Here is a 71,504-nt window from a genome sequence, read left to right on the forward strand (position 1 = left end):
AGCTTATATCGAATTTAGCGCCGTTACATCGAATTAACCCTGCACCCGTCCACACCAGGAAGCTACTTAATTCGAAATAGAGCTCTTTTAAATTCGACTTCTGTAATCCTCGAAAACGAGAGGAGTAGCGCTAAATTCGAAATGGCAATATCGAATTAGGCTAGGTGTGGATGGAAATCGACGGTAATAGCTCCGGGAGCTATCTCACAGTGCACCACTCTGTTGACGCTCTGGACAGCACTTCGAGCTCGGATGCTCTGACCAGCCACACAGGAAAAGCCCCGGGAAAATTTGAATTCCTTTTCCTGTCTGGCCAGTTTGAATCTCATTTTCTGTTTGGACAGCGTGGAGAGCTCAGCAGCACTGGCAACGATGCAGAGCTCTCCAGCAGAGTTGGCAGTGCAATCTAATAGAAAGAGGGCCCCAGCATGGACTGATCGGGAACTCTTGGATCTCATCGCTGTGTGGGGCGATGAGTCCGTGCTTTCAGAGCTGCGCTCCAAAAGAAGGAACGCAAAGATCTACGAGAAGATCTCTAAAGCCATGGCAGAGAGAGGATACAGCCGGGATGCAACGCAGTGCCGCGTGAAAATCAAGGAGCTGAGACAAGGCTACCAAAAAACCAAAGAGGCAAACCGACGCTCCGGATCCCAGCCCCACACATCCCGTTTCTACGAGGCACTGCATTCCATCCTAGGTGCGGCCGCCACCACTACCCCACCACTGACCGTGGACTCCGAGGATGGGATATTGTCCACGGCCGGTTCCTCCTCGGAAATGTTAGGTGACGGGGAAGATGAGGAAGGAGATGAGGAGGACGAGGCAGTCGACAGCGCTTGCACCGCTGATTTCCCCGACAGCCAGGAGCTCTTCATCACCCTTACAGAGATCCCCTACCAACCGTCCACAGCCCTTACCCCGGACACCGAATCAGGGGAAGGATCAAGCAGTGAGTGCTTTAAACATCTAAACATTTCATTTTAACATAAGTGGAATATTTATATTGTTAAGAATGGGCTTTTCAGTCACTCATTTAAACATAGAAACTTTTATTTATAACAAAACAGGAATATTAACTATATTAGTAATTTGTTGTTTATGATTTAGTTGGCTTACTGAACTATTTAATCCTAACTATGTATAGAAAATCAAGTACTGTCCGGATATTCATGATTAGTCCACCACAGGACGCTCCACTCTGTAGTCCGTTATGCTGAACTTAAATGAAAAGGCGGTCAATGTGCCCGGGAATGGACAGACAGTCCTCCTGGGATAGCTCGGCATAGCTCTCCTGGAGGTACCGCTCCAGCATGCGCATGAGGTTCCACGGCAGGGCGATCTTGTTCGGTCCCCCGTGGTAAGACACGTTCCCACGCCATGAGTCCATCAGGTAGTCGGGGATCAGTGCGCGGCACAGCATGGCGGCATACGGCCCAGGCCTCTGCATGCTCTCACGCAGCATCCTTCCCCTCTCGGTCTCCGAGATCCTCATGAGTGTAATGTCACACATGACGCCCTGCTTTAAATTAGGGAGGGGAATGTTAGTATTGGGACTGCTTTACAGCCACGCGGTGGAGGCGGCAGAGGGGCAGCATACAGGGATCTTTCCCGGGGACAGCCGCGAGGTGGTGGGACAGGGGCAGAGCTCATGCTTCCCTGATTGCTGCCAGCAGAGAGTGGCCTTGCATTCAGTGCGAAAGGAGCCCAGTGCTACTATTACATGTTTAAGCTGCCACAAGTCTACGGCTTACCATGTTTTCCTGCAGCAGAAGTAGAGGTGTCCTGCAACGCTTCTCTGATCGCAACTGCAGGACCCCAGACACATAAGGCGAGGGCCGAAAATTCGACCTTGTCCTGAGTGCGCATGTGAAAGGTGCAGTGCATGGTGTTGTTCACAGAGAAAGACTATGCTCTTTGTTAGCAACTTCATTTATCTGTCTCAGGAATTTACTCCCTTTTTCCCATTCCCACAGACACATCTGCGACTGTCTCCCAACCCAGCCTGGCATCACCCTCCCAGAGGCTAGCGCAGATTAGAAGAAGGAAGAGAAAAACGCGGGAAGACATGTTTTATGAACTTATGGAGTGCTCACGAGAGCAGGCAGCCCAGACGACACAGTGGAGGGAGAACTTGTCACAAATGCACAGAGCAGTCATGGAACGGGAGGAGAGGTGGCGCCAGGAGGACCAGCAGGCTACTCAAACCCTGCTTGGACTAATGAGGGAGCAAACGGAGACGCTCCGGCGCCTAGTGGATGTTCTGCAAGACCGGAGGCAGGAGGGCAGAGCACTGCTGCTGTCTATCTCTAACCGCCCTCCTCCGCCACCAAGTCCCACACCCCCCTCACCAAAAGTACAAAGAAGGAGGGGCGGCAAGGGCCGTTAAAACTGTCAGTCGGCCACTGCACACTGCTGCAGCAATGGAAGGCTCTCGTTCCTAAGTTTGAAAAGTCCTTTCCTACCCATCTCACACTAGCCCATGTCCAAGTTTCCTCCCCCCCCCCCCTTTTCATGTGCGGTTCATAATAAAACATCTGTTTCTGTTAAGTACTGTTTCCAAGAGTGTCTTTTGGAGGGGATTCTGTCTGAAGGGGGGGAAGGGGTTTGTTACTTGGACAGGACAGTCACCTGTAGCAGGCTACAGAGGCGGGGGCAGGTCCAGCATCAGGACACATACACAGCACAGTCACCAGTTACCCTGGTCAGTCTGGGAGGCGGTTTTCTTGTTCTGGGGTGCGAGGGGGTTGATCTGTGACTTTGTGTCGGGGGAGGGCAGTTAGAGATCCTATGCCGCGGTCCTTATCCTGGATCACAGAGCCACGCAGCAGGGGATCTGTTACCCTCCGCCCCCTGCCAGAAAGTCACTTGGCCGACACATACATCCAGTCCCGCCCAGGACTGCTGGCAGGCTGCGTTGAAACAACCAATCCAGCACTGCGGAGCCTGTCATTCCCGGACTTTAGAAGCATCATTTGCATCAAAACACTAAGCCCGCCCCCCGCCACAGTCTGCGTCCCCGGTTTAAAACATTCCCGCGAAAACAGTAAAAAAGAGAACCTTGTTCATTAACAGAACAGAACAGATTTTATTTGTTGGGAAGGTGGGGAAGGGGGTATGTAACTTGGAAGGATAGTCAACAGTAACTGGGTAAAGAAACGGGGGCAGGTTCAGCATCTGTGTCCACAAAGTAAAAAGTCACTGGAGACCCTGTTCAGTCAGGAACCTGGCTTTCAAAGCCTCCCTGATGCACAGCGCGTCCCGCTGTGATCTTCTAATCGCCCTGCTGTCTGGCTGGACGTAATCAGAAGCCAGGCTATTTGCCTCAACCTCCCACCCCGACATATAGGTCTCCCCCTTGCTCTCACACAAATTGTGGAGCACACAGCAAGCAGCTATCACAATGGGGATATTGGTCTCGCTGAGATCACAGCGAGTGAGTAGGCTTCTCCATCTCCCCTTGAGACGGCCAAAAGCACACTCCACCACCATTCTGCACTTGCTGAGCCGGTAGTTGAATAGTTCTTTCCCTGAGTCCAGTGCGCCAGTGTAGGGCTTCATGAGCCAGGGCATTAGCGGGTATGCAGGGTCCCCGAGGATGACTGTTGGCATCTCCACATCCCCAACAGTTACTTTGTGGTCCGGGAAGTAAAGACCTTCCTGCAGCCGTCTACACAGACCAGAGTTCCTGAACACCCTAGCGTCATGAACCTTGCCAGGCCATCCAACGTAGATATTGGTAAAACGTCCCCGATGGTCCACCAGTGCTTGCAGCACCATGGAAAAGTAGCCCTTCCGGTTGATGTACTGGCTAGCCTGGTGGTCCGGTGCCAGGATAGGGATGTGAGTCCCATCTATAGTCCCACCGCAGTTTGGGAATCCCATCTCGGCAAAGCCATCTCTGATGAGCTCCACGTTTCCCAGGGTCACTACCTTAGATAGCAGTAGCTTGACGATTGCCCTGGCTACTTGCATAACAGCAACCCCCACGGTAGACTTGCCCACGCCAAACTGGTTAGCGACGGACCGGTAGCTGTCTGGCGTTGTGAGCTTCCAGAGGGCTATGGCCACTCGCTTCTGGACAGTCAGGGCTGCCCGCATCCGGGTGTCCTTTCGCTTCAGGGCAGAGGACAGCAACTCACACAGTTCGAGGAAAGTCCCCTTCCGCATGCGAAAGTTGCGCAGCCACTGGGATTCATCCCAGACCTGCAGCACTATGCGGTCCCACCATTCCGTGCTGGTTTCACGGGCCCAGAATCGCCGTTCAACAGTATCAACAAGACCCAGTGACAGCGAGATGTCCTGGGCGATGGGTCTCATGTTCTCAGAGAGGTCGGAGCTAGTGTCCGACTTCATGCCGTCACGGTAGTGCCGTAGCCTCCTCTCATGATTGATCTGCAGCTGCCTCTGGTACAGGTGGAGGAGAAGCTGCGAGGCGTTGAGAACTGCCACAACTGCAGCGATGGTCGCAGCGGGATCCATGCTCGCAATGCTGTGGCGTCCGCGCTGTCAGTAATCAGAAAAGCGCGCGAACTGATTTCCCGCCGGCGCTTTCAGGGAGGGAGGGAGGGAGGGCTTGAGTGACGGACGGATGACGACAGGCGCCCAAAAGCACCCTCGACACATTTTTTTACCCAGAAGGCATTTGGGGCTCGACCCAGAATTCCAATGGGCAGGGGGGACTGCGGGAACTGTGGGATAGCTGCCCACAGTGCACCGCTTCCAATGTCGACGCTTGCCCCGTTAGTGTGGACTCACCAAGTCTCACAAAGTCGAATTACTGTCCTTAGTGTGGACACACACGTTCGACTTAGTAATATCGATTCCACATAGTCGAATTAACTAAAATCCAAGTACTCTCGTAGTGTAGACAAGGCCTGAGTGTCATTTGTCCTGTGGGGAGGCAATCTCTGTTCCCCCGTAACAAGAGACTGACTTTTTTGTTCTAATTCAATATAAAGGTGCACGAGTGATAGTGAGCAGGGGCTTGTTTACACTAGAAAGTTGTAGTGCTTGAGCTCTACTAGTATAGTTCAAGCAGTACAACCCCCCTAGAATGGGGACAGTCATATCAGTATAACGGTGCTTTATACCAGTACAGTGAAGGGAATAAGCTATATTGGTGTAAGACACTTGTATGAGGACATAACTGTGTGCACGGTAGAAGTTGTGCTGGGACAACTATTAAGGGAGATGTAAATAAATGCATCCCTACCCAAAATAGTTATAGAACTACCAAGAACTGTGTGCAGACCAGGCCTTTAAACGTTAGGAAACACCAGAATGAAGGTTGCTTGTACGACCTTAGCACGGTGTCGTTGTGCATATGTCTTATGATACAGACTCACAGGTGTGGCCTTGGGGTCAGTTCCCTTCCCCTCTCTGCATCAGTTTCCTCCAAACTACCAGGGGAAGTGGTGGTTTCTCCATCTCTTGATGTCTTCCAATGAAGACTAGATGCCTTTCTGGAGTGTGCTTTGGTCCAAAACTAGCCACTGTGCTATACAAGAGGTCTGTGATATCTAGCCACTGTGCTATACAAGATGCTATACAAGAGGCCGGGAGGGGAGGGCTCAGATTATATGATCGAATGGTCACTTCTGGCCTTAAAGTCTAGAAATCTCTGAAAACCGGAGTGTGGCACATTGAGCAGCCTCTGATGTTTTCATGAGTAGCCTGATTGATCCCCAGAGCTAACAGTGAGTGTGTGTGTGTGGGGGGGGGGGGGGGGCGATACAGGGGGAGCAGCTCAAACATCAAAAGGGGCTGGGCAGGAGTAGGACATTAGACCCACAGGGCAGGGTGGGTGTGGCAGTGACATCACAAGGGCCTTGTGCAGCACCTCGGCTGATTGGTGAAAAGAGGTTGGGAGGCGGTAACCTCACAGAGAGTCCATGGCAACGGGCAGGCAGGACAGGCGGCAGGGCAGGGGCAATCTCAGAGACCCCCCTTGGTTTGCTGCAGCCAGTCTCCTTCCCGAGGTCTCCCCTTGAGGCCTGAGGGAGAATTCAGGTTCAGGTACGTGAGCGCGAGGAGGAGCCTCTTTGGAGTTTCCCCCTTTCCCACTACTGATTTAGCTGGAAAACAGCCGTCCCTGTTGTGAAGGTCAGAGCCTCAGAGCGGTTTGGAACCTGTTCAGCCTGAGCCATCTGGTGCTGGCCAAATTCTAGGCATGGAAAACACTAGGTTAAGGTGGAAGAATTTTCCCCCCACTTAAGCCTTTGTCGGTTAGAGTCACTGGGGACATTGGGGTTTGTGTCTCTTTTGTTTTCCCTTTTCCCTTCTTCCCTCCCTCCACAGGCCAGGAGGGGGCTGCTCTCCAGCCCTCATTGTGGGAGGCCCTCACAAAGCCATGGGACAGGAAGAGTGCTGTGACAGTGATCCCCACTGGTGAGCTGGGCCATCCTTTGGGCTATGTGGTGAGACCCCTCAGCCTCCCGCTCCGCAGAGTCTCAATGCTGATTGGCTGAGCTGGGGGCTAAAGCTGGACCCTTTCTACTCCATCAGTTTACCTGACAGCTTAGAGAGTTAAACAGGCTGTAGGTCTCCTCCTGCAGCAACAGAACGGGCCTGTCCCAAGAGCCCCTCCTTGCCACTGAGTCCTGATGGCCTTTGATCAGGGCCAGGTGCCTGACAGACAATCATCTGCCCTACATGGGCTCTTTGCTTTTAAATTAGCTTCCCATACGTAGCCTGGGCCCAGACTCCACTTAAAGGGACCAGCAACCCCATGACACCTCTGCACTGACATTCGTTCGTTTACATGGAGGTATTTATCTAGGTTTCTCAGTTGGTGCCCATCACCACAGGATCTGAGGGCCAAGTATCTGAGTGTCATTTGTCCTGTGGGGAGGCAATCTCTTTTCCCCCGTAACAAGAGACTGACTTTTTTGTTCGAATTCAATATAAAGGTGCACGAGTGATAGTGAGCAGGGACTTGTTTACACTAGAAAGTTGTAGTGCTTGAGCTCTACTAGTATAGTTCAAGCAGTACAACCCCCCTAGTATGGGGACAGTCATATCAGTATAACGGTGCTATATACCAGTACAGTGAGGGGAATAAGCTATATTGGTGTAAGACACTTGTATGAGGATATAACTGTGTGCACAGTAGAAGTTGTGCTGGGACAACTATTAAGGGAGATGTAAATAAATGCATCCCTACCCAAAATAGTTATAGAACTACCAAGAACTGTGTGCAGACCAGGCCTTTAAACGTTAGGAAACACCAGAATGAAGGTTGCTTGTACGACCGTAGCACGGTGTCGTTGTTCATATGTCTTATGATACAGACTCACAGGTGTGGCCTTGGGGTCAGTTCCCTTCCCCTCTCTGCATCAGTTTCCTCCAAACTACCAGGGGAAGTGGTGGTTTCTCCATCTCTTGATGTCTTCCAATGAAGACTAGATGCCTTTCTGGAGTGTGCTTTGGTCCAAAACTAGCCACTGTGCTATACAAGAGGTCTGTGATATCTAGCCACTGTGCTATACAAGATGCTATACAAGAGGCGGGGAGGGGAGGGGTCAGATGATAAGATCGAATGGTCTCTTCTGGCCTTAAAGTCTAGAAATCTCTGAAAACCGGAGTGTGGCACATTGAGCAGCCTCTGATGTTTTCATGAGTAGCCTGATTGATCCCCAGAGCTAACAGTGAGTGTGTGTGTGTGGGGGGGGGCGATACAGGGGCAGCAGCTCAAGACTGTCCTACATAAATGAGGAAAAGTTGAGGTGCCTTTATTATTCTTTTGTTCCACTCTTTCTTTCTATGGGGAATTTGCCAATGCAATTTCACTGTCTTCCCTTTAAACAAACAAACAAACAAAAAGGCAATGGCTATTGAAAATAGCAATTCCAGTCCTAATAGCCACTGGGAAGCATTTCTTGCTCAATTTTATCCTACTTTTTCTATAGCAAGTTCCAATGGATCAGTATATTTGATTTGGGAGAAATGAAGTCACAGCTGCCAAAATTGAGCTTAAGCACTCCTGAAATTTGAGGTGTTCAAATCTGGAAGGCAGGTGCTGGGAGGGGGGCGGGGGCTGTGGCTCCGCAGGGGAGCACGGCAGAATGTATGCAGCAGCGTGTCTGGCGCTGCGCGAATCCAGACACGCTGGTCTGAGTGGCACGGTAAGGGGACTGGGGGGTTGGAGAAGGGGTAGGGGGTCCCGGGGGGGGCAGTCAAGGGACAGGGAGCAAGGGGGGTTGGATGGGGTGGAGGTTTGGGGGGGCAGTCAGGGGCAGGGAGAAGGGGGGGTTAGATGGGTCAGGGGTTGGGGGGGCAGTCGGGACAGGCAGCAGTTGGATAGGCATGGGAGTCCCAGGGGTTTGTCAGGTGACAGGTAGGGGGTGGGGTCCTGGGGGGCAGTTGGGGCAGGGGTCCTGGGAGGGGGTGATCAGGGAGCAGGGGGGTTGGATGGGTTGGGGTTTCTGTGCGGGGCAGACGGAGGGAGTGGATGGTGGCAGGGTGGGGCTACCCTCCCTCCCCGTGGAGTGTCCTATTTTTTGAATGTTAAAATATGGTATCCCTACCTTCACAGTGCAGCTCTCGATTCACAGCAGCATGAGGTCTCAGCTACCTCCCTCCCTCCCCCTCTTTCCTGTTGGTAGTGGCCAAGGGAATGCTGGGAAATGTAGTTCTTTCCCTGCTCCAGGGCTGGCTCTATAGGCAGGGAGCTAACCAAGGAACTACAGCTCCCAGGGCCCCCTGTTGGTTCTCAGCTCCCATGCTGGATCCCTGCCGCCCCTGCAAATGGGCTGCCCCAAGCACGTGCTTGCTTTGCTGGTGCCTAGAGCCGCCCCTGAGCAGGAGGAAGACCAAGGACAGGGTAGGCCCACTGCTCAGTGACGAGGGAGAAACAGTAACAGGAAACTTGGAAATGGCAGAGATGCTTAATGACTTCTTTGTTTCGGTCTTCACCGAGAAGTCTGAAGGAATGCCTAACATAGTGAATGCTAATGGGAAGGGGGTAGGTTTAGAAGATAAAATAAAATAAGAACAAGTTAAAAATCACTTAGAAAAGTTAAAAGAACAGGAGTACTTGTGGCACCTTAGAGACTATCACATTTATTTCAGCATAAGCTTTCGTGCCTGCAAGTCACCAGGGCCTGATGAAATGCATCCTAGAATACTCAAGGAGCTAATAGAGGAGGTATCTGAGCCTCTAGCTATTATCTTTGGAAAATCATGGGAGACAGGAGAGATTCCAGAAGACTGGAAAAGGGCAAATATAGTGCCCATCTATAAAAAGGGAAATAAAAACAACCCAGGAAACTACAGACCAGTTAGTTTAACTTCTATGCCAGGGAAGATAATGGAGCAAGTAATTAAGGAAATCATCTGCAAACACTTGGAAGGTGGTGTGACGTTCTGAGTGTAAAATAATATTTCATTGAAAGATGACAGGGCCAGAAAGAGTTAATTAACTCAGACTGGCCTGACCCATGGGTGAATTGTAGAAACTGGTTAGGAAGATATGTAAATGAATAGAGCTTTGAAATGCAAGTCTGCATTGTTAGAGATCTCAAGGGTAGATGTTTGCTCAGGTCTTGTGATGTAAACAAACAAGTCTTGTCTATTGCTGTAACTTTAATTCAAAGATCAAAAAGGAATATTAACATTTATGATGATACTTGAGTGAAATAGTATTATTGTCTCTCTGTCTCTTTGAAGGTTGTGGTAACCTGTATCTGAACTGTTTAATGGATAAATTACCCTGTGCTAATTGCCAGGATGTTTGGGAGAAGGAGAGTTAAGCCTATTGTTTTCTCAGGCCGAAAGGCTGCTGGAAATGTATAAGAACCCTGGGACACGATTCTGCTTCGTCTCAGATCTGCTTTGGGTTTCAAGAGGGGGAAAGCTTAAGCCACAAGGATTGAGATCCCCAGTCACTGACTGGAGTCACCCTGAATATGGACATTGGACTATAACCTATGGACTATATCTAAAGGGACTTTTGTCAACTGCAAGCTCACCCTTGCTATGTATCTGAACCTCGAGCATTGAATTCAAGTCTGTATGTATATTGATCTTTTAACCAACACTCTCTCTCTTTTCTTTTTTAATACATTTTAGGTTAGTTCGCTTTTGCGACCAGGGGCTGCTAACAGGGAGTTTCGCAAGGGAGTTCTCCAGGTGAAGGAGGAGCAAATACAGGACCCTTGGGGTAAGTGACTGTCTGTAGTGTGTGTTTGTTTGTGTTTGGGGGTTACTTGCTGTGTGCTGAGCTTGTGTTTGTCAGTCTGTTTGGTTGTTTGGTTGTTTGAAGGACCGTGTGCTGTGGCTGGCAGTTGGAAGCTGTGAGCTTCAAAGGAAGGTCTGAAGGCTAGAAGCCTCTGGTAATTGGCTGAGCCTTAATCAGTGGGCGGGGCATTCACCCAGGCCAGGGCTTTATAAAGCAGCGCACAAGCAGGATACTGGGCTAGATGGACCTTTGATCTGACCCGGTATGGCCTTTCTTATGTTCTTATGTAATAAGAATTGGTTATTAGCGTGTATTTTGGGTAAGATCTAAGTTATAATTGGACCTGGGTATGTGGCTGATCCTTTGGGATTGGAAGAACCTTTTCTTTTATATGATGAAGGAAGATTTTCAGTAATCATATATCTGACAGGTGTGTCTGGACGGAGGCCTGAGGCTGGGTACTTGAAGGGAACTGTGTTGTTTGGACTTCTAAGTAACCAGTGAGGTACTATAGAAGCTGTTTTGTGCTGGCTTGGTAAATCTAAGTATTGGAATAACCACCAGCGTTTGGGGTTGGTCTGCCCCGTTTTGTTTGCAGTTCACCCTGATTGAGTGACCTCAGCTGGCTCCCACGGGCAGCATCGTCACAGATGGTAAGGTGATAGGGAATAGCCAGCATGGATTTGTAAAGAACAAATCGTGTCAGACCAATCTGATAGCTTTCTTTGATAGGATAACGAGTCTTGTGGATAAGGGAGAAGCGGTGGATGTGGTATACCTAGACTTTACTAAGGCATTTCATACAGTCTCGCATGATATTCTTATCGATAAACTAGGCAAATACAACTTAGATGGGGCTACTATAAGGTGGGTGTATAACTGGCTGGATAACCGTACTCAGAGAGTAGTTATTAATGGTTCCCAATCCTGCTGGAAAGGTATAACAAGTGGGATTCCGCAGGGGTCTGTTTTGGGACCGGCTCTGTTCAATATCTTCATCAACGACTTCGATATTGGCCTAGAAAGTACGCTTATTAAGTTTGCAGATGATACCAAACTGGGAGGGATTGCAACTGCTTTGGAGGACAGGGTCATAATTCAAAATGATCTGGACAAATTGGAGAAATGGTCTGAGGTAAACAGGATGAGGTTTAACAAAGACGAATGCAAAGTGCTCCACTTAGGAAGGAACAATCAGTTTCACACATACAGAATGGGAAGAGACTGTCTAGGAAGGAGTAGGGCAGAGAGGGATCTAGGGGTTATAGTGGACCACAAGCTAAATATGAGTCAACAGTGTGACGCTGTTGCAAAAAAAGCAAACATGATTCTGGGATGTATTAACAGGTGTGTTGTGAGCAGGACAGGAGAAGTCATTCTTCCGCTCTACTCTGCACTGGTTAGGCCTCAACTGGAGTATTCTGTCTAGTTCTGGGCACCGCATTTCAAGAAAGATGTGGAGAAATTGGAGAGGGTCCAGAGAAGAGCAACAAGAATGATTAAAGGTCTTGAGAACATGACCTATGAAGGAAGGCTGAAAGAATTGGGTTTGTTTAGTTTGGAAAAGAGAAGACTGAGAGGGGACATGATAGCAGTTTTCAGGTATCTAAAAGGGTGTCATAAGGAGGAGGGAGAAAACTTGTTCACCTTAGCCTCTAAGGATAGAACAAGAAGCAATGGGCTTAAATTGCAGCAAGGGAGGTTTAGGTTGGACATTAGGAAAAAGTTCCTAACTGTCAGGGTGGTTAAACACTGGAATCAATTGCCTAGGGAGGTTGTGGAATCTCCATCTCTGGAAATATTTAAAAGTAGGTTAGATAAATGTCTATCAGGAATGGTCTAGACAGTATTTGGTCCTGCCATGAGGGCAGGGGACTGGACTCGATGACCTCTCAAGGTCCCTTCCAGTCCAGGAATCTATGAATCTATGAATGTTTTCCCCACCTAGGCCTTTGTCCCTTAGAATCACTGGGGACATTGGGGTTTGTGTCTCTTGGTTTCCCTTTTCCCTGCTTCCCTCCCTCCACAGGCGAGGAGGGGGCTGCTTTCCAGCCCTCGTTGTGAGAGGACCTCACAAAGCGATGGGACAGGAAGAGTGCTCTGACAGTGATCCCCACTGGGGCTCTGGGCCATCGTTTGGGCCATGTGGTGAGACCCCTCAGGCTCCCGTCCCTCAGAGTCTCAACGCTGATTCGCTGAGCTGGGGGCTAAAGCTGGACCCTTTCTACTCCATCAGTTTACCTGACAGCTTAGAGAGTTAAACAGGCTGTAGGTCTCCTCCTGCAGCAAGAGAACGGGCCTGTCCCAAGAGCCCCTCCTTGCCACTGAGTCCTGATGGCCTTTGATCAGGGCCAGGTGCCTGACAGACAATCATCTGCCCTACATGGGCTCTTTGCTTTTAAATTAGCTTCCCATAGGTAGCCTGGGCCCAGACTCCACTTAAAGGGACCAGCAACCCCATGACACCTCTGCACTGACATTCGTTCGTCTACATGGAGCTATTTATCTAGGTTTCTCAGTTGGTGCCCATCACCACAGGATCTGAGGGTCAAGTATCTGAGTGTCCTTTGTCCTGTGGGGAGGCAAGCTCTGTTCCCCCGTAACAAGAGACTGACTTTTTTATTCTAATTCAGTATAAAGGTGCACGAGTGATAGTGAGCAGGGGATTGTTTACACTAGAAAGTTGTAGTGCTTGAGTTCTACTAGTATAGTTCAAGCAGTACAACCCCCCTAGTATGGGGACAGTCATATCAGTATAAAAGTGCTTTATACCAGTACAGTGAGGGGACTAAGCTATATTGGTGTAAAACACTTGTATGAGGATATAACTGTGTGCACAGTAGAAGTTGTGCTGGGACAACTATTAAGGGAGATGTAAATAAATGCATCCCTACCCAAAATAGTTATAGAACTACCAAGAACTGTGTGCAGACCAGGCCTTTAAACGTTAGGAAACACCAGAATGAAGGTTGCTTGTACGACCTTAGCACGGTGTCGTTGTGCATATGTCTTATGATACAGACTCACAGGTGTGGCCTTGGGGTCAGTTCCCTTCCCCTCTCTGCATCAGTTTCCTCCAAACTACCAGGGGAAGTGGTGGTTTCTCCATCTCTTGATGTCTTCCAATGAAGACTAGATGCCTTTCTGGAGTGTGCTTTGGTCCAAAACTAGCCACTGTGCTATACAAGAGGTCTGTGATATCTACCCACTGTGCTATACAAGATGCTATACAAGGGGAGGGGAGGGTCAGATGATATGATCGAATGGTCTCTTCTGGCCTTAAAGTCTAGAAATCTCTGAAAACCGGAGTGTGGCACATTGAGCAGCCTCTGATGTTTTCATGAGTAGCCTGATTGATCCCCAGAGCTAACAGTGAGTGTGTGTGTGTGTGTGCGTGTGGGGGGGGGCGATACAGGGGGAGCAGCACAAACATCGAAAGGGGCTGGGCAGGAGCAGGACATTAGCCCCACAGGGCAGGGGTGGGTGTGGCAGTGACATCACAAGGGCCTTTTGCAGCACCTCGGCTGATTGGTGAAAAGAGGTTGGGAGGCGGTGACCTCACAGAGAGTCCATGGCAACGGGCAGGCAGGACAGGCTGCAGGGCAGGGGCAATCTCAGAGACCCCCCTTGGTTTGCTGCAGCCAGTCTCCTTCCCGAGGTCTCCCCTTGAGGCCTGAGGGAGAATTCAGGTTCAGGTACGTGAGCGCGAGGAGGAGCCTCTTCGGAATTTCCCCCTTTCCCACTACTGATTTAGCTGGAAAACAGCCGTCGCTGTTGTGAAGGTCAGAGCCTCAGAGTGGTTTGGAACCTGTTCAGCCTGAGCCATCTGGTGCTGGCCAAATTCTAGGCATGGAAAACACTAGGTTAAGGTGGGAGAATTTTCCCCCCACTTAAGCCTTTGTCCGTTAGAGTCACTGGGGACATTGGGGTTTGTGTCTCTTTTGTTTTCCCTTTTCCCTTCTTCCCTCCCTCCACAGGCGAGGAGGGGGCTGCTGTCCAGCCCTCATTGTGGGAGGCCCTCACAAAGCCATGGGACAGGAAGAGTGCTCTGACAGTGATCCCCACTGGTGAGCTGGGCCATCCTTTGGGCCATGTGGTGAGACCCCTCAGCCTCCCGCTCCGCAGAGTCTCAATGCTGATTGGCTGAGCTGGGGGCTAAAGCTGGACCCTTTCTACTCCATCAGTTTACCTGACAGCTTAGAGAGTTAAACAGGCTGTAGGTCTCCTCCTGCAGCAACAGAACGGGCCTGTCCCAAGAGCCCCTCCTTACAACTGAGTCCTGCTGGCCTTTGATCAGGGCCAGGTGCCTGACAGACAATCATCTGCCCTACATGGGCTCTTTGCTTTTAAATTAGCTTCCCATACGTAGCCTGGGCCCAGACTCCACTTAAAGGGACCAGCAACGCCACGACACCTCTGCACTGACATTCGTTCGTCTACATGGAGCTATTTATCTAGGTTTCTCAGTTGGTGCCCATCACCACAGGATCTGAGGGCCAAGTATCTGAGTGTCATTTGTCCTGTGGGGAGGCAATCTCTGTTCCCCCCGTAACAAGAGACTGACTTTTTTGTTCGAATTCAATATAAAGGTGCACGAGTGATAGTGAGCAGGGACTTGTTTACACTAGAAAGTTGTAGTGCTTGAGCTCTACTAGTATAGTTCAAGCAGTACAACCCCCCTAGTATGGGGACAGTCATATCAGTATAACGGTGCTTTATACCAGTACGGTGAGGGGAATAAGCTATATTGGTGTAAGACACTTGTATGAGGATATAACTGTGTGCACAGTAGAAGTTGTGCTGGGACAACTATTAAGGGAGATGTAAATAAATGCATCCCTACCCAAAATAGTTATAGAACTACCAAGAACTGTGTGCAGACCAGGCCTTTAAACGTTAGGAAACACCAGAATGAAGGTTGCTTGTACGACCTTAGCACGGTGTCGTTGTGCGTATGTCTTATCATACAGACTCACAGGTGTGGCCTTGGGGTCAGTTCCCTTCCCCTCTCTGCATCAGTTTCCTCCAACCTAGCAGGGGAAGTGGTGGTTTCTCCATCTCTTGATGTCTTCCAATGAAGACTAGATGCCTTTCTGGAGTGTGCTTTGGTCCAAAACTAGCCACTGTGCTATACAAGAGGTCTGTGATATCTACCCACTGTGCTGTACAAGATGCTATACAAGAGGCGGGGTGGGGAGGGGTCAGATGATATGATCGAATGGTCTCTTCTTGCCTTAAAGTCTAGAAATCTCTGAAAACCGGAGTGTGGCACATTGAGCAGCCTCTGATGTTTTCATGAGTAGCCTGATTGATCCCCAGAGCTAACAGTGAGTGTGTGTGTGTGTGTGTGTGTGGGGCGATACAGGGGGAGCAGCTGAAACATCGAAAGGGGCTGGGCAGGAGCAGGACATTAGCCCCACAGGGCAGGGGTGGGTGTGGCAGTGACATCACAAGGGCCTTTTGCAGCACCTCGGCTGATTGGTGAAAAGAGGTTGGGAGGCGGTGACCTCACAGAGAGTCCATGGCAACGGGCAGGCAGGACAGGCTGCAGGGAAGGGGCAATCTCAGGGACTCCCCTTGGTTTGCTGCAGCCAGTCTCCTTCCCGAGGTCTGCCCTTGAGGCCTGAGGGAGAATTCAGGTTCAGGTACGTGAGTGCGAGGAGGAGCCTCTTTGGAGTTTCCCCCTTTCCCACTACTGATTTAGCTGGAAAACAGCCGTCCCTGTTGAGAAGGTCAGAGCCTCAGAGCGGTTTGGAACCTGTTCAGCCTGAGCCATCTGGTGCTGGCCAAATTCTAGGCATGGAAAACACTAGGTTAAGGTGGGAGAATTTCCCCCCCACTTAAGCCTTTGTCCGTTAGAGTCACTGGGGACATTGGGGTTTGTGTCTCTTTTGTTTTCCCTTTTCCCTTCTTCCCTCCCTGCACAGGCGAGGAGGGGGCTGCTCTCCAGCCCTCATTGTGGGAGGCCCTCACAAAGCCATGGGACAGGAAGAGTGCTCTGACAGTGATCCCCACTGGTGAGCTGGGCCATCCTTTGGGCTATGTGGTGAGACCCCTCAGCCTCCCGCCCCGCAGAGTCTCAATGCTGATTGGCTGAGCTGGGGGCTAAAGCTGGACCCTTTCTACTCCATCAGTTTACCTGACAGCTTAGAGAGTTAAACAGGCTGTAGGTCTCCTCCTGCAGCAACAGAACGGGCCTGTCCCAAGAGCCCCTCCTTGCCACTGAGTTCTGATGGCCTTTGATCAGGGCCAGGTGCCTGACAGACAATCATCTGCCCTACATGGGCTCTTTGCTTTTAAATTAGCTTCCCATAGGTAGCCTGGGCCCAGACTCCACTTAAAGGGACCAGCAACCCCATGACACCTCTGCACTGACATTCGTTCGTCTACATGGAGCTATTTATCTAGGTTTCTCAGTTGGTGCCCATCACCACAGGATCTGAGGGCCAAGTATCTGAGTGTCATTTGTCCTGTGGGGAGGCAAGCTCTGTTCCCCCGTAACAAGAGACTGACTTTTTTATTCTAATTCAGTATAAAGGTGCACGAGTGATAGTGAGCAGGGGATTGTTTACACTAGAAAGTTGTAGTGCTTGAGTTCTACTAGTATAGTTCAAGCAGTACAACCCCCCTAGTATGGGGACAGTCATATCAGTATAACGGTGCTTTATACCAGTACAGTGAGGGGACTAAGCTATATTGGTGTAAAACACTTATATGAGGATATAACTGTGTGCACAGTAGAAGTTGTGCTGGGACAACTATTAAGGGAGATGTAAATAAATGCATCCCTACCCAAAATAGTTATAGAACTACCAAGAACTGTGTGCAGACCAGGCCTTTAAACGTTAGGAAACACCAGAATGAAGGTTGCTTGTACGACCTTAGCACGGTGTCGTTGTGCATATGTCTTATGATACAGACTCACAGGTGTGGCCTTGGGGTCAGTTCCCTTCCCCTCTCTGCATCAGTTTCCTCCAAACTACCAGGGGAAGTGGTGGTTTCTCCATCTCTTGATGTCTTCCAATGAAGACTAGATGCCTTTCTGGAGTGTGCTTTGGTCCAAAACTAGCCACTGTGCTATACAAGAGGTCTGTGATATCTACCCACTGCGCTATACAAGATGCTATACAAGGGGAGGGGAGGGTCAGATGATATGATCGAATGGTCTCTTCTGGCCTTAAAGTCTAGAAATCTCTGAAAACTGGAGTGTGGCACATTGAGCAGCCTCTGATGTTTTCATGAGTAGCCTGATTGATCCCCAGAGCTAACAGTGAGTGTGTGTGTGTGTGTGCGTGTGGGGGGGGGCGATACAGGGGGAGCAGCACAAACATCGAAAGGGGCTGGGCAGGAGCAGGACATTAGCCCCACAGGGCAGGGGTGGGTGTGGCAGTGACATCACAAGGGCCTTTTGCAGCACCTCGGCTGATTGGTGAAAAGAGGTTGGGAGGCGGTGACCTCACAGAGAGTCCATGGCAACGGGCAGGCAGGACAGGCTGCAGGGCAGGGGCAATCTCAGAGACCCCCCTTGGTTTGCTGCAGCCAGTCTCCTTCCCGAGGTCTCCCCTTGAGGCCTGAGGGAGAATTCAGGTTCAGGTACGTGAGCGCGAGGAGGAGCCTCTTCGGAATTTCCCCCTTTCCCACTACTGATTTAGCTGGAAAACAGCCGTCGCTGTTGTGAAGGTCAGAGCCTCAGAGTGGTTTGGAACCTGTTCAGCCTGAGCCATCTGGTGCTGGCCAAATTCTAGGCATGGAAAACACTAGGTTAAGGTGGGAGAATTTTCCCCCCACTTAAGCCTTTGTCCGTTAGAGTCACTGGGGACATTGGGGTTTGTGTCTCTTTTGTTTTCCCTTTTCCCTTCTTACCTCCCTCCACAGGCGAGGAGGGGGCTGCTGTCCAGGCCTCATTGTGGGAGGCCCTCACAAAGCCATGGGACAGGAAGAGTGCTCTGACAGTGATCCCCACTGGTGAGCTGGGCCATCCTTTGGGCCATGTGGTGAGACCCCTCAGCCTCCCGCTCCGCAGAGTCTCAATGCTGATTGGCTGAGCTGGGGGCTAAAGCTGGACCCTTTCTACTCCATCAGTTTACCTGACAGCTTAGAGAGTTAAACAGGCTGTAGGTCTCCTCCTGCAGCAACAGAACGGGCCTGTCCCAAGAGCCCCTCCTTACAACTGAGTCCGGATGGCCTTTGATCAGGGCCAGGTGCCTGACAGACAATCATCTGCCCTACATGGGCTCTTTGCTTTTAAATTAGCTTCCCATACGTAGCCTGGGCCCAGACTCCACTTAAAGGGACCAGCAACGCCACGACACCTCTGCACTGACATTCGTTCGTCTACATGGAGCTATTTATCTAGGTTTCTCAGTTGGTGCCCATCACCACAGGATCTGAGGGCCAAGTATCTGAGTGTCATTTGTCCTGTGGGGAGGCAATCTCTGTTCCCCCCGTAACAAGAGACTGACTTTTTTGTTCGAATTCAATATAAAGGTGCACGAGTGATAGTGAGCAGGGACTTGTTTACACTAGAAAGTTGTAGTGCTTGAGCTCTACTAGTATAGTTCAAGCAGTACAACCCCCCTAGTATGGGGACAGTCATATCAGTATAACGGTGCTTTATACCAGTACGGTGAGGGGACTAAGCTATCTTGGTGTAAGACACTTGTATGAGGATATAACTGTGTGCACAGTAGAAGTTGTGCTGGGACAACTATTAAGGGAGATGTAAATAAATGCATCCCTACCCAAAATAGTTATAGAACTACCAAGAACTGTGTGCAGACCAGGCCTTTAAACGTTAGGAAACACCAGAATGAAGGTTGCTTGTACGACCTTAGCACGGTGTCGTTGTGCGTATGTCTTATCATACAGACTCACAGGTGTGGCCTTGGGGTCAGTTCCCTTCCCCTCTCTGCATCAGTTTCCTCCAACCTAGCAGGGGAAGTGGTGGTTTCTCCATCTCTTGATGTCTTCCAATGAAGACTAGATGCCTTTCTGGAGTGTGCTTTGGTCCAAAACTAGCCACTGTGCTATACAAGAGGTCTGTGATATCTAGCCACTGTGCTGTACAAGATGCTATACAAGAGGCGGGGTGGGGAGGGGTCAGATTATATGATCGAATGGTCTCTTCTGGCCTTAAAGTCTAGAAATCTCTGAAAACCGGAGTGTGGCACATTGAGCAGCCTCTGATGTTTTCATGAGTAGCCTGATTGATCCCCAGAGCTAACAGTGAGTGTGTGTGTGTGTGTGTGTGGGGGGCGATACAGGGGGAGCAGCTCAAACATCGAAAGGGGCTGGGCAGGAGCAGGACATTAGCCCCACAGGGCAGGGGTGGGTGTGGCAGTGACATCACAAGGGCCTTTTGCAGCACCTCGGCTGATTGGTGAAAAGAGGTTGGGAGGCGGTGACCTCACAGAGAGTCCATGGCAACGGGCAGGCAGGACACGCTGCAGGGCAGGGGCAATCTCAGAGACCCCCCTTGGTTTGCTGCAGCCAGTCTCCTTCCCGAGGTCTCCCCTTGAGGCCTGAGGGAGAATTCAGGTTCAGGTACGTGAGCGCGAGGAGGAGCCTCTTTGGAGTTTCCCCCTTTCCCACTACTGATTTAGCTGGAAAACAGCCGTCCCTGTTGAGAAGGTCAGAGCCTCAGAGCGGTTTGGAACCTGTTCAGCCTGAGCCATCTGGTGCCGGCCAAATTCTAGGCATGGAAAACACTAGGTTAAGGTGGGAGAATTTTTCCCCCACTTAGGCCTTTGTCCCTTAGAATCACTGGGGACATTGGGGTTTGTGTCTCTTTTGTTTTCCCTTTTCCCTTCTTCCCTCCTTCCACAGGCGAGGAGGGGGCTGCTGTCCAGCCCTCATTGTGGGAGGCCCTCACAAAGCCATGGGACAGGAAGAGTGCTCTGACAGTGATCCCCACTGGTGAGCTGGGCCATCCTTTGGGCCATGTGGTGAGACCCCTCAGCCTCCCGCCCCGCAGAGTCTCAATGCTGATTGGCTGAGCTGGGGGCTAAAGCTGGACCCTTTCTACTGCATCAGTTTACCTGACAGCTTAGAGAGTTAAACAGGCTGTAGGTCTCCTCCTGCAGCAACAGAACGGGCCTGTCCCAAGAGCCCCTCCTTGCCACTGAGTCCTGATGGCCTTTGATCAGGGCCAGGTGCCTGACAGACAATCATCTGCCTTACATGGGCTCTTTGCTTTTAAATTAGCTTCCCATAGGTAGCCTGGGCCCAGACTCCACTTAAAGGGACCAGCAACCCCATGACACCTCTGCACTGACATTCGTTCGTCTACATGGAGCTATTTATCTAGGTTTCTCAGTTGGTGCCCATCACCACAGGATCTGAGGGCCAAGTATCTGAGTGTCATTTGTCCTGTGGGGAGGCAATCTCTGTCCCCCCCGTAACAAGAGTGACTTTTTTGTTCGAATTCAATATAAAGGTGCACGAGTGATAGTGAGCAGGGACTTGTTTACACTAGAAAGTTGTAGTGCTTGAGTTCTACTAGTATAGTTCAAGCAGTACAACCCCCCTAGTATGGGGACAGTCATATCAGTATAACGGTGCTTTATACCAGTACAGTGAGGGGAATAAGCTATCTTGGTGTAAGACACTTGTATGAGGATATAACTGTGTGCACAGTAGAAGTTGTGCTGGGACAACTATTAAGGGAGATGTAAATAAATGCATCCCTACCCAAAATAGTTATAGAACTACCAAGAACTGTGTGCAGACCAGGCCTTTAAACGTTAGGAAACACCAGAATGAAGGTTGCTTGTATGACCTTAGCACGGTGTCATTGTGCATATGTTTTATGACACAGACTCAGAGGTGTGGCCTTGGGGTCAGTTCCCTTCCCCTCTCTGCATCAGTTTCCTCCAAACTAGCAGGGGAAGTGGTGGTTTCTCCATCTCTTGATGTCTTCCAATGAAGACTAGATGCCTTTCTGGAGTGTGCTTTGGTCCAAAACTAGCCACTGTGCTATACAAGAGGTCTGTGATATCTAGCCACTGTGCTATACAAGAGGCGGGGAGGGGAGGGGTCAGATGATATGATCGAATGGTCTCTTCTGGCCTTAAAGTCTAGAAATCTCTGAAAACCGGAGTGTGGCACATTGAGCAGCCTCTGATGTTTTCATGAGTAGCCTGACTGATCCCCAGAGCTAACATTGAGTGTGTGTGTGTGCGGGGGGGGGGGCGATACAGGGGGAGCAGCTCAAACATCGAAAGGGGCTGGGCAGGAGCAGGACATTAGCCCCACAGGGCAGGGGTGGGTGTGGCAGTGACATCACAAGGGCCTTTTGCAGCACCTCGGCTGATTGGTGAAAAGAGGTTGGGAGGCGGTGACCTCACAGAGAGTCCATGGCAACGGGCAGGCAGGACAGGCTGCAGGGCAGGGGCAATCTCAGAGACCCCCCTTGGTTTGCTGCAGCCAGTCTCCTTCCCGAGGTCTCCCCTTGAGGCCTGAGGGAGAATTCAGGTTCAGGTACGTGAGCGCGAGGAGGAGCCTCTTTGGAGTTTCCCCCTTTCCCACTACTGATTTAGCTGGAAAACAGCCATCCCTGTTGTGAAGGTCAGAGCCTCAGAGCGGTTTGGAACCTGTTCAGCCTGAGCCATCTGGTGCTGGCCAAATTCTAGGCATGGAAAACACTAGGTTAAGGTGGGAGAATTTTCCCCCCACTTAAGCCTTTGTCCGTTAGAGTCACTGGGGACATTGGGGTTTGTGTCTCTTTTGTTTTCCCTTTTCCCTTCTTCCCTCCCTGCACAGGCGAGGAGGGGGCTGCTCTCCAGCCCTCATTGTGGGAGGCCCTCACAAAGCCATGGGACAGGAAGAGTGCTCTGACAGTGATCCCCACTGGTGAGCTGGGCCATCCTTTGGGCCATGTGGGGAGACCCCTCAGCCTCCCGCTCCGCAGAGTCTCAATGCTGATTGGCTGAGCTGGGGGCTAAAGCTGGACCCTTTCTACTCCATCAGTTTACCTGACAGCTTAGAGAGTTAAACAGGCTGTAGGTCTCCTCCTGCAGCAACAGAACGGGCCTGTCCCAAGAGCCCCTCCTTACAACTGAGTCCGGATGGCCTTTGATCAGGGCCAGGTGCCTGACAGACAATCATCTGCCCTACATGGGCTCTTTGCTTTTAAATTAGCTTCCCATACGTAGCCTGGGCCCAGACTCCACTTAAAGGGACCAGCAACCCCATGACACCTCTGCACTGACATTCGTTCGTCTACATGGAGCTATTTATCTAGGTTTCTCAGTTGGTGCCCATCACCACAGGATCTGAGGGCCAAGTATCTGAGTGTCATTTGTCCTGTGGGGAGGCAATCTCTGTTCCCCCGTAACAAGAGACTGACATTTTTGTTCTAATTCAGTATAAAGGTGCACGAGTGATAGTGAGCAGGGACTTCTTTACACTAGAAAGTTGTAGTGCTTGAGCTCTACTAGTATAGTTCAAGCAGGACAAACCCCCTAGTATGGGGACAGTCATATCAGTATAACGGTGCTTTATACCAGTACAGTGAGGGGACTAAGCTATATTGGTGTAAGACACTTGTATGAGGATATAACTGTGTGCACAGTAGAAGTTGTGCTGGGACAACTATTAAGGGAGATGTAAATAAATGCATCCCTACCCAAAATAGTTATAGAACTACCAAGAACTGTGTGCAGACCAGGCCTTTAAACCTTAGGAAACACCAGAATGAAGGTTGCTTGTACGACCTTAGCACGGTGTCGTTGTGCGTATGTCTTATGATACAGACTCACAGGTGTGGCCTTGGGGTCAGTTCCCTTCCCCTCTCTGCATCAGTTTCCTCCAAACTAGCAGGGGAAGTGGTGGTTTCTCCATCTCTTGATGTCTTCCAATGAAGACTAGATGCCTTTCTGGAGTGTGCTTTGGTCCAAAACTAGCCACTGTGCTCTACAAGAGGTCTGTGATATCTAGCCACTGTGCTATACAAGATGCTATACAAGAGGCGGGGAGGGGAGGGGTCAGATGATATGATCGAATGGTCTCTTCTGGCCTTAAAGTCTAGAAATCTCTGAAAACCGGAGTGTGGCACATTGAGCAGCCTCTGATGTTTTCATGAGTAGCCTGATTGATCCCCAGAGCTAACAGTGAGTGTGTGTGTGTGTTGGGGGCGAGGGGGCGATACAGGGGCAGCAGCTCAAGACTGTCCTACATAAATGAGGAAAAGTTGAGGTGCCTTTATTATTCTTTTGTTCCACTCTTTCTTTCTATGGGGAATTTGCCAATGCAATTTCACTGTCTTCCCTTTAAACAAACAAACAAACAAAAAGGCAATGGCTATTGAAAATAGCAATTCCAGTCCTAATAACCACTGGGAAGCATTTCTTGCTCAATTTTATCCTACTTTTTCTATAGCAAGTTCCAATGGATCAGTATATTTGATTTGGGAGAAATGAAGTCACAGCTGCCAAAATTGAGCTTGAGCACTCCTGAAATTTGAGGTGTTCAAATCTGGAAGGCAGGTGCTGGGAGGGGGGCGGGGGCTGTGGCTCCGCAGGGGAGCACGGCAGAATGTATGCCGCAGCGTGTCTGGCGCTGCGCGAATCAAGGCACGCTGGTCTGAGTGGCACGGTCAGGGCGCTGGGGGGTTGGAGAAGGGGTAGGGGGTTCCGGGGGGGCAGTCAAGGGACAGGGAGCAAGGGGGGTTGGATGGGGCGGAGGTTTGGGGGGGCAGTCAGGGGCAGGGAGAAGGGGGGGTTAGATGGGTCAGGGGTTGGGGGGGCAGTCAGGGGACAGGCAGCAGTTGGATAGGCATGGGAGTCCCAGGGGTTTGTCAGGTGACAGGTAGGGGGTGGGGTCCTGGGGGGCAGTTGGGGCAGGGGTCCTGGGAGGGGGTGATCAGGGAGCAGGGGGGTTGGATGGGTTGGGGTTTCTGTGCGGGGCAGACGGAGGGAGTGGATGGTGGCAGGGTGGGGCAACCCTCCCTCCCCGTGGAGTGTCCTATTTTTTGAATGTTAAAATATGGTATCCCTACCTTCACAGTGCAGCTCTCGATTCACAGCAGCATGAGGTCTCAGCTACCTCCCTCCCTCCCCCTCTTTCCTGTTGGTAGTGGCCAAGGGAATGCTGGGAAATGTAGTTCTTTCCCTGCTCCAGGGCTGGCTCTATAGGCAGGGAGCTAACCAAGGAACTACAGCTCCCAGGGCCCCCTGTTGGTTCTCAGCTCCCATGCTGGATCCCTGCCGCCCCTGCAAATGGGCTGCCCCAAGCACGTGCTTGCTTTGCTGGTGCCTAGAGCCGCCCCTGAGCACGAGGAAGACCAAGGACAGGGTAGGCCCACTGCTCAGTGACGAGGGAGAAACAGTAACAGGAAACTTGGAAATGGCAGAGATGCTTAATGACTTCTTTGTTTCGGTCTTCACCGAGAAGTCTGAAGGAATGCCTAACATAGTGAATGCTAATGGGAAGGGGGTAGGTTTAGAAGATAAAATAAAATAAGAACAAGTTAAAAATCACTTAGAAAAGTTAAAAGAACAGGAGTACTTGTGGCACCTTAGAGACTATCAAATTTATTTCAGCATAAGCTTTCGTGCCTGCAAGTCACCAGGGCCTGATGAAATGCATCCTAGAATACTCAAGGAGCTAATAGAGGAGGTATCTGAGCCTCTAGCTATTATCTTTGGAAAATCATGGGAGACAGGAGAGATTCCAGAAGACTGGAAAAGGGCAAATATAGTGCCCATCTATAAAAAGGGAAATAAAAACAACCCAGGAAACTACAGACCAGTTAGTTTAACTTCTATGCCAGGGAAGATAATGGAGCAAGTAATTAAGGAAATCATCTGCAAACACTTGGAAGGTGGTGTGACGTTCTGAGTGTAAAATAATATTTCATTGAAAGATGACAGGGCCAGAAAGAGTTAATTAACTCAGACTGGCCTGACCCATGGGTGAATTGTAGAAACTGGTTAGGAAGATATGTAAATGAATAGAGCTTTGAAATGCAAGTCTGCATTGTTAGAGATCTCAAGGGTAGATGTTTGCTCAGGTCTTGTGATGTAAACAAACAAGTCTTGTCTATTGCTGTAACTTTAATTCAAAGATCAAAAAGGAATATTAACATTTATGATGATACTTGAGTGAAATAGTATTATTGTCTCTCTGTCTCTTTGAAGGTTGTGGTAACCTGTATCTGAACTGTTTAATGGATAAATTACCCTGTGCTAATTGCCAGGATGTTTGGGAGAAGGAGAGTTAAGCCTATTGTTTTCTCAGGCCGAAAGGCTGCTGGAAATGTATAAGAACCCTGGGACACGATTCTGCTTCGTCTCAGATCTGCTTTGGGTTTCAAGAGGGGGAAAGCTTAAGCCACAAGGATTGAGATCCCCAGTCACTGACTGGAGTCACCCTGAATATGGCCATTGGACTATAGCCTATGGACTATATCTAAAAGGACTTTTGTCAACTGCAAGCTCACCCTTGCTATGTATCTGAACCTCAAGAATTGAATTCAAGTCTGTATGTATATTGATCTTTTAACCAACACACTCTCTCTTTTCTTTTTTAATACATTTTAGGTTAGTTCGCTTTTGCGACCAGGGGCTGCTAACAGGGAGTTTCGCAAGGGAGTTCTCCAGGTGAAGGAGGAGCAAATACAGGACCCTTGGGGTAAGTGACTGTCTGTAGTGTGTGTTTGTTTGTGTTTGGGGGTTACTTGCTGTGTGCTGAGCTTGTGTTTGTCAGTCTGTTTGGTTGTTTGGTTGTTTGAAGGACCGTGTGCTGTGGCTGGCAGTTGGAAGCTGTGAGCTTCAAAGGAAGGTCTGAAGGCTAGAAGCCTCTGGTAATTGGCTGAGCCTTAATCAGTGGGCGGGGCATTCACCCAGGCCAGGGCTTTATAAAGCAGCGCACAAGCAGGATACTGGGCTAGATGGACCTTTGATCTGACCCGGTATGGCCTTTCTTATGTTCTTATGTAATAAGAATTGGTTATTAGCGTGTATTTTGGGTAAGATCTAAGTTATAATTGGACCTGGGTATGTGGCTGATCCTTTGGGATTGGAAGAACCTTTTCTTTTATATGATGAAGGAAGATTTTCAGTAATCATATATCTGACAGGTGTGTCTGGACGGAGGCCTGAGGCTGGGTACTTGAAGGGAACTGCGTTGTTTGGACTTCTAAGTAACCAGTGAGGTACTATAGAAGCTGTTTTGTGCTGGCTTGGTAAATCTAAGTATTGGAATAACCACCAGCGTTTGGGGTTGGTCTGCCCCGTTTTGTTTGCAGTTCACCCTGATTGAGTGACCTCAGCTGGCTCCCACGGGCAGCACCGTCACAGATGGTAAGGTGATAGGGAATAGCCAGCATGGATTTGTAAAGAACAAATCGTGTCAAACCAATCTGATAGCTTTCTTTGATAGGATAACGAGTCTTGTGGATAAGGGAGAAGCGGTGGATGTGGTATACCTAGATTTTAGTAAGGCATTTGATACAGTCTCGCATGATATTCTTATCGATAAACTAGGCAAATACAACTTAGATGGGGCTACTATAAGGTGGGTGTATAACTGGCTGGATAACCGTACTCAGAGAGTAGTTATTAATGGTTCCCAATCCTGCTGGAAAGGTATAACAAGTGGGATTCCGCAGGGGTCTGTTTTGGGACCGGCTCTGTTCAATATCTTCATCAACGACTTCGATATTGGCCTAGAAAGTACGCTTATTAAGTTTGCAGATGATACCAAACTGGGAGGGATTGCAACTGCTTTGGAGGACAGGGTCATAATTCAAAATGATCTGGACAAATTGGAGAAATGGTCTGAGGTAAACAGGATGAGGTTTAACAAAGACGAATGCAAAGTGCTCCACTTAGGAAGGAACAATCAGTTTCACACATACAGAATGGGAAGAGACTGTCTAGGAAGGAGTACGGCAGAGAGGGATCTAGGGGTTATAGTGGACCACAAGCTAAATATGAGTCAACAGTGTGACGCTGTTGCAAAAAAAGCAAACATGATTCTGGGATGTATTAACAGGTGTGTTGTGAGCAGGACAGGAGAAGTCATTCTTCCGCTCTACTCTGCACTGGTTAGGCCTCAACTGGAGTATTCTGTCTAGTTCTGGGCACCGCATTTCAAGAAAGATGTGGAGAAATTGGAGAGGGTCCAGAGAAGAGCAACAAGAATGATTAAAGGTCTTGAGAACATGACCTATGAAGGAAGGCTGAAAGAATTGGGTTTGTTTAGTTTGGAAAAGAGAAGACTGAGAGGGGACATGATAGAAGTTTTCAGGTATCTAAAAGGGTGTCATAAGGAGGAGGGAGAAAACTTGTTCACCTTAGCCTCTAAGGATAGAACAAGAAGCAATGGGCTTAAATTGCAGCAAGGGAGGTTTAGGTTGGACATTAGGAAAAAGTTCCTAACTGTCAGGGTGGTTAAACACTGGAATAAATTGCCTAGGGAGGTTGTGGAATCTCCATCTCTGGAGATATTTAAAAGTAGGTTAGATAAATGTCTATCAGGGATGGTCTAGACAGTATTTGGTCCTGCCATGAGGGCAGGGGACTGGACTCGATGACCTCTCGAGGTCCCTTCCAGTCCAAGAATCTATGAATCTATGAATGTTTTCCCCACCTAGGCCTTTGTCCCTTAGAATCACTGGGGACATTGGGGTTTGTGTCTCTTGGTTTCCCTTTTCCCTGCTTCCCTCCCTCCACAGGCGAGGAGGGGGCTGCTTTCCAGCCCTCGTTGTGAGAGGACCTCGCAAAGCGATGGGACAGGAAGAGTGCTCTGACAGTGATCCCCACTGGGGCTCTGGGCCATCCTTTGGGCCATGTGGTGAGACCCCTCAGCCTCCTGCCCCGCAGAGTCTCAACGCTGATTGGCTGAGCTGGGGGCTAAAGCTGGACCCTTTCTACTCCATCAGTTTACCTGACAGCTTAGAGAGTTAAACTGGCTGTAGGTCTCCTTCTGCAGCAACAGAACGGGCCTGTCCCAAGAGCCCCTCCTTGCCACTGAGTCCTGATGGCCTTTGATCAGGGCCAGGTGCCTGACAGACAATCATCTGCCCTACATGGGCTCTTTGCTTTTAAATTAGCTTCCCATACGTAGCCTGGGCCCAGACTCCACTTAAAGGGACCAGCAACCCCATGACACCTCTGCACTGACATTCGTTCGTCTACATGGAGCTATTTATCTAGGTTTCTCAGTTGGTGCCCATCACCACAGGATCTGAGGGCCAAGTATCTGAATGTCATTTGTCCTGTGGGGAGGCAAGCTCTGTTCCCCCGTAACAAGAGACTGACTTTTTTGTTCGAATTCAATATAAAGGTGCACGAGTGATAGTGAGCAGGGGCTTGTTTACACTAGAAAGTTGTAGTGCTTGAGCTCTATTAGTATAGTTCAAGCAGTACAACCCCCCTAGTATGGGGACAGTCATATCAGTATAACGGTGCCTTATAACCAATACAGTGGGGGGACTAAGCTATATTGGTGTAAGACACTTGTATGAGGATATAACTGTGTGCACAGTAGAAGTTGTGCTGGGACAACTATTAAGGGAGATGTAAATAAATGCATCCCTACCCAAAATAGTTATAGAACTACCAAGAACTGTGTGCAGACCAGGCCTTTAAACGTTAGGAAACACCAGAATGAAGGTTGCTTGTACGACCTTAGCACGGTGTCGTTGTGCATATGTCTTATGATACAGACTCACAGGTGTGGCCTTGGGGTCAGTTCCCTTCCCCTCTCTGCATCAGTTTCCTCCAAACTAGCAGGGGAAGTGGTGGTTTCTCCATCTCTTGATGTCTTCCAATGAAGACTAGATGCCTTTCTGGAGTGTGCTTTGGTCCAAAACTAGCCACTGTGCTCTACAAGAGGTCTGTGATATCTAGCCACTGTGCTATACAAGATGCTATACAAGAGGCGGGGAGGGGAGGGGTCAGATGATATGATCGAATGGTCTCTTCTGGCCTTAAAGTCTAGAAATCTCTGAAAACCGGAGTGTGGCACATTGAGCAGCCTCTGATGTTTTCATGAGTAGCCTGATTGATCCCCAGAGCTAACAGTGAGTGTGTGTGTGTGTGTGTGTGGGGGGGGGGGCGATACAGGGGGAGCAGCTGAAACATCGAAAGGGGCTGGGCAGGAGCAGGACATTAGCCCCACAGGGCAGGGGTGGGTGTGGCAGTGACATCACAAGGGCCTTTTGCAGCACCTCGGCTGATTGGTGAAAAGAGGTTGGGAGGCGGTGACCTCACAGAGAGTCCATGGCAACGGGCAGGCAGGACAGGCTGCAGGGCAGGGGTAATCTCAGAGACCCCCCTTGGTTTGCTGCAGCCAGTCTCCTTCCCGAGGTCTCCCCTTGAGGCCTGAGGGAGAATTCAGGTTCAGGTACGTGAGCGCGAGGAGGAGCCTCTTTGGAGTTTCCCCCTTTCCCACTACTGATTTAGCTGGAAAACAGCCGTCCCTGTTGATAAGGTCAGAGCCTCAGAGCGGTTTGGAACCTGTTCAGCCTGAGCCATCTGGTGCCGGCCAAATTCTAGGCATGGAAAACACTAGGTTAAGGTGGGAGAATTTTTCCCCCACTTAGGCCTTTGTCCCTTAGAATCACTGGGGACATTGGGGTTTGTGTCTCTTTTGTTTTCCCTTTTCCCTTCTTCCCTCCTTCCACAGGCGAGGAGGGGGCTGCTGTCCAGCCCTCATTGTGGGAGGCCCTCACAAAGCCATGGGACAGGAAGAGTGCTCTGACAGTGATCCCCACTGGTGAGCTGGGCCATCCTTTGGGCCATGTGGTGAGACCCCTCAGCCTCCCGCTCCCCAGAGTCTCAATGCTGATTGGCTGAGCTGGGGGCTAAAGCTGGACCCTTTCTACTCCATCAGTTTACCTGACAGCTTAGAGAGTGAAACAGGCTGTAGGTCTCCTCCTGCAGCAACAGAACGGGCCTGTCCCAAGAGCCCCTCCTTGCCACTGAGTCCTGATGGCCTTTGATCAGGGCCAGGTGCCTGACAGACAATCATCTGCCCTACATGGGCTCTTTGCTTTTAAATTAGCTTCCCATACGTAGCCTGGGCCCAGACTCCACTTAAAGGGACCAGCAACCCCATGACACCTCTGCACTGACATTCGTTCGTCTACATGGAGCTATTTATCTAGGTTTCTCAGTTGGTGCCCATCACCACAGGATCTGAGGGCCAAGTATCTGAGTGTCATTTGTCCTGTGGGGAGGCAATCTCTGTTCCCCCGTAACAAGAGACTGACTTTTTTTTTCTAATTCAATATAAAGGTGCACGAGTGATAGTGAGCAAGGGCTTGTTTACACTAGAAAGTTGTAGTTCTTGAGCTCTACTAGTATAGTTCAAGCAGTACAACCCGCCTAGTATGGGGACAGTCATATCAGTATTATGGTGCTTTATACCAGTACAGTGGGGGGACTAAGCTATATTGGTGTAAGACACTTGTATGAGGATATAACTGTGTGCACAGTAGAAGTTGTGCTGGGACAACTATTAAGGGAGATGTAAATAAATGTGTTCCTAGACGTGCTAGCAGATGAATTCCTTCATCAAGTAGTAGCTGAACCGATGAGGGGGGATGCCATTTTAGATTTGGTGCTGGTGAGTAGTGAGGACCTCGTTGAGGAAATGGTTGTAGGGGACAACCTTGGCTCGAGTGACCATGAGCTAATTCGGTTTAAACTAAATGGAAGGATTAACAGAAATAAAACAGTGACTAAGGTTTACGATTTCAAAAAGGCCAACTTTAATAAATTAAGGCGACTACTTAGGGAAGTGGATTGGGCTAACATACTTAGAGAGCTAAAGGCAGATGAGGCCTGGGATTATTTCAAGCTGAAGTTGCACGAGCTGTCCGAGGCCTGTATCCCGAGAAAGGGGAAACGGTTAGTGGGCAGGAGAATTAGACCTAGCTGGATGAGCGGGCGTCTCAAAGGGGTGATTAAGAAAAAACAGAAAGCGTACAAAGAATGGAAGAGGGGAGAGATCGGCAAGGAAACCTACCTTATTGAGGTCAGAGCATGTAGGGATGCGGTGAGAAAGGCCAAAAGCCGTGTAGAGTTGGACCTCGCGAGGGGAATTAAATCCAATAGTAAGAGGTTTTATAGCCATATAAATAGGAAGAAAACAAAGAAAGAGGAAGTGGGGCCGCTGAAGCATGCAGATGGAGTGGAGATTAAGGATAATCTAGGCATGGCACAATATCTAAATGAATATTTTGCATCGGTCTTTAATAAGGCTAATGAAGGGCTTAGGAATAGAGGGAGCGGGACAGAGGGGAATAAAGGAGGGGCGATTGACATTACAGTATCAGAGGTGGAAGCCAAACTTGACTAGCTAAATGGGACTAAATCGGGCGGACCGGATGATCTTCATCCTAGAATATTGAAGGAGCTGGCGCGAGAAATTGCAAGCCCCTTGGCGATAATTTTTAATAAATCTGTAAACTCGGGGGTGGTACCGATGGACTGGAAAATAGCTAATGTGGTTCCTATTTTCAAGAAGGGGAAAAAAAGTGACCCGGGTAACTACAGGCCTGTTAGTTTAACCTCTGTAGTATGCAAGGTGTTGGAAAAAATTTTGAAGGAAAAAGTAGTTAAGGACCTTGAGGTGAATGGCAATTGGGACAAATTACAACATGGGTTTACGAAAGGAAGATCGTGCCAAACCAACTTGATCTCCTTCTTTGAGAAAGTAACAGACCTTCTAGATAAAGGAAATGCGGTGGATCTGATTTACCTAGATTTTAGTAAAGCGTTTGATACTGTGCCGCACGTGGAATTATTGGTTAAATTGGAAAAGATGGGGATCGATATGAAAATCCAGAGGTGGATAAAGAACTGGTTAAAGGGGAGACTGCAGCGGGTAGTACTGAAAGGTGAACTGTCGGGTTGGACGGAGGTCACCAGTGGGGTTCCTCAAGGTTCGGTTTTGGGTCCGATTTTATTTAATCTATTCGTTACTGACCTCGGAACCGAATGTAGGAGTGGGCTGATAAAGTTTGCGGATGACACAAAGTTGGGAGGTATTGCCAATTTGGAGAAGGATCGGGATATTCTGCAGGGAGACTTGGATGACCTTGTAAATTGGAGTAACAATAATAGGATGAGATTTAATAGTGAGAAGTGTAAGGTGATGCATTTAGGGATGACTAACAAGAATTTTAGTTATAAGTTAGGGACGCATAGGTTGGAAGTGACGGAGGAGGAGAAGGACCTCGGAGTCCTGGTTGATCGCAGGATGACTATGAGTCGGCAATGTGACGTGGCTGTGAAAAAAGCTAATGCGATCTTGGGATGCGTTAGGCGAGGTATTTCTAGTAGGGACAGGGAGGTGCTGCTTCCGTTATACAAGGCGCTGGTGAGACCTCATTTGGAGTACTGTGTGCAGTTCTGGTCTCCTATGTTTAAAAAGGATGAACTCAAACTGGAACGGGTACAGAGAAGGGCCACTAGGATGATCCGAGGAATGGAAAACCTTTCCTATGAAAGGAGACTCGAGGAGCTCGGTTTGTTTAGCCTAACCAAAAGAAGGCTGAGGGGGGATATGATTGCTCTCTTTAAATATATCAAAGGGATTAATACCAAGGAGGGAGAGGAATTATTTCAGCTCAGTAGTAATGTGGACACGAGAACAAATGGATATAAACTGGCCGTGGGGAAGTTTAGGCTTGAAATTAGACGAAGGTTTCTGACCGTCAGAGGGGTGAAATTTTGGAACAGCCTTCCGAGGGAAACGGTGGGGGCGAAAGACCTCTCTGGCTTCAAGATTAGGCTTGATAAGTTTATGGAGGGAATGGTTTGATGGGATAACGTGATTTTAGTCAATTAGACATTAACGTGCCATCGCGGGTAAAATGAGGGTCCGGCTGTAGAAACTTGCCTATATGCTCGGGGTCCTGCTGATCGCCATATTTGGGGTCGGGAAGGAATTTTCCTCCAGGGTAGATTGGCAAAGGCCCTGGAGGTTTTTCGCCTTCCTCCGCAGCATAGGGCAGGGGTCGCAGGCTGGAAGATTCTGTTGTGGGTGGGTCAGCTTTTGTGGCCTGCATCATGCGGGAGGTCAGACTAGATGACCATATTGGTCCCTTCTGACCTTAAAGTCTATGAGTCTATGAGTCTATAAATGCATCCCTACCCAAAATAGTTATAGAACTACCAAGAACTGTGTGCAGACCTGGCCTTTAAACGTTAGGAAACACCAGAATGAAGGTTGCTTGTACGACCTTAGCACGGTGTCGTTGTGCGTATGTCTTATGATACAGACTCACAGGTGTGGCCTTGGGGTCAGTTCCCTTCCCCTCTCTGCATCAGTTTCCTCCAAACTACCAGGGGAAGTGGTGGTTTCTCCATCTCTTGATGTCTTCCAATGAAGACTAGATGCCTTTCTGGAGTGTGCTTTGGTCCAAAACTAGCCACTGTGCTATACAAGATGCTATGCAAGAGGCGGGGAGGGGAGGGGTCAGATGATGTGATCGAATGGTCTCTTCTGGCCTTAAAGTCTAGAAATCTCTGAAAACCGGAGTGTGGCACATAGAGCAGCCTCTGATGTTTTCATGAGTAGCCTGATTGATCCCCAGAGCTAACAGTGAGTGTGTGTGTGTGTGTGTGAGGGGGGGGGCGATACAGGGGGAGCAGCACAAACATCGAAAGGAGCTGGGCAGGAGCAGGACATTAGCCCCACAGGGCAGGGGTGGGTGTGGCAGTGACATCACAAGGGCCTTTTGCAGCACCTCGGCTGATTGGTGAAAAGAGGTTGGGAGGCGGTGATCTCACAGAGAGTCCATGGCAACGGACAGGCAGGACAGGCTGCAGGGCAGGGGCAATCTCAGAGACCCCCCTTGGTTTGCTGCAGCCAGTCTCCTTCCCGAGGTCTCCCCTTGAGGCCTGAGGGAGAATTCAGGTTCAGGTACGTGAGCGCGAGGAGGAGCCTCTTCGGAGTTTCCCCCTTTCCCACTACTGATTTAGCTGGAAAACAGCCGTCCCTGTTGAGAAGGTCAGAGCCTCAGAGCGGTTTGGAACCTGTTCAGCCTGAGCCATCTGGTGCCGGCCAAATTCTAGGCATGGAAAACACTAGGTTAAGGTGGGAGAATTTTCCCCCCACTTAAGCCTTTGTACCTTAGAATCACTGGGGACATTGTGGATTGTGTCTCTTTTGTTTTCCCTTTTCCCTTCTTCCCTCCCTCCACAGGCGAGGAGGGGGCTGCTGTCCAGCCCTTATTGTGGGAGGCTCTTACAAAGCCATGGGACAGGAAGAGTGCTCTGACAGTGATCCCCACTGGTGAGCTGGGCCATCCTTTGGGCCATGTGGTGAGACCCCTCAGCCTCCCGCTCCGCAGAGTCTCAATGCTGATTGGCTGAGCTGGGGGCTAAAGCTGGACCCTTTCTACTCCATCAGTTTACCTGACAGCTTAGAGAGTTAAACAGGCTGTAGGTCTCCTCCTGCAGCAACAGAACGGGCCTATCCCAAGAGCCCCTCCTTGCCACTGAGTCCTGATGGCCTTTGATCAGGGCCAGGTGCCTGACAGACAGTCATCTGCCCTACATGGGCTCTTTGCTTTTAAATTAGCTTCCCATACGTAGCCTGGGCCCAGACTCCACTTAAAGGGACCAGCAACCCCATGACACCTCTGCACTGACATTCGTTCGTCTACATGGAGCTATTTATCTAGGTTTCTCAGTTGGTGCCCATCACCACAGGATCTGAGGGCCAAGTATCTGAGGCCTGGTCTACACTAGGCTTTTATGTCGAATTTAGCGCCGTTACATCGAATTAACCCTGCACCCGTCCACACCACGAAGCTATTTAGTTCGACATAGAGCTCTCTTAAATTCGACTTCTGTACTCCTCCAAAACGAGAGGAGTAGCGCTAAATTCGAAATGGCCATATCGAATTAGGCTAGGTGTGGATGGAAATCGACGGTAATAGCTCCGGGAGCTATCCCACAGTGCAGCACTCTGTTGACGCTCTGGACAGCAGTCCGAGCTCGGATGCTCTGATCAGCCACACAGGAAAAGCCCCGGGAAAATTTGAATTCCTTTTCCTGTCTGGGCAGTTTGAATCTCATTCCCTGTTTGGACAGCGTGGCGAGCTCAGCAGCACTGGCAACGATGCAGAGCTCTCCAGCAGAGATGGCCGTGCAATCTAATAGAAGGAGGGCCCCAGCATGGACTGATCGGGAAGTCTTGGATCTCATCGCTGTGTGGGGCGATGAGTCCGTGCTTTCAGAGCTGCGCTCCAAAAGACGGAATGCAAAGATCTACGAGAAGATCTCTAAAGCCATGGCAGAGAGAGGATACAGCCGGGATGCAACGCAGTGCCGCGTGAAAATCAAGGAGCTGAGACAAGGCTACCAAAAAACCAAAGAGGCAAACGGACGCTCCGGATCCCATCCCCACACATCCCGTTTCTACGAGGCACTGCATTCCATCCTAGGTGCGGCCGCCACCACTACCCCACCACTGACCGTGGACTCTGAGGATGGGATATTGTCCGCGGCAGGTTCCTCGTCGGACATGTTAGCGGACGGGGAAGATGAAGAAGGAGATGAGGAGGGTCCGGCTGTAGAATCTTGCCTGTATGCTCGGGGTTCTGCTGATCGCCATATTTGGGGTCGGGAAGGAATTTTCCTCCAGGGTAGATTGGCAGAGGCCCTGGAGGTTTTTCGCCTTCCTCCGCAGCATAGGGCAGGGGTCGCAGGCTGGAAGGTTCTGTTGTGGGTGAGTCAGCTTTTGTGGCCTGCATCATGCGGGAGGTCAGACTAGATGACCATATTGGTCCCTTCTGACCTTAAAGTCTATGAGGACGAGGCAGTCGACAGCGCTGGCACCGCTGATTTCCCCGACAGCCAGGAGCTCTTCATCACCCTTACCGAGATCCCCTACCAACCGTCCCCATCCCTTACCCCGGAGACAGAATCAGGGGAAGTATCAAGCAGTGAGTGCTTTAAATATCTAAACATTTATTTTTACAAGAACTGGAATATTTATAATATTAACAATGGCTTTTTATTAAAGTGTTTAAACATGTAAACAATTATCTGCAAAAAAACTGGAATATTTACAATAGTAACAAAGGGTTTTTCATGATTTGTCTGCCTTAGGCTCTTCACAATTTAGTCCCAAGTATTTAAAATTTTTTTTACAATGTCCGGTAAGTCATGATTATGCTGCCCAAGACGCTCCACTCTTTAGTCCCAGTGCACCTACGCGAAAATCCGGTCAATATGGCCGGGGATGGAGGCGAAATCCTCATAGGAGAACTCCTCGTAGGTCTCATGAAGGTACATTTCCAGCCTGTTCATCAGGATCCTGGGTAGGGCGATCTTAGTGGGCCCTCCGTGGTAGGACACGTTACCGCGCCACGACACCATCAGATACTCTGGTATCATCGCCCTGCAGAGCATAGCGGCAAACGGCCCTGGTTTCTGAAGGCTTTCTCGAAACATCCTTTCCCTCTGGGACTCCGAGATCCTCAGCAGGGTGATGTCGCTCATTACGCCCTGCTTTGAATTAGGGAGGGGAATGTTAGTATTGGGACTGCTTTACAGCCACGCGGTGGAGGGAGAGGGGCAGCATACAGGGATCTTTCCCTGGAACAGCCGCGAGGGGGTGGGACAGGGGCATAGTTCATGCTGTCCTGATTGCTGGCAGCAGAGACTGGCATTGCTTTCAATGTGAAAGGAGGCCAGTGCTACTAGTACAGTTTTAAGCAGCCAGAAGTCTACGGCTTACCATGATTGCACGCTACAGAAGTTCAGGTGTCCTGCCACGCTTCTCAGATAACTGCAAGACCACTGCAGGACCCCAGGCACTGAAGGCGATGGCCGAAAATTCGACCTTGTCCTGAGTGCGCATGTGAGAGGTGCAGTGCATGGTCTTGTTCACAGAGAAAGACTAGGTTCTTTGTACACAACTTCATTTATCTGTCTCAGGAATTCACTCCATTTTTCCCATTCACACAGACACATCTGCGACTGTCTCCCAACCCAGCCTGTCAGCACACTCCCAGAGGCTAGCGCAGATTAGGAGGAGGAAGAAGAAGACGCGGGAGGACATGTTCTCAGAACTAATGAGCTGTTCCCGAGCCCAGGCAGCCCAGCAGACACAGTGGAGGGAGAACTTGTCCCAAATGCACCGAGCAGTCATGGAACGGGAGGAGAGGTGGCGTCAGGAGGACCAGCAGGCTACTGAAAAGCTGCTTGGACTTCTGAGGGAGCAAACGGAGACGCTCCGGCGCCTTGTGGATGTTCTGCAAGACCGGAGGCAGGAGGACAGAGCCCCGCTGCTGTCTATCTCTAACCGCCCTCCCCCGCCACCAAGTCCCACACCCCCCTCACCCAAAGTACAAAGAAGGAGGGGCGGCAAGGGCCGTTAAAACTTTCAGTCAACCCCTGCAGACTGCTCTAGCACTAGAAGGCTCTCATTCCCCAAAATTTTAAAAGTCCTTTCCTACACACCTCACAGAAGCCCCCGTGCAAGTTTCAACCCCCACGTTTCATGTCTGGTTCATAATAAAATATTCGTTTCTGTTAATTACTGTTTCCATGATTTTATTTTGGAGGAGAGTCTGTCTGAACGAGGGGAAGGGGCATGGTAATTGGACAGGACAGTCACCTTTACCAGGGTACAGAGGCGGGGTCAGGTCCAGGATCAGGACACATACCCAGTGCAGTGACTAGTGACCCTGTTCAATCTGGGAGGTGGTTTTCATGTTCTGTGGGGGGGGGGGGGGGGGGGTTGCTCTGTGACTTTGTGGCGGGGGAGGGCAGTTACAGATCTAATGCATCACAGAGCCCCGCAGCAGGGGAGCTGTAACCCTCCTCCCCCTGCCAGACAGTCACATAGCCGACACATACACGCTGTCCCGCCCAGGAGGGCTGGCAGGCTCTGTTGAAACAACCAGTCCACCACTGCGGAACCCGTCATTCCTGGAGTTTAGAAGCATCATTTTCATCACAACAGTAAACCCGCACCCCGCCACAGTCTGCGTCCCAGGTTTAAAACATTCCCGCGAAAACAGTAATAAAGACAACGGTGTTCATTAACAAAACAGAACAGATTTTATTTTTTGGGAAGGGGGTGAAGGGGGTATGTAACTGGAGAGGATAGTCAACGGTAACTGGGTAAAGAAACGGTGGCAAGTTCAGGTTCTGAGTCCACAAACTTAAAATTCACTGGTGACCCTGCTCAGTCTGGAAACTGTCTTTCAAAGCCTCCCGGATGCACAGTGCGTCCCGCTGGGCTCTTCTAATCTCCCGGCTGTCTGGCTGGGAGTAATCAGCAGCCAGGCGATTTGCCTCAACCTCCCACCCCACCATAAAGGTCTCCCCCTTGCTCTCACAGAGATTGTGGAGCACACAGCAAGCTGCAATAACAATGGGGATATTGGTTTCGCTGAGATCACAGCGAGTCAGTAAGCTTCTCCATCTCCCCTTGAGACGGCCAAAAGCACACTCCACCACCATTCTGCACTTGCTGAGCCGGTAGTTGAACAGTTCTTTTTCTGTGTCCAGGGCGCCAGTATAGGGCTTCATGAGCCAGGGCATTAGCGGGTATGCTGGGTCCCCGAGGATCACTGTAGGCATCTCCACATCCCCAAGAGTTATTTTGTGGTCCGGGAAGTAAATACCTTCCTGCAGCCTTCTAAACAGACCAGAGTTCCTGAACACGCGAGCGTCATGAACCTTGCCCGGCCATCCAACGTTGATGTTAGTAAAACGTCCCTTATGGTCCACCAGTGCTTGCAGCACCATTGAAAAGTAGCCCTTTCGGTTGATGTACTGGCTGGCCTGGTGGTCCGGTCCCAGGATAGGGATGTGAGTCCCATCTATAGCCCCACCGCAGTTTGGGAATCCCATCGCGGCGAAGCCATCTATGATGGCCTGCGCGTTTCCCAGGGTCACTACCTTTGACAGCAGTACCTTCACGATTGCCTTGGCTACTTGCATGACAACAACCCCCACGGTAGACTTGCCCACGCCAAACTGGTTCGCGACTGACCGGTAGCTGTCCGGCGTTGCAAGCTTCCAGAGGGCTATGGCCACTCGCTTCTGGACAGTCAGGGCTGCTCGCATCCGGGTGTCCTTGCGCTTCAGGGCAGGGGACAGCAACTCACAAAGTTCGAGGAAAGTCCCCTTCCGCATGCGAAAGTTTCGCAGCCACTGGGATTCATCCCAGACCTGAAGCACTATGCGGTCCCACCAGTCCGTGCTTGTTTCACGGGCCCAGAATCGCCGTTCCACAGTATCCACAAGACCCATTGCCACCGTGATGTCCTCGGCACTGGGTGTCGTGGTTTCAGACAGGCGTGTGCTACTCTCGGAGTTCAGGTCCTGACCCCGGTGCCGTAGCCTCCTCGCCTGATTTCTCTCTATCTGCCTCAGTGAAAGGTCGATGATGAGCTGCGATGCGTTGACAACGGCCACAACTGCAGCGATGGTCACAGCGGGATCCATGCTCGCAGTGCTGTGGCGTCCGCGCTGTCACTGACCAGAAAAGTGCGCGAACTGATTTCCCGCCGGCGCTTTCAGGGAGGGAGGGCGGTAGTGACGGTTGGATGACGACAGTTACCCAAAAGCACCCTCGACACATTTTTTTACCCAGAAGGCAATGGCGGCTCGACCCAGAATTCCAATGGGCAGCGGGGACGGCGGGAACTGTGGGATAGCTGCCCACAGTGCACCGCTTCCAATGTCGACGCTTGCCCCGTTAGTGTGGACTGACAAAGTCGAATTACTGTCCTTAGTGTGGACACACACGTTCGACTTTGTAATATCGATTCCACATATTCGATTTAACTAAAATCGAACTACTCTCGTAGTGTAGACATACCCTCAGTGTCATTTGTCCTGTGGGAAGGCAATCTCTGTTCCCCCGTAACAAGAGACTGACTTTTTTGTTCGAATTCAATATAAAGGTGCACGAGCGATAGTGAGCAAGGGCTTGTTTACACTAGAAAGTTGTAGTGCTTGAGCTCTACTAGTATAGTTCAAGCAGTACAACCCCCCTAGTATGGGGACAGTCATATCAGTATTATGGTGCTTTATACCAGTACAGTGGGGGGACTAAGCTATATTGGTGTAAGACACTTGTATGAGGATATAACTGTGTGCACAGTAGAAGTTGTGCTGGGACAACTATTAAGGGAGATGTAAATAAATGCATCCCTACCCAAAATAGTTATAGAACTACCAAGAACTGTGTGCAGACCAGGCCTTTAAACGTTAGGAAACACCAGAATGAAGGTTGCTTGTACGACCTTAGCACGGTGTCGTTGTGCGTATGTCTTATGATACAGAGTCACAGGTGTGGCCTTGGGGTCAGTTCCCTTCCCCTCTCTGCATCAGTTTCCTCCAAACTAGCAGGGGAAGTGGTGGTTTCTCCATCTCTTGATGTCTTCCAATGAAGACTAGATGCCTTTCTGGAGTGTGCTTTGGTCCAAAACTAGCCACTGTGCTATACAAGAGGTCTGTGATATCTAGCCACTGTGCTATACAAGATGCTATACAAGAGGCGGGGAGGGGAGGGGTCAGATGATATGATCGAATGGTCTCTTCTGGCCTTAAAGTCTAGAAATCTCTGAAAACCGGAGTGTGGCACATAGAGCAGCCTCTGATGTTTTCATGAGTAGCCTGATTGATCCCCAGAGCTAACAGTGAGAGTGTGTGTGTGTGTGTGTGAGGGGGGGGGGCGATACAGGGGGAGCAGCACAAACATCGAAAGGAGCTGGGCAGGAGCAGGACATTAGCTCCACAGGGCAGGGGTGGGTGTGGCAGTGACATCACAAGGGCCTTTTGCAGCACCTCGGCTGATTGGTGAAAAGAGGTTGGGAGGCGGTGATCTCACAGAGAGTCCATGGCAACGGACAGGCAGGACAGGCTGCAGGGCAGGGGCAATCTCAGAGACCCCCCTTGGTTTGCTGCAGCCAGTCTCCTTCCCGAGGTCTCCCCTTGAGGCCTGAGGGAGAATTCAGGTTCAGGTACGTGAGCGCGAGGAGGAGCCTCTTTGGAGTTTCCCCCTTTCCCACTACTGATTTAGCTGGAAAACAGCCGTCCCTGTTGAGAAGGTCAGAGCCTCAGAGCGGTTTGGAACCTGTTCAGCCTGAGCCATCTGGTGCCGGCCAAATTCTAGGCATGGAAAACACTGAGTTAAGGTGGGAGAATTTTTCCCCACTTAGGCCTTTGTCCGTTAGAGTCACTGGGGACATTGGGGTTTGTGTCTCTTTTGTTTTCCCTTTTCCCTTCTTCCCTCCCTCCACAGGCGAGGAGGGGGCTGCTCTCCAGCCCTCATTGTGGGAGGCCCTCACAAAGCCATGGGACAGGAAGAGTGCTCTGACAGTGATCCCCACTGGTGAGCTGGGCGACCCTTTGGGCCATGTGGTGAGACCCCTCAGCCTCCCGCTCCGCAGAGTCTCAATGCTGATTGGCTGAGCTGGGGGCTAAAGCTGGACCCTTTCTACTCCATCAGTTTACCTGACAGCTTAGAGAGTTAAATAGGCTGTAGGTCTCCTCCTGCAGCAACAGAACGGGCCTGTCCCAAGAGCCCCTCCTTGCCACTGAGTCCTGATGGCCTTTGATCAGGGCCAGGTGCCTGACAGACAATCATCTACCCTACATGGGCTCTTTGCTTTTAAATTAGCTTCCCATACGTAGCCTGGGCCCAGACTCCACTTAAAGGGACCAGCAACCCCATGACACCTCTGCACTGACATTCGTTCGTCTACATGGAGCTATTTATCTAGGTTTCTCAGTTGGTGCCCATCACCACAGGATCTGAGGGCCAGATTATATGATCGAATGGTCTCTTCTGGCCTTAAAGTCTAGAAATCTCTGAAAACCGGAGTGTGGCACATTGAGCAGCCTCTGATGTTTTCATGAGTAGCCTGATTGATCCCCAGAGCTAACAGTGAGTGTGTGTGTGTGTAGGGGGGGGGGGCGATACAGGGGGAGCAGCTCAAACATCGAAAGGGGCTGGGCAGGAGCAGGACATTAGCCCCACAGGGCAGGGGTGGGTGTGGCAGTGACATCACAAGGGCCTTTTGCAGCACCTCGGCTGATTGGTGAAAAGAGGTTGGGAGGCGGTGACCTCACAGAGAGTCCATGGCAACGGACAGGCAGGACAGGCTGCAGGGCAGGGGCAATCTCAGAGACCCCCCTTGGTTTGCTGCAGCCAGTCTCCTTCCCGAGGTCTCCCCTTGAGGCCTGAGGGAGAATTCAGGTTCAGGTACGTGAGCGCGAGGAGGAGCCTCTTTGGAGTTTCCCCCTTTCCCACTACTGATTTAGCTTTAAAACAGCCGTCCCTGTTGAGAAGGTCAGAGCATCAGAGCGGTTTGGAACCTGTACAGCCTGTGCCATCTGGTGCCGGCCAAATTCTAGGCATGGAAAACACTGGTTTAAGGTGGGAGAATTTTCCCCCCACTTAGGCCTTTGTCCCTTAGAGTCACTGGGGACATTGGGGTTTGTGTCTCTTTTGTTTTCCCTTTTCCCTTCTTCCCTCCCTCCACAGGCGAGGAGGGGGCTGCTCTCCAGCCCTCATTGTGGGAGCCCCTCACAAAGCCATGGGACAGGAAGAGTGCTCTGACAGTGATCCCCACTGGTGAGCTGGGCCATCCTTTGGGCTATGTGGTGAGACCCCTCAGCCTCCCGCCCCGCAGAGTCTCAATGCTGATTGGCTGAGCTGGGGGCTAAAGCTGGACCCTTTCTACTCCATCAGTTTACCTGACAGCTTAGAGAGTTAAACAGGCTGTAGGTCTCCTCCTGCAGCAACAGAACGGGCCTGTCCCAAGAGCCCCTCCTTGCCACTGAGTTCTGATGGCCTTTGATCAGGGCCAGGTGCCTGACAGACAATCATCTGCCCTACATGGGCTCTTTGCTTTTAAATTAGCTTCCCATAGGTAGCCTGGGCCCAGACTCCACTTAAAGGGACCAGCAACCCCATGACACCTCTGCACTGACATTCGTTCGTCTACATGGAGCTATTTATCTAGGTTTCTCAGTTGGTGCCCATCACCACAGGATCTGAGGGCCAAGTATCTGAGTGTCATTTGTCCTGTGGGGACGCAAGCTCTGTTCCCCCGTAACAAGAGACTGACTTTTTTGTTCTAATTCAATATAAAGGTGCACGAGTGATAGTGAGCAGGGACTTGTTTACACTAGAAAGTTGTAGTGCTTGAGCTCTACTAGTATAGTTCAAGCAGTACAACCCCCCTAGTATGGGGACAGTCATATCAGTATAACGGTGCTTTATACCAGTACAGTGAGGGGACTAAGCTATATTGGTGTAAGACACTTGTATGAGGATATAACTGTGTGCACAGTAGAAGTTGTGCTGGGACAACAATTAAGGGAGATGTAAATAAATGCATCCCTACCCAAAATAGTTATAGAACTACCAAGAACTGTGTGCAGACCAGGCCTTTAAACGTTAGGAAACACCAGAATGAAGGTTGCTTGTACGACCTTAGCACGGTGTCGTTGTGCATATGTCTTATGATACAGACTCACAGGTGTGGCCTTGGGGTCAGTTCCCTTCCCCTCTCTGCATCAGTTTCCTCCAAACTACCAGGGGAAGTGGTGGTTTCTCCATCTCTTGATGTCTTCCAATGAAGACTAGATGCCTTTCTGGAGTGTGCTTTGGTCCAAAACTAGCCGCTGTGCTATACAAGAGGCGGGGAGGGGAGGGGTCAGATTATATGATCGAATGGTCTCTTCTGGCCTTAAAGTCTAGAAATCTCTGAAAACCGGAGTGTGGCACATTGAGCAGCCTCTGATGTTTTCATGAGTAGCCTGATTGATCCCCAGAGCTAACAGTGAGTGTGTGTGTGTGTGTGTGTGTGTGTGTGTGTGTGTGTGTGTGTGTGGGGCGATACAGGGGGAGCAGCTGAAACATCGAAAGGGGCTGGGCAGGAGCAGGACATTAGCCCCACAGGGCAGGGGTGGGTGTGGCAGTGACATCACAAGGGCCTTTTGCAGCACCTCGGCTGATTGGTGAAAAGAGGTTGGGAGGCGGTGACCTCACAGAGAGTCCATGGCAACGGGCAGGCAGGACAGGCTGCAGGGCAGGGGCAATCTCAGGGACTCCCCTTGGTTTGCTGCAGCCAGTCTCCTTCCCGAGGTCTGCCCTTGAGGCCTGAGGGAGAATTCAGGTTCAGGTACGTGAGCGCGAGGAGGAGCCTCTTTGGAGTTTCCCCCTTTCCCACTACTGATTTAGCTGGAAAACAGCCGTCCCTGTTGAGAAGGTCAGAGCCTCAGAGCGGTTTGGAACCTGTTCAGCCTGAGCCATCTGGTGCTGGCCAAATTCTAGGCATGGAAAACACTAGGTTAAGGTGGGAGAATTTTTCCCCCACTTAAGCCTTTGTCCGTTAGAGTCACTGGGGACATTGGGGTTTGTGTCTCTTTTGTTTTCCCTTTTCCCTTCTTCCCTCCCTCCACAGGCGAGGAGGGGGCTGCTCTCCAGCCCTCATTGTGGGAGGCCCTCACAAAGCCATGGGACAGGAAGAGTGCTCTGACAGTGATCCCCACTGGTGAGCTGGGCCATCCTTTGGGCCATGTGGTGAGACCCCTCAGCCTCCCGCTCCGCAGAGTCTCAATGCTGATTGGCTGAGCTGGGGGCTAAAGCTGGACCCTTTCTACTCCATCAGTTTAACTGACAGCTTAGAGAGTTAAACAGGCTGTAGGTCTCCTCCTGCAGCAACAGAACGGGCCTGTCCCAAGAGCCCCTCCTTGCCACTGAGTCCTGATGGCCTTTGATCAGGGCCAGGTGCCTGACAGACAATCATCTGCCCTACATGGGCTCTTTGCTTTTAAATTAGCTTCCCATACGTAGCCTGGGCCCAGACTCCACTTAAAGGGATCAGCAACCCCATGACACCTCTGCACTGACATTCGTTCGTTTACATAGAGCTATTTATCTAGGTTTCTCAGTTGGTGCCCATCACCACAGGATCTGAGGGTCAAGTATCTGAGTATCATTTGTCCTGTGGGGAGGCAATCTCTGTTCCCCCGTAACAAGAGACTGACTTTTTTGTTCGAATTCAATATAAAGGTGCACGAGTGATAGTGAGCAGGGACTTGTTTACACTAGAAAGTTGTAGTTCTTGAGCTCTACTAGTATAGTTCAAGCAGTACAACCCCCCTAGTATGGGGACAGTCATATCAGTATAACGGTGCTTTATACCAGTACAGTGAGGGGAATAAGCTATATTGGTGTAAGACACTTGTATGAGGATATAACTGTGTGCACAGTAGAAGTTGTGCTGGGACAACTATTAAGGGAGATGTAAATAAATGCATCCCTACCCAAAATAGTTATAGAACTACCAAGAATTGTGTGCAGACCAGGCCTTTAAACATTAGGAAACACCAGAATGAAGGTTGCTTGTACGACCTTAGCACGGTGTCGTTGTGCGTATGTCTTATGATACAGACTCACAGGTGTGGCCTTGGGGTCAGTTCCCTTCCCCTCTCTGCATCAGTTTCCTCCAAACTACCAGGGGAAGTGGTGGTTTCTCCATCTCTTGATGTCTTCCAATGAAGACTAGATGCCTTTCTGGAGTGTGCTTTGGTCCAAAACTAGCCACTGTGCTATACAAGAGGTCTGTGATATCTAGCCACTGTGCTATACAAGATGCTATACAAGAGGCGGGGAGGGGAGGGGTCAGATGATATGATCGAATGGTCTCTTCTGGCCTTAAAGTCTAGAAATCTCTGAAAACCGGAGTGTGGCACATTGAGCAGCCTCTGATGTTTTCATGAGTAGCCTGATTGATCCCCAGAGCTAACAGTGAGTGTGTGTGCGTGTGTGTGTGGGGCGATACAGGGGGAGCAGCACAAACATCGAAAGGGGCTGGGCAGGAGCAGGACATTATCCCCACAGGGCAGGGGTGGGTGTGGCAGTGACATCACAAGGGCCTTTTGCAGCACCTCGGCTGATTGGTGAAAAGAGGTTGGGAGGCGGTGACCTCACAGAGAGTCCATGGCAACGGGCAGGCAGGACAGGCTGCAGGGCAGGGGCAATCTCAGAGACCCCCCTTGGTTTGCTGCAGCCAGTCTCCTTCCCGAGGTCTCCCCTTGAGGCCTGAGGGAGAATTCAGGTTCAGGTACGTGAGCGCGAGGAGGAGCCTCTTTGGAGTTTCCCCCTTTCCCACTACTGATTTAGCTGGAAAACAGCCGTCCCTGTTGAGAAGGTCAGAGCCTCAGAGCGGTTTGGAACCTGTTCAGCCTGAGCCATCTGGTGCTGGCCAAATTCTAGGCATGGAAAACACTAGGTTAAGTTGGGAGAATTTTTCCCCCACTTAAGCCTTTGTCCGTTAGAGTCACTGGGGACATTGGGGTTTGTGTCTCTTTTGTTTTCCCTTTTCCCTTCTTCCCTCCCTCCACAGGCGAGGAGGGGGCTGCTGTCCAGCCCTCATTGTGGGAGGCCCTCACAAAGCCATGGGACAGGAAGAGTGCTCTGACAGTGATCCCCACTGGTGAGCTGGGCCATCCTTTAGGCCATGTGGTGAGACCCCTCAGCCTCCCGCTCCGCAGAGTCTCAATGCTGATTGGCTGAGCTGGGGGCTAAAGCTGGACCCTTTCTACTCCATCAGTTTACCTGACAGCTTAGAGAGTTAAACAGGCTGTAGGTCTCCTCCTGCAGCAACAGAACGGGCCTGTCCCAAGAGCCCCTCCTTGCCACTGAGTCCTGATGGCCTTTGATCAGGGCCAGGTGCCTGACAGACAATCATCTGCCCTACATGGGCTCTTTGCTTTTAAATTAGCTTCCCATACGTAGCCTGGGTCCAGACTCCACTTAAAGGGACCAGCAACGCCATGACACCTCGATGTGACGGAGCAGGGAGCGGGGCAGATTTGACCGGGGAATGTTGCAGGGGGGTTGCATTGGGGATGGGGGACTTCCCTTGAAGGAAGCTACCTGAGCTGTAACCTGAGCCAGGATGGGGGTTGGGAGAAGTAACACCTTCTGCCTGGGAGACTGAACAAAGGAGGGAGGGGCTGCTAGGGTAGAGAGGAGTTTGGTCTTAGGAGGGCTAGGCTGGGTGGTGCAACGCAGGGAACCCCAAGCTGGGGTCTAAGCTCCCTGAACCTCCCAGAAGGGCCTAATTGAGGGGTTCTGGTCGTACCTACACGCTCTGCTTGAGACTGTATTCCTGGCTCCTAATAAACCTTCTGTTTTACTGGCTGGTTGAGAGTCACAGTCGATCTCAGGAAGAGGGGTGCGGGGCCCTGACTCCCCCTTACTCCGTGACACTCTGCACTGACATTCGTTCGTCTACATGGAGCTATTTATCTAGGTTTCTCAGTTGGTGCCCATCACCACAGGATCTGAGGGCCAAGTATCTGAGTGTCATTTGTCCTGTGGGGAGGCAATCTCTGTTCCCCCCGTAACAAGAGACTGACTTTTTTGTTCGAATTCAATATAAAGATGCACGAGTGATAGTGAGCAGGGACTTGTTTACACTAGAAAGTTGTAGTGCTTGAGCTCTACTAGTATAGTTCAAGCAGTACAACCCCCCTAGGATGGGGACAGTCATATCAGTATAACGGTGCTTTATACCAGTACAGTGAGGGGAATAAGCTATATTGGTGTAAGACACTTGTATGAGGATATAACTGTGTGCACAGTAGAAGTTGTGCTGGGACAACTATTAAGGGAGATGTAAATAAATGCATCCCTACCCAAAATAGTTATAGAACTACCAAGAACTGTGTGCAGACCAGGCCTTTAAACGTTAGGAAACACCAGAATGAAGGTTGCTTGTACGACCGTAGCACGGTGTCGTCGTGCATATGTCTTATGATACAGACTCACAGGTGTGGCCTTGGGGTCAGTTCCCTTCCCCTCTACTTCCCCAAGGCATCTCCAGATGCCTTTCTGGAGTGTGCTTTGGTCCAAAACTAGCCACTGTGCTATACAAGAGGTCTGTGATATCTAGCCACTGTGCTATACAAGATGCTATACAAGGGGAGGGGAGGGGTCAGATGATATGATCGAATGGTCTCTTCTGGCCTTAAAGTCTAGAAATCTCTGAAAACCGGAGTGTGGCACATTGAGCAGCCTCTGATGTTTTCATGAGTAGCCTGATTGATCCCCAGAGCTAACAGTGAGTGTGTGTGTTGTGTGTGTGTGGGGGGGGGGCGATACAGGGTGAGCAGCTGAAACATCCAAAGGGGCTGGGCAGGAGCAGGACATTAGCCCCACAGGGCAGGGGTGGGTGTGGCAGTGACATCACAAGGGCCTTTTGCAGCACCTCGGCTGATTGGTGAAAAGAGGTTGGGAGGCGGTGACCTCACAGAGAGTCCATGGCAACGGGCAGGCAGGACAGGCTGCAGGGCAGGGGCAATCTCAGAAACCCCCCTTGGTTTGCTGCAGCCAGTCTCCTTCCCGAGGTCTCCCCTTGAGGCCTGAGGGAGAATTCAGGTTCAGGTACGTGAGCGCGATGAGGAGCCTCTTTGGAGTTTCCCCCTTTCCCACTACTGATTTAGCTGGAAAACAGCCGTCCCTGTTGTGAAGGTCAGAGCCTCAGAACGGTTTGGAACCTATTCAGCCTGAGCCATCTGGTGCCGGCCAAATTCTAGGCATGGAAAACACTAGGTTAAGGTGGGAGAATTTTCCCCCCACTTAGGCCTTTGTCCCTTAGAGTCACTGGGGACATTGGGGTTTGTGTCTCTTTTGTTTTCCCTTTTCCCTTCTTCCCTCCCTCCACAGGCGAGGAGGGGGCTGCTCTCCAGCCCTCATTGTGGGAGCCCCTCACAAAGCCATGGGACAGGAAGAGTGGTCTGACAGTGATATCCACTGGTGAGCTGGGCCATCCTTTGGGCCATGTGGTGAGACCCCTCAGCCTCCCGCTCCGTAGCGTCTCAATGCTGATTGGCTGAGCTGGGGGCTAAAGCTGGACCCTTTCTACTCCATCAGTTTACCTGACAGCTTAGAGAGTTAAGCAGGCTGTAGGTCTCCTCCTGCAGCAATAGAACGGGCCTGTCCCAAGAGCCCCTCCTTGCCACTGAGTCCTGATGGCCTTTGATCAGGGCCAGGTGCCTGACAGACAATCATCTGCCCTACATGGGCTCTTTGCTTTTAAATTAGCTTCCCATAGGTAGCCTGGGCCCAGACTCCACCTAAAGGGACCAGCAACCCCATGACACCTCTGCACTGACATTTGTTCGTGTACATAGAGCTATTTATCTAGGTTTCTCAGTTGGTGCCCATCACCACAGGATCTCAGGGCCAAGTATCTGAGTGTCATTTGTCCTGTGGGGAGGCAAGCTCTGTTCCCCCGTAACAAGAGACTGACTTTTTTGTTCGAATTCAATATAAAGGTGCACGAGTGATAGTGAGCAGGGGCTTGTTTACACTAGAAAGTTGTAGTGCTTGAGCTCTACTAGTATAGTTCAAGCAGTACAACCCCCCTAGTATGGGGACAGTCATATCAGTATAACGGTGCTTTATACCAGTACAGTGAAGGGAATAAGCTATATTGGTGTAAGACACTTGTATGAGGACATAACTGTGTGCACAGTAGAAGTTGTGCTGGGACAACTATTAAGGGAGATGTAAATAAATGCATCCCTACCCAAAATAGTTATAGAACTACCAAGAACTGTGTGCAGACCAGGCCTTTAAACGTTAGGAAACACCAGAATGAAGGTTGCTTGTACGACCTTAGCACGGAGTCGTTGTGCGTATGTCTTATGATACAGACTCACAGGTGTGGCCTTGGAGTCAGTTCCCTTCCCCTCTCTGCATCAGTTTCCTCCAAACTAGCAGGGGAAGTGCTGGTTTCTCCATCTCTTGATGTCTTCCAATGAAGACTAGATGCCTTTCTGGAGTGTGCTTTGGTCCAAAACTAGCCACTGTGCTATACAAGAGGTCTGTGATATCTAGCCACTGTGCTATACAAGAGGCGGGGAGGGGAGGGGTCAGATGATATGATCGAATGGTCTCTTCTGGCCTTAAAGTCTAGAAATCTCTGAAAACCGGAGTGTGGCACATTGAGCAGCCTCTGATGTTTTCATGAGTAGCCTGATTGATCCCCAGAGCTAACAGTGAGTGTGTGTGTGTGTGTGGGGGGGGGCGATACAGGGGGAGCAGCTCAAACATCAAAAGGGGCTGGGCAGGAGCTGGACATTAGCCCCACAGGGCAGGGGTGGGTGTGGCAGTGACATCACAAGGGCCTTTTGCAGCACCTCGGCTGATTGGTGAAAAGAGGTTGGGAGGCGGTGACCTCACAGAGAGTCCATGGCAACGGGCAGGCAGGACAGGCTGCAGGGCAGGGGCAATCTCAGAGACCCCCCTTGGTTTGCTGCAGCCAGTCTCCTTCCCGAGGTCTCCCCTTGAGGCCTGAGGGAGAATTCAGGTTCAGGTACGTGAGCGCGAGGAGGAGCCTCTTTGGAGTTTCCCCCTTTCCCACTACTGATTTAGCTGGAAAACAGCCATCCCTGTTGTGAAGGTCAGAGCCTCAGAGCGGTTTGGAACCTGTTCAGCCTGAGCCATCTGGTGCTGGCGAAATTCTAGGCATGGAAAACACTAGGTTAAGGTGGGAGAATTTTCCCCCCACTTAAGCCTTTGTCCGTTAGAGTCACTGGGGACATTGGGGTTTGTGTCTCTTTTGTTTTCCCTTTTCCCTTCTTCCCTCCCTGCACAGGCGAGGAGGGGGCTGCTCTCCAGCCCTCATTGTGGGAGGCCCTCACAAAGCCATGGGACAGGAAGAGTGCTCTGACAGTGATCCCCACTGGTGAGCTGGGCCATCCTTTGGGCCATGTGGTGAGACCCCTCAGCCTCCCGCTCCGCAGAGTCTCAATGCTGATTGGCTGAGCTGGGGGCTAAAGCTGGACCCTTTCTACTCCATCAGTTTACCTGACAGCTTAGAGAGTTAAACAGGCTGTAGGTCTCCTGCAGCAACAGAACGGGCCTGTCCCAAGAGCCCCTCCTTGCCACTGAGTTCTGATGGCCTTTGATCAGGGCCAGGTGCCTGACAGACAATCATCTGCCCTACATGGGCTCTTTGCTTTTAAATTAGCTTCCCATACGTAGCCTGGGCCCAGACTCCACTTAAAGGGACCAGCAACCCCATGACACCTCTGCACTGACATTCGTTCGTCTACATGGAGCTATTTATCTAGGTTTCTCAGTTGGTGCCCATCACCACAGGATCTGAGGGCCAGATTATATGATCGAATGGTCTCTTCTGGCCTTAAAGTCTAGAAATCTCTGAAAACCGGAGTGTGGCACATTGAGCAGCCTCTGATGTTTTCATGAGTAGCCTGATTGATCCCCAGAGCTAACAGTGAGTGTGTGTGTGTGTGTGCGGGGGGGGGGGGGGGGGGGTGATACAAGGGGAGCAGCTCAAACATCGAAAGGGGCTGGGCAGGAGCAGGACATTAGCCCCACAGGGCAGGGGTGGGTGTGGCAGTGACATCACAAGGGCCTTTTGCAGCACCTCGGCTGATTGGTGAAAAGAGGTTGGGAGGCGGTGACCTCACAGAGAGTCCATGGCAACGGGCAGGCAGGACAGGCTGCAGGGCAGGGGCAATCTCAGAGACCCCCCCTTGGTTTGCTGCAGCCAGTCTCCTTCCCGAGGTCTCGCCTTGAGGCCTGAGGGAGAATTCAGGTTCAGGTACGTGAGCGCGAGGAGGAGCCTCTTTGGAGTTTCCCCCTTTCCCACTACTGATTTAGCTGGAAAACAGCCGTCCCTGTTGTGAAGGTCAGAGCCTCAGAGCGGTTTGGAACCTGTTCAGCCTGAGCCATCTGGTGCTGGCCAAATTCTAGGCATGGAAAACACTAGGTTAAGGTGGGAGAATTTTTCCCCCACTTAAGCCTTTGTCCGTTAGAGTCACTGGGGACATTGGGGTTTGTGTCTCTTTTGTTTTCCCTTTTCCCTTCTTCCCTCCCTCCACAGGCGGGGAGGGGGCTGCTCTCCAGCCCTCATTGTGGGAGGCCCTCACAAAGCAATGGGACAGGAAGAGTGCTCTGACAGTGATCCCCACTGGTGAGCTGGGCCATCCTTTGGGCCATGTGGTGAGACCCCTCAGCCTCCCGCTCCGCAGAGTCTCAATGCTGATTGGCTGAGCTGGGGGCTAAAGCTGGACCCTTTCTACTCCATCAGTTTACCTGACAGCTTAGAGAGTTAAGCAGGCTGTAGGTCTCCTCCTGCAGCAACAGAATGGGCCTGTCCGAAGAGCCCCTCTTTGCCATTGAGTCCTGATGGCCTTTGATCAGGGCCAGGCGCCTGACAGACAATCATCTGCCCTACATGGGCTCTTTGCTTTTAAATTAGCTTCTCATACGTAGCCTGGGCCCAGACTCCACTTAAAGGGACCAGCAACGCCATGACACCTCTGCACTGACATTCGTTCGTCTACATGGAGCTATTTATCTAGGTTTCTCAGTTGGTGCCCATCACCACAGGATCTGAGGGCCAAGTATCTGAGTGTCATTTGTCCTGTGGGGAGGCAATCTCTGTTCCCCCGTAACAGGAGACTGACTTTTTTGTTCGAATTCAATATAAAGGTGCACGAGTGATAGTGAGGAGGGACTTGTTTACACTAGAAAGTTGTAGTGCTTGAGTTCTACTAGTATAGTTCAAGCAGTACAACCCCCGTAGTATGGGGACAGTCATATCAGTATAACGGTGCTTTATACCAGTACAGTGAGGGGACTAAGCTATATTGGTGTAAGACACTTGTATGAGGATATAACTGTGTGCACAGTAGAAGTTGTGCTGGGACAACTATTAAGGGAGATGTAAATAAATGCATCCCTACCCAAAATAGTTATAGAACTACCAAGAACTGTGTGCAGACCAGGCCTTTAAACGTTAGGAAACACCAGAATGAAGGTTGCTTGTACGACCTTAGCACGGTGTCGTTGTGCGTATGTCTTATGATACAGACTCACAGGTGTGGCCTTGGGGTCAGTTCCCTTCCCCTCTACTTCCCCAAGGCATCTCCAGATGCCTTTCTGGAGTGTGCTTTGGTCCAAAACTAGCCACTGTGCTATACAAGAGGTCTGTGATATCTAGCCACTGTGCTATACAAGATGCTATACAAGAGGCGGGGAGGGGAGGGGTCAGATTATATGATCGAATGGTCTCTTCTGGCCTTAAAGTCTAGAAATCTCTGAAAACCGGAGTGTGGCACATTGAGCAGCCTCTGATGTTTTCATGAGTAGCCTGATTGATCCCCAGAGCTAACAGTGAGTGTGTGTGCGTGTGTGTGTGGGGCGATACAGGGGGAGCAGCACAAACATCGAAAGGGGCTGGGCAGGAGCAGGACATTATCCCCACAGGGCAGGGGTGGGTGTGGCAGTGACATCACAAGGGCCTTTTGCAGCACCTCGGCTGATTGGTGAAAAGAGGTTGGGAGGCGGTGACCTCACAGAGAGTCCATGGCAACGGGCAGGCAGGACAGGCTGCAGGGCAGGGGCAATCTCAGAGACCCCCCTTGGTTTGCTGCAGCCAGTCTCCTTCCCGAGGTCTCCCCTTGAGGCCTGAGGGAGAATTCAGGTTCAGGTACGTGAGCGCGAGGAGGAGCCTCTTTGGAGTTTCCCCCTTTCCCACTACTGATTTAGCTGGAAAACAGCCGTCCCTGTTGAGAAGGTCAGAGCCTCAGAGCGGTTTGGAACCTGTTCAGCCTGAGCCATCTGGTGCTGGCCAAATTCTAGGCATGGAAAACACTAGGTTAAGTTGGGAGAATTTTCCCCCCACTTAAGCCTTTGTCCGTTAGAGTCACTGGGGACATTGGGGTTTGTGTCTCTTTTGTTTTCCCTTTTCCCTTCTTCCCTCCCTCCACAGGTGAGGAGGGGGCTGCTGTCCAGCCCTCATTGTGGGAGGCCCTCACAAAGCCATGGGACAGGAAGAGTGCTCTGACAGTGATCCCCACTGGTGAGCTGGGCCATCCTTTGGGCCATGTGGTGAGACCCCTCAGCCTCCCGCTCCGCAGAGTCTCAATGCTGATTGGCTGAGCTGGGGGCTAAAGCTGGACCCTTTCTACTCCATCAGTTTACCTGACAGCTTAGAGAGTTAAACAGGCTGTAGGTCTCCTCCTGCAGCAACAGAACGGGCCTGTCCCAAGAGCCCCTCCTTGCCACTGAGTCCTGATGGCCTTTGATCAGGGCCAGGTGCCTGACAGACAATCATCTGCCCTACATGGGCTCTTTGCTTTTAAATTAGCTTCCCATACGTAGCCTGGGTCCAGACTCCACTTAAAGGGACCAGCAACGCCATGACACCTCGATGTGACGGAGCAGGGAGCGGGGCAGATTTGACCGGGGAATGTTGCAGGGGGGTTGCATTGGGGATGGGGGACTTCCCTTGAAGGAAGCTACCTGAGCTGTAACCTGAGCCAGGAGGGGGGTTGGGAGAAGTAACACCTTCTGCCTGGGAGACTGAACAAAGGAGGGAGGGGCTGCTAGGGTAGAGAGGAGTTTGGTCTTAGGAGGGCTAGGCTGGGTGGTGCAACGCAGGGAACCCCAAGCTGGGGTCTAAGCTCCCTGAACCTCCCAGAAGGGCCTAATTGAGGGGTTCTGGTCGTACCTACACGCTCTGCTTGAGACTGTATTCCTGGCTCCTAATAAACCTTCTGTTTTACTGGCTGGTTGAGAGTCACAGTCGATCTCAGGAAGAGGGGTGCGGGGCCCTGACTCCCCCTTACTCCGTGACAACTGGTGGCAGCGGCGGGACCTACTGCACCCCGTGGACGGCGCTTCCTGCAGTAAGTGACTGGGGAGCAGTAAAACGAAGGGGGATTGACGGGGACCAGGCGTGCTGAGGAGTCAGAGAGAGACGGTTATCACCCCTGGGAGTGTGTGACCAGCGAGAAGGACTTTTGCAGTAACAGGGTCCCCCGGGGGATCGCAGCGAGTGGTCCCAGGGGCGGAGGAGTCTGCAGCTCGACCCTGGCAGAGAGGTGGTGACCTCGAGAAGGGCTGGCACACTAGGGGTCTCCCTGGAAACTCTGGGGAGCGGTGAGCACCCAGGCCTGTGAGTGGCCAGCAGGAAGATGTATGCCAAGCGGCTTAAGAGCGACCTGGTGGAGCTGTGCAAGCAGAGGGGGCTGCGCATTGGGAAGCTCACCAAAGAACAGCTCATTGCCCAGCTGGAGAAGGGAGATCGCGCGAATGAACTGATCCCTGTCTCTGAGGGAAGCAGCCTGGCAGATGCAGCGCAGGCCCCCGTGTCTGTCCCATCTGGGAGTGGTCAGCCGGCTGCTGAGGGCTTCCCGAGACCCCTCCTTCCTATGCCTAGGGGAAGGGTGGGGAGGAGCCCAGCAAATACCGAGGGTGCTGTGACCCCCCCGGCCAGCAGGGGATCCTCCCGGCAACGCTCGCCGGCCAGCAGGGGATCCTCCCGGCCACGCGCAGCATCCGTGGAGCGGAATGGGCTGGAATGGGAGATAAAGCTAAAACTGAGAGAGCTGGAGGATCGTGAACACCAGAGACAGCATGAACGGGAGGAGAAAGAGAAACTGAGGCAGCATGAGCGGGAGGAGAATGAGAGACAAAGGCAGCATGAAGAGAGAGAGAGGCTGAGGCATCATGAACTGGAACTGGCGAGGCTGAAGGGCCGCGAGCCCCCGGCTGCGGTGAGTGAGGGGGGACCCAGGACTGCACGAAGCTTTGATAAGTGCATCATGGCCCCACGTAAGGAGGGGGAGGACATGGATGACTTCCTGGATGCCTTTGAGACGGCCTGCGAGCTGCACCAGGTTCCTCCTGCAGACAAACTCCGGGTTCTCACCCCCTTACTGGACCCCAAAGCCTTGGCCTTGTACCGCCAACTGGAAGAGGCGGAAAAAGGGGACTATGAACTATTCAAAAAGGCCCTGCTACGTGAGTTTGGGCTGACTTCTGAGATGTACCGGGAAAGGTTCCGGAGTCAGGATAAAACCCCGGAGATCTCATATCTGCAACTAGCCGTCCGCATGGAAGGATACGCCAGCAAGTGGGCTGCGGGGGCCCAGACAAAGGAGGACCTGGTTAAACTGCTGGTACTGGAGCAACTGTATGAGCGGTGCCCATCCGACCTGAGGCTGTGGTTGAGGGACAAAAAACCAGAGAACCCGCGACATGCAGGCCGGCTGGCCGATGAGTTTGTGAAGAGCCGGTCAGGGGCTGGCAGGGAGGAGTCCCAAAGGAGCAGGCCCGCCGCGATGCAGAGAGAGAGTCACCCGGGTACCTCCCAAAGGGGGAATATGGGGAATCCCCTCCCAAAAGGAATGCCCAGCGTCAGGGACAACCGACCGGCTCGAGGGGACCCACGGGACATGAGCTGCTATTACTGCGGCCGAAGAGGCCACATTCGGGCCCAGTGCCCCAAGCTCAAGGACAGACTGAGCAGACCGAACCCACACCGGATTAACTTGGTAGAGGCCCAGACGGACGAGGGGCCGGCTTTCCAGGCAAGGGGGGCTGGCAGCTTATCAACTGCTCAAGAGAGAGAAGGGCCTCAGGCCAGCTTCTCTGGGGGGCCGGATGCTCCGGACTCAAAGTTCTCCGTTTACAGGGTGGGCGCGGGGCTGCCCCTGCGGAGCGAGTGCCTTGTCCCCCTGGAGGTGGATGGGAAGGAAGTTTATGGATACTGGGACACAGGCGCAGAGGTGACACTGGCCCGGCCCGAGGTGGTGGCCCCAGATCGGGTGGTGCCCAACGCCTTCCTGACCCTGACAGGGGTGGGCGGGACCCCATTCAAGGTTCCCGTGGCGAGGGTACACCTGAAATGGGGGGCCAAGGAGGGCCCCAAGGACGTGGGAGTGCACCACCATTTGCCCACTGAGGTGTTGATGGGGGGGGACCTAGAGGACTGGCCAAGCAACCCCCAGACCGCCTTAGTCGTGACCCGTAGCCAGAGCCGGCGAGGGGCACTACGCCCTGACCTTGGGAAGGATGTCACATCGGAGGCACAGAACCCTACCCTGGTGGGGAGGGAACACCCAAGGACAAGGCTCGGGGTGGCTGTGGCTTCTGACCCAGCCGACGAGAGGGAGCAGGTTCCCGTCCCTTCCCCAGCTGCCGAGTTCCAGGCCGAGTTGCAGAAGGACCCCTCCCTGCGGAAGCTAAGGGACCTGGCTGACCTCAGTGTGGTACAGACCATGATGAGAGGTTGCAAGGAGAGGTTCCTGTGGGAGAAGGGATTCCTATACCGAGAGTGGGCTCCCCCAGGGGAAGTGGAGTCCTGGGGGGTCAGGAGGCAGCTGGTTGTTCCCCAGAAGTTTCGCCACAAGCTACTGCACCTGGCCCATGACATCCCTCTCGCAGGGCACCAGGGGATCCGGCGCACCAGGCAGAGGCTGCTACAGAACTTTTACTGGCCTGGGGTCTTTACCAACGTCCGACAGTACTGCCGATCCTGTGACCCCTGTCAGAGGGTGGGGAAGGCCCGGGACAAGGGGAAAGCAGCGTTGAGGCCTTTACCCATCATAGAGGAGCCTTTCCAAAAGGTGGCCATGGACATAGTGGGACCTCTCAGCAAGACGACCCGGTCAGGGAAGAAATACATTCTGGTGGTGGTAGATTTCGCCACCCGCTACCCCGAGGCAGTGCCCTTATCGTCCATCGAGGCAGACACTGTGGCAGATGCGCTGCTGACCATTTTCAGCCAAGTGGGGTTCCCCAAGGAAGTCCTGACGGACCAAGGGTCCAACTTCATGTCGGCCCTACTCCGGTGCTTGTGGGAGAAATGTGGGGTTCAGCACAACTGGGCCTCGGCGTATCACCCCCAATCCAACGGGCTGGTGGAGAGGTTCAATGGGACGCTAAAAATGATGCTGAAAACATTTATGAATCAGCACCCGCAGGACTGGGACAAGTATTTACCTCACCTGCTGTTCGCGTACCGGGAGGTACCCCAGGAGTCTACCGGGTTTTCACCTTTCGAACTGTTATATGGAAGGCGGGTAAGGGGGCCCCTGGACCTGATGAGAGCCGAATGGGAGGGGAAGGCCACTTCCGATGGAGAGTCGGTGGTGGAGTATGTCCTGACCTTCCGGGAACGACTTGCCGAGCTCATGGGCCTGGCCAGGGAGAATCTGGCCAGAGCCCAGAGGAAGCAGAAGGTCTGGTATGACCGCACAGCACGGGCCCGCGCCTTCGCCACTGGGGACCAGGTGATGGTCCTCATCCCCGTGAGGAAAAACAAACTCCAGGCCGCCTGGGAAGGGCCCTTCAAGGTCGTCAAGCAACTAAACGAGGTAAACTATGTGGTGGAGCTGTCGAACCGGGCACACCACCACCGGGTGTACCATGTGAATATGATGAAGCCATATTACGACAGGGGGAATGTGGTGTTGGCTGTGTGTGGACACTGGGAGGGGCAGGGAGATGACCCTTTGGTAGATCTATTCCCTGGGACAAGAGCTGGTTCCCCCCTGGAAGCAATTCCCCTCTCTGAGCAGCTGACCCCGGCCCAGCAAGCTGAGATCAGAGGGGTGCTGCATCTGTACCAACAGCTGTTTTCCAACCAGCCTGGACGCACTAATCTGACTGTCCACCGGGTGCAGACAGGATCGCACCCGCCTATAAAATGTCCCCCCTTCCGGGTCACAGGGAAAACTGCTCAGGACCTGGAAAGAGAGGTCAATGACATGCTGGCATTGGGGGTGATCCAGCCATCTTCCAGCCCTTGGGCCTCGCCGGTGGTGCTGGTCCCCAAAAAGGACGGGTCGATCCGGTTCTGTGTGGACTATCGCAAGCTCAATGCCATCACTGTAGCCGATGCCTACCCCATGCCCAGGCCTGACGAGCTCCTAGACAAGCTGGGAGGTGCTCGGTACCTTACCACCATGGATCTTACAAAGGGCTACTGGCAAGTGCCGCTGGATGCCGATGCCAGGCTGAAATCGGCCTTTATCACCCCTCTGGGGCTCTATGAGTTCCTGACCCTGCCTTTCGGCCTCAAGGGAGCGCCGGCCACCTTCCAGCGCCTGGTGGATCAGCTACTGAGGGGGATGGAGAGTTTTGCCGTGGCGTATATTGACGACATCTGTGTCTTTAGCCAGACCTGGGAGGACCATGTGTCCCAGGTTAGACAAGTGCTGGACCGACTCCAGGAGGCTGGGCTGACCGTAAAACCGGAGAAGTGCAAGGTGGGGATGGCTGAGGTATCCTACCTAGGCCACCGGGTGGGGAGCGGCTGCCTAAAGCCGGAACCAGCCAAAGTGGAGGTGATCAGAGACTGGCCTGCCCCGCAAACCAAAAAGCAGGTCCAAGCCTTTATTGGGACGGCGGGATACTATCGAAGGTTCGTGCCCCACTTTAGCTCCATAGCAGCCCCCATCACTGAGCTGTGCAAGAAGGGGAAGCCAGACAAGGTGGTCTGGACCAAGGAGTGCCAGGGGGCTCTCCAGGAGATAAAGGAGGCTCTGGTCAGTGGCCCAGTTCTGGCAAACCCAGACTTTGACAAGCCCTTTATGGTGTTCACCGACGCCTCAGACACAGGGCTGGGGGCGGTGTTAATGCAGGAGGATGAAAAGGGGGAGAGACACCCCATCGTGTACCTGAGCAAGAAGTTGCTACCTCGGGAGCAGAACTACGCGGCTATCGAGAAGGAATGCCTGGCCATGGTGTGGGCCCTCAAGAAACTAGAGCCATATCTCTTTGGGCGACACTTCACCGTGTACACCGACCACTCTCCCCTGACCTGGCTGCACCAGATGAAAGGAGCCAACGCCAAGCTCCTGAGGTGGAGCCTGCTCCTGCAGGATTATGACATGGACGTGGTACATGTGAAGGGAAGTGCCAACCTGATAGCGGATGCGTTGTCCCGGAGAGGGGGCCCTGAACTTCCCCAGGTCACTGGGCAGAGTGACCCCGCTCAGTTCAGTCTCGAAGGGGGGAGAGATGTGACGGAGCAGGGAGCGGGGCAGATTTGACTGGGGAATGTTGCAGGGGGGTTGCATTGGGGATGGGGGACTTCCCTTGAAGGAAGCTACCTGAGCTGTGACCTGAGCCAGGAGGGGGGTTGGGAGAAGTAACACCTTCTGCCTGGGAGACTGAACAAAGGAGGGAGGGGCTGCTAGGGTAGAGAGGAGTTTGGTCTTAGGAGGGCTAGGCTGGGTGGTGCAACGCAGGGAACCCCAAGCTGGGGTCTAAGCTCCCTGAACCTCCCAGAAGGGCCTAATTGAGGGGTTCTGGTCGTACCTACACGCTCTGCTTGAGACTGTATTCCTGGCTCCTAATAAACCTTCTGTTTTACTGGCTGGTTGAGAGTCACAGTCGATCTCAGGAAGAGGGGTGCGGGGCCCTGACTCCCCCTTACTCCGTGACACTCTGCACTGACATTCGTTCGTCTACATGGAGCTATTTATCTAGGTTTCTCAGTTGGTGCCCATCACCACAGGATCTGAGGGCCAAGTATCTGAGTGTCATTTGTCCTGTGGGGAGGCAATCTCTGTTCCCCCCGTAACAAGAGACTGACTTTTTTGTTCGAATTCAATATAAAGATGCACGAGTGATAGTGAGCAGGGACTTGTTTACACTAGAAAGTTGTAGTGCTTGAGCTCTACTAGTATAGTTCAAGCAGTACAACCCCCCTAGGATGGGGACAGTCATATCAGTATAACGGTGCTTTATACCAGTACAGTGAGGGGAATAAGCTATATTGGTGTAAGACACTTGTATGAGGATATAACTGTGTGCACAGTAGAAGTTGTGCTGGGACAACTATTAAGGGAGATGTAAATAAATGCATCCCTACCCAAAATAGTTATAGAACTACCAAGAACTGTGTGCAGACCAGGCCTTTAAACGTTAGGAAACACCAGAATGAAGGTTGCTTGTACGACCGTAGCACGGTGTCGTTGTGCATATGTCTTATGATACAGACTCACAGGTGTGGCCTTGGGGTCAGTTCCCTTCCCCTCTCTGCATCAGTTTCCTCCAAACTAGCAGGGGAAGTGGTGGTTTCTCCATCTCTTGATGTCTTCCAATGAAGACTAGATGCCTTTCTGGAGTGTGCTTTGGTCCAAAACTAGCCACTGTGCTATACAAGAGGTCTGTGATATCTAGCCACTGTGCTATACAAGAGGCGGGGAGGGGAGGGGTCAGATGATATGATCGAATGGTCTCTTCTGGCCTTAAAGTCTAGAAATCTCTGAAAACCGGAGTGTGGCACATTGAGCAGCCTCTGATGTTTTCATGAGTAGCCTGATTGATCCCCAGAGCTAACAGTGAGTGTGTGTGTGTGTGTGCGGGGGGGGGGGGGTGATACAAGGGGAGCAGCTGAAACATGAAAAGGGGCTGGGCAGGAGCAGGACATTAGCCCCACAGGGCAGGGGTGGGTGTGGCAGTGACATCACAAGGGCCTTTTGCAGCACCTCGGCTGATTGGTGAAAAGAGGTTGGGAGGCGGTGACCTCACAGAGAGTCCATGGCAACGGGCAGGCAGGACAGGCTGCAGGGCAGGGGCAATCTCAGAGACCCCCCCTTGGTTTGCTGCAGCCAGTCTCCTTCCCGAGGTCTCGCCTTGAGGCCTGAGGGAGAATTCAGGTTCAGGTACGTGAGCGCGAGGAGGAGCCTCTTTGGAGTTTCCCCCTTTCCCACTACTGATTTAGCTGGAAAACAGCCGTCCCTGTTGTGAAGGTCAGAGCCTCAGAGCGGTTTGGAACCTGTTCAGCCTGAGCCATCTGGTGCTGGCCAAATTCTAGGCATGGAAAACACTAGGTTAAGGTGGGAGAATTTTTCCCCCACTTAAGCCTTTGTCCGTTAGAGTCACTGGGGACATTGGGGTTTGTGTCTCTTTTGTTTTCCCTTTTCCCTTCTTCCCTCCCTCCACAGGCGGGGAGGGGGCTGCTCTCCAGCCCTCATTGTGGGAGGCCCTCACAAAGCAATGGGACAGGAAGAGTGCTCTGACAGTGATCCCCACTGGTGAGCTGGGCCATCCTTTGGGCCATGTGGTGAGACCCCTCAGCCTCCCGCTCCGCAGAGTCTCAATGCTGATTGGCTGAGGTGGGGGCTAAAGCTGGACCCTTTCTACTCCATCAGTTTACCTGACAGCTTAGAGAGTTAAGCAGGCTGTAGCTCTCCTCCTGCAGCAACAGAATGGGCCTGTCCCAAAAGCCCCTCTTTGCCATTGAGTCCTGATGGCCTTTGATCAGGGCCAGGTGCCTGACAGACAATCATCTGCCCTACATGGGCTCTTTGCTTTTAAATTAGCTTCTCATACGTAGCCTGGGCCCAGACTCCACTTAAAGGGACCAGCAACGCCATGACACCTCTGCACTGACATTCGTTCGTCTACATGGAGCTATTTATCTAGGTTTCTCAGTTGGTGCCCATCACCACAGGATCTGAGGGCCAAGTATCTGAGTGTCATTTGTCCTGTGGGGAGGCAATCTCTGTTCCCCCGTAACAAGAGACTGACTTTTTTGTTCGAATTCAATATAAAGGTGCACGAGTGATAGTGAGGAGGGACTTGTTTACACTAGAAAGTTGTAGTGCTTGAGTTCTACTAGTATAGTTCAAGCAGTACAACCCCCGTAGTATGGGGACAGTCATATCAGTATAACGGTGCTTTATACCAGTACAGTGAGGGGACTAAGCTATATTGGTGTAAGACACTTGTATGAGGATATAACTGTGTGCACAGTAGAAGTTGTGCTGGGACAACTATTAAGGGAGATGTAAATAAATGCATCCCTACCCAAAATAGTTATAGAACTACCAAGAACTGTGTGCAGACCAGGCCTTTAAACGTTAGGAAACACCAGAATGAAGGTTGCTTGTACGACCTTAGCACGGTGTCGTTGTGCGTATGTCTTATGATACAGACTCACAGGTGTGGCCTTGGGGTCAGTTCCCTTCCCCTCTCTGCATCAGTTTCCTCCAAACTAGCAGGGGAAGTGGTGGTTTCTCCATCTCTTGATGTCTTCCAATGAAGACTAGATGCCTTTCTGGAGTGTGCTTTGGTCCAAAACTAGCCACTGTGCTATACAAGAGGTCTGTGATATCTAGCCACTGTGCTATACAAGATGCTATACAAGAGGCGGGGAGGGGAGGGGTCAGATTATATGATCGAATGGTCTCTTCTGGCCTTAAAGTCTAGAAATCTCTGAAAACCAGAGTGTGGCACATTGAGCAGCCTCTGATGTTTTCATGAGTAGCCTGATTGATCCCCAGAGCTAACAGTGAGTGTGTGTGCGTGTGTGTGTGGGGCGATACAGGGGGAGCAGCACAAACATCGAAAGGGGCTGGGCAGGAGCAGGACATTATCCCCACAGGGCAGGGGTGGGTGTGGCAGTGACATCACAAGGGCCTTTTGCAGCACCTCGGCTGATTGGTGAAAAGAGGTTGGGAGGCGGTGACCTCACAGAGAGTCCATGGCAACGGGCAGGCAGGACAGGCTGCAGGGCAGGGGCAATCTCAGAGACCCCCCTTGGTTTGCTGCAGCCAGTCTCCTTCCCGAGGTCTCCCCTTGAGGCCTGAGGGAGAATTCAGGTTCAGGTACGTGAGCGCGAGGAGGAGCCTCTTTGGAGTTTCCCCCTTTCCCACTACTGATTTAGCTGGAAAACAGCCGTCCCTGTTGAGAAGGTCAGAGCCTCAGAGCGGTTTGGAACCTGTTCAGCCTGAGCCATCTGGTGCTGGCCAAATTCTAGGCATGGAAAACACTAGGTTAAGTTGGGAGAATTTTCCCCCCACTTAAGCCTTTGTCCGTTAGAGTCACTGGGGACATTGGGGTTTGTGTCTCTTTTGTTTTCCCTTTTCCCTTCTTCCCTCCCTCCACAGGCGAGGAGGGGGCTGCTGTCCAGCCCTCATTGTGGGAGGCCCTCACAAAGCCATGGGACAGGAAGAGTGCTCTGACAGTGATCCCCACTGGTGAGCTGGGCCATCCTTTGGGCCATGTGGTGAGACCCCTCAGCCTCCCGCTCCGCAGAGTCTCAATGCTGATTGGCTGAGCTGGGGGCTAAAGCTGGACCCTTTCTACTCCATCAGTTTACCTGACAGCTTAGAGAGTTAAACAGGCTGTAGGTCTCCTCCTGCAGCAACAGAACGGGCCTGTCCCAAGAGCCCCTCCTTGCCACTGAGTCCTGATGGCCTTTGATCAGGGCCAGGTGCCTGACAGACAATCATCTGCCCTACATGGGCTCTTTGCTTTTAAATTAGCTTCCCATACGTAGCCTGGGTCCAGACTCCACTTAAAGGGACCAGCAACGCCATGACACCTCGATGTGACGGAGCAGGGAGCGGGGCAGATTTGACCGGGGAATGTTGCAGGGGGGTTGCATTGGGGATGGGGGACTTCCCTTGAAGGAAGCTACCTGAGCTGTAACCTGAGCCAGGAGGGGGGTTGGGAGAAGTAACACCTTCTGCCTGGGAGACTGAACAAAGGAGGGAGGGGCTGCTAGGGTAGAGAGGAGTTTGGTCTTAGGAGGGCTAGGCTGGGTGGTGCAACGCAGGGAACCCCAAGCTGGGGTCTAAGCTCCCTGAACCTCCCAGAAGGGCCTAATTGAGGGGTTCTGGTCGTACCTACACGCTCTGCTTGAGACTGTATTCCTGGCTCCTAATAAACCTTCTGTTTTACTGGCTGGTTGAGAGTCACAGTCGATCTCAGGAAGAGGGGTGCGGGGCCCTGACTCCCCCTTACTCCGTGACACTCTGCACTGACATTCGTTCGTCTACATGGAGCTATTTATCTAGGTTTCTCAGTTGGTGCCCATCACCACAGGATCTGAGGGCCAAGTATCTGAGTGTCATTTGTCCTGTGGGGAGGCAATCTCTGTTCCCCCCGTAACAAGAGACTGACTTTTTTGTTCGAATTCAATATAAAGATGCACGAGTGATAGTGAGCAGGGACTTGTTTACACTAGAAAGTTGTAGTGCTTGAGCTCTACTAGTATAGTTCAAGCAGTACAACCCCCCTAGGATGGGGACAGTCATATCAGTATAACGGTGCTTTATACCAGTACAGTGAGGGGAATAAGCTATATTGGTGTAAGACACTTGTATGAGGATATAACTGTGTGCACAGTAGAAGTTGTGCTGGGACAACTATTAAGGGAGATGTAAATAAATGCATCCCTACCCAAAATAGTTATAGAACTACCAAGAACTGTGTGCAGACCAGGCCTTTAAACGTTAGGAAACACCAGAATGAAGGTTGCTTGTACGACCGTAGCACGGTGTCGTCGTGCATATGTCTTATGATACAGACTCACAGGTGTGGCCTTGGGGTCAGTTCCCTTCCCCTCTACTTCCCCAAGGCATCTCCAGATGCCTTTCTGGAGTGTGCTTTGGTCCAAAACTAGCCACTGTGCTATACAAGAGGTCTGTGATATCTAGCCACTGTGCTATACAAGATGCTATACAAGGGGAGGGGAGGGGTCAGATGATATGATCGAATGGTCTCTTCTGGCCTTAAAGTCTAGAAATCTCTGAAAACCGGAGTGTGGCACATTGAGCAGCCTCTGATGTTTTCATGAGTAGCCTGATTGATCCCCAGAGCTAACAGTGAGTGTGTGTGTTGTGTGTGTGTGTGTGTGTGGGGCGATACAGGGTGAGCAGCTGAAACATCCAAAGGGGCTGGGCAGGAGCAGGACATTAGCCCCACAGGGCAGGGGTGGGTGTGGCAGTGACATCACAAGGGCCTTTTGCAGCACCTCGGCTGATTGGTGAAAAGAGGTTGGGAGGCGGTGACCTCACAGAGAGTCCATGGCAACGGGCAGGCAGGACAGGCTGCAGGGCAGGGGCAATCTCAGAAACCCCCCTTGGTTTGCTGCAGCCAGTCTCCTTCCCGAGGTCTCCCCTTGAGGCCTGAGGGAGAATTCAGGTTCAGGTACGTGAGCGCGATGAGGAGCCTCTTTGGAGTTTCCCCCTTTCCCACTACTGATTTAGCTGGAAAACAGCCGTCCCTGTTGTGAAGGTCAGAGCCTCAGAACGGTTTGGAACCTATTCAGCCTGAGCCATCTGGTGCCGGCCAAATTCTAGGCATGGAAAACACTAGGTTAAGGTGGGAGAATTTTCCCCCCACTTAGGCCTTTGTCCCTTAGAGTCACTGGGGACATTGGGGTTTGTGTCTCTTTTGTTTTCCCTTTTCCCTTCTTCCCTCCCTCCACAGGCGAGGAGGGGGCTGCTCTCCAGCCCTCATTGTGGGAGCCCCTCACAAAGCCATGGGACAGGAAGAGTGCTCTGACAGTGATCCCCACTGGTGAGCTGGGCCATCCTTTGGGCTATGTGGTGAGACCCCTCAGCCTCCCGCCCCGCAGAGTCTCAATGCTGATTGGCTGAGCTGGGGGCTAAAGCTGAACCCTTTCTACTCCATCAGTTTACCTGACAGCTTAGAGAGTTAAACAGGCTGTAGGTCTCCTCCTGCAGCAACAGAACGGGCCTGTCCCAAGAGCCCCTCCTTGCCACTGAGTCCTGATGGCCTTTGATCAGGGCCAGGTGCCTGACAGACAATCATCTGCCCTACATGGGCACTTTGCTTTTAAATTAGCTTACCATAGGTAGCCTGGGCCCAGACTCCACCTAAAGGGACCAGCAACCCCATGACACCTCTGCACTGACATTTGTTCGTGTACATAGAGCTATTTATCTAGGTTTCTCAGTTGGTGCCCATCACCACAGGATCTGAGGGCCAAGTATCTGAGTGTCATTTGTCCTGTGGGGAGGCAAGCTCTGTTCCCCCGTAACAAGAGACTGACTTTTTTGTTCTAATTCAATATAAAGGTGCACGAGTGATAGTGAGCAGGGGCTTGTTTACACTAGAAAGTTGTAGTGCTTGAGCTCTACTAGTATAGTTCAAGCAGTACAACCCCCCTAGTATGGGGACAGTCATATCAGTATAACGGTGCTTTATACCAGTACAGTGAAGGGAATAAGCTATATTGGTGTAAGACACTTGTATGAGGACATAACTGTGTGCACAGTAGAAGTTGTGCTGGGACAACTATTAAGGGAGATGTAAATAAATGCATCCCTACCCAAAATAGTTATAGAACTACCAAGAACTGTGTGCAGACCAGGCCTTTAAACGTTAGGAAACACCAGAATGAAGGTTGCTTGTACGACCTTAGCACGGAGTCGTTGTGCGTATGTCTTATGATACAGACTCACAGGTGTGGCCTTGGAGTCAGTTCCCTTCCCCTCTCTGCATCAGTTTCCTCCAAACTAGCAGGGGAAGTGGTGGTTTCTCCATCTCTTGATGTCTTCCAATGAAGACTAGATGCCTTTCTGGAGTGTGCTTTGGTCCAAAACTAGCCACTGTGCTATACAAGAGGTCTGTGATATCTAGCCACTGTGCTATACAAGAGGCGGGGAGGGGAGGGGTCAGATGATATGATCGAATGGTCTCTTCTGGCCTTAAAGTCTAGAAATCTCTGAAAACCGGAGTCTGGCACATTGAGCAGCCTCTGATGTTTTCATGAGTAGCCTGATTCATCCCCAGAGCTAACAGTGAGTGTGTGTGTGTGTGGGGGGGCGATACAGGGGGAGCCTCTCAAGACTGTCCTACATAAATGAGGAAAAGTTGAGGTGCCTTTATTATTCTTTTGTTCCACTCTTTCTTTCTATTGGGAATTTGCCAATGCAATTTCACTGTCTTCCCTTTAAACAAACAAACAAACAAAAAGGCAATGGCTATTGAAAATAGCCATTCCAGTCCTAATAACCACTGGGAAGCATTTCTTGCTCAATTTTATCCTACTTTTTCTATAGCAAGTTACAATGGATCAGTATATTTGATTTGGGAGAAATGAAGTCACAGCTGCCAAAATTGAGCTTGAGCACTCCTGAAATTTGAGGTGTTCAAATCTGGAAGGCAGGTGCTGGGAGGGGGGCGGGGGCTGTGGCTCCGCAGGGGAGCACGGCAGAATGTATGCAGCAGCGTGTCTGGCGCTGCGCGAATCCAGGCACGCTGGTCTGAGTGGCACGGTAAGGGGACTGGGGGGTTGGAGAAGGGGTAGGGGGTTCCGGGGGGGCAGTCAAGGGACAGGGAGCAAGGGGGGTTGGATGGGGCGGAGGTTTGGGGGGGCAGTCAGGGGCAGGGAGAAGGGGGGGTTAGATGGGTCAGGGGTTGGGGGGGCAGTCAGGGGACAGGCAGCAGTTGGATAGGCATGGGAGTCCCAGGGGTTTGTCAGGTGACAGGTAGGGGGTGGGGTCCTGGGGGGCAGTTGGGGCAGGGGTCCTGGGAGGGGGTGATCAGGGAGCAGGGGGGTTGGATGGGTTGGGGTTTCTGTGCTGGGCAGACGGAGGGAGTGGATTGTGGCAGGGTGGGGCAACCCTCCCTCCCCGTGGAGTGTCCTATTTTTTGAATGTTAAAATATGGTATCCCTACCTTCACAATGCAGCTCTCGATTCACAGCAGCATGAGGTCTCAGCTACCTCCCTCCCTCCCCCTCTTTCCTGTTGGTAGTGGCCAAGGGAATGCTGGGAAATGTAGTTCTTTCCCTGCTCCAGGGCTGGCTCTATAGGCAGGGAGCTAACCAAGGAACTACAGCTCCCAGGGCCCCCTGTTGGTTCTCAGCTCCCATGCTGGATCCCTGCCGCCCCTGCAAATGGGCTGCCCCAAGCACGTGCTTGCTTTGCTGGTGCCTAGAGCCGCCCCTGAGCACGAGGAAGACCAAGGACAGGGTAGGCCCACTGCTCAGTGACGAGGGAGAAACAGTAACAGGAAACTTGGAAATGGCAGAGATGCTTAATGACTTCTTTGTTTCGGTCTTCACCGAGAAGTCTGAAGGAATGCCTAACATAGTGAATGCTAATGGGAAGGGGGTAGGTTTAGAAGATAAAATAAAATAAGAACAAGTTAAAAATCACTTAGAAAAGTTAAAAGAACAGGAGTACTTGTGGCACCTTAGAGACTATCAAATTTATTTCAGCATAAGCTTTCGTGCCTGCAAGTCACCAGGGCCTGATGAAATGCATCCTAGAATACTCAAGGAGCTAATAGAGGAGGTATCTGAGCCTCTAGCTATTATCTTTGGAAAATCATGGGAGACAGGAGAGATTCCAGAAGACTGGAAAAGGGCAAATATAGTGCCCATCTATAAAAAGGGAAATAAAAACAACCCAGGAAACTACAGACCAGTTAGTTTAACTTCTATGCCAGGGAAGATAATGGAGCAAGTAATTAAGGAAATCATCTGCAAACACTTGGAAGGTGGTGTGACGTTCTGAGTGTAAAATAATATTTCATTAAAAGATGACAGGGCCAGAAAGAGTTAATTAAGGCCTGGTCTACACTACGAGTTTAGGTCGACTTTAGCTGCGTTAAGTCGACTTAAGCCTGGACACGTTTACACGACGAAGCCCTTTCTTTCGACTTAAAGGGCCCTTTAAACCGGTTTCTTTACACCACCTCGACGAGGGGATTAGCGATAAAATCGGCCTTATGGGGGTCGGAATTGGGTAGTGAGGACGGAATTCGACATTAGTGGCCTCCGGGAGCTATCCCACAGTGCTTCATTGTGACCGCTCTGGACAGCACTCTCAACTCAGATGCACTGGCCAGGTAGACAGGAAAAGCCCCGCGAACGTTTGAATTTCATTTCCTGTTTGCTCAGCGTGGAGAGCACAGGTGACCATGCAGAGCTCATCAGCACAGGTAACTGTGATGGAGTCCCAGTCCCAGTCTCAGGATCGCAAAAGAGCTCCAGCCTGGACCGAACGGGAGGTACGGGATCTGATCGCCATCTGGGGAGATGAAGCAGTGCTGGCCGAACTCCGAAACAGTAAAAGAAATGGCAAAACATTAGAAAAGATCTCCAAGGCCATGAAGGACAGAGGCCATAACAGGGACGCACAGCAGTGCCGCGTGAAAATTAAGGAGCTAAGGCAAGCCTACCACAAAGCCAGAGACGCAAACGGAAGGTCCGGGGCTGAGCCGCAAACATGCCGCTACTACGAGGAGCTGCATGCCATTCTAGGGGGTGCAGCCACCAGTAGCCCAAGCGTGTGCTATGAGTCCCTCACTGGAGACAGGGAAGCGGGTTCGGCGGACGAGGAAGATGAGGATGGAGAGAACATCATAGATAGCTCACAGCAGCAAGGAAGCGGAGAAACCAGTTTCCCCAACAGCCAGGATATGTTTGTCACCCTGGACCTGGTACCAGTAACCCCCGAACTCACCCAAGACCCTGTGGGCACACAGGGGACCTCTGGTGAGTGTACCTTTGTAAATATTACACATGGTTTAAAAACAAGCGTGTTTAATGATTAATGATTAATTTGCCCTGGCAATCGCGGCCAGTACAGCTACTGGAAAAGTCTGTTAACGTGTATGGGGATGGAGCGGAAATCCTCCAGGGACATCTCCAGAAAGCTCTCCTTCATGTACTCCCAAAGCCTTTGCAAAAGGTTTCTGGGGAGGGCTGCCTTATCCCGTCCGCCATGGTAGGACACTTTACCACGCCAGGCCAGTAGCACGTAGTCTGGAATCATTGCATAACAAAGCATGGCAGCGTATGGTCCCGGTGTTTGCTGGCATGCAGACAACATCCATTCCTTATCGCTCTTTGTTATCCTCAGGAGAGTGATATCATTCACGGTCACCTGGTTGAAATGGGGCGATTTTATTAAGGGGACATTCAGAGGTGCCCCTTCCTGCTCTGCTGAACAGAAATATTCCCCGCTGCTAACCACGCGGTGGGGGGGAGGGGTGAAGTGACCATCCCAGAGAATTGGGTGTGTGGGGGAGGGGAGTTAGTTGGGTTTGTGCTGCATGTTAAACCTGAAACCGCAGCCCCTCCTTTTACATTGCAAACCCATTTTAAATGGCCAACCCAACGGGTGCTTGGTATGGTTAATGAGAGCAGTACTGTTTTAAACCATCCCCACTTGTTAACAAGGTTAAAAAAGCCCAAAGACTGTGTCTTACCATGGCTGCCTGCAAGCTGAAATCTGTGGCCTGGCACTGCGTGAGTGATCTCTCACACCAAACCGGCAGGCCCTCAATATAAGAGGAAAAATGCGACCTTGTAACGAAAGCACATGTGCTGTGTGATGTGAACAGCAAAATCTAACGTGAAAGAGTGTACCCATTGTTCTCAAAAATGTATCTTTTTTAAACAACTCTCCCTTCTCCTCCACCAGCTGCAAATGTTTCACCTTCACAGAGGCTAGTGAATATTCGAAGAAGGAAGCGAAGGACACGTGACGAAATGTTCACTGAACTACAGACTGCCTCCCATGCTGACAGAGCACAGCAGAATGCGTGGAGGCAGTCAATGACTGATTTTAAAAAAGCCCAATATGAGCGAGAGGAGAGGTGGCGGGCTGAAACGCGGGCTGAAGAGGAGAAGTGGCGTGAGCTTGTACTCAGAAAGCAAGAGTCGATGCTCCGGCTGCTGGAGCATCAAAGTGATATGCTCCTGCGTATGGTTGAGCTGCAGGAAAGGCAGCAGGAGCAGAGACCGCCGCTACAGCCCCTCTGT

The sequence above is a fragment of the Emys orbicularis genome, chromosome 21 (assembly GCF_028017835.1).
Source record: "Emys orbicularis isolate rEmyOrb1 chromosome 21, rEmyOrb1.hap1, whole genome shotgun sequence".
Classification (NCBI taxonomy): Eukaryota; Metazoa; Chordata; order Testudines; family Emydidae; genus Emys; species Emys orbicularis.